The sequence below is a fragment of the Larus michahellis genome, chromosome 1 (assembly GCF_964199755.1).
Source record: "Larus michahellis chromosome 1, bLarMic1.1, whole genome shotgun sequence".
Lineage (NCBI taxonomy): Eukaryota > Metazoa > Chordata > Aves > Charadriiformes > Laridae > Larus > Larus michahellis.
This window is the reverse complement of record NC_133896.1, coordinates 187904120-187976208: the sequence shown is the minus strand read 5'-3', so window position 1 is coordinate 187976208 and position 72089 is coordinate 187904120. Positions and strand designations below refer to the sequence as shown.

Here is a 72089-nt window from a genome sequence, read left to right as displayed (position 1 = left end):
GTATCTCTTTTGGTTGAAATAATGCTGGGTAAATTATATGAATTCAGGTGAATGCTCAAGCTCATGACAGTAAAATTTGCTACTCACTGTTCTTTGTCCCTGAACTTTCAGAGGAGAAATGTTCCAGGGAAGGGAGAAGACAATGGAGATGTTCTCATCATGAAATTTTCAGAGGCTGTACAAAATAAAAAAAAAAGAAAAAGAAAAAGAAAAGAAAAAGGAAAGAAGAAAAAGAGAGCACTCATGCCAAACATACTGAAAATTTTCACATAATTTCTGTAAATGAGTTGCATTAGAAGACTCAACCATTTAAGTTATGCAAAATCAATATGCTGTCATCCATGGATACGAGCACATCTCAAGGACAGTTTCATTTCCATGAAGGGGTGTGATGGTAGTTGTGAAATACATGTTGAGGGGATTTAACTCAAAAGAGTCTGTTGTACGTAAGAATAGAACAGAAGTATAGTAGGTGAAGGATTTACACAAGGGTAATTAAATCTAGGAGAACTAAAGGGTTACCTTGATAGCCATGAATCTTCGTACAGCTTTTTCTTTTTTCTTTTTTTTAACAGAGTAGCATCACAGTAATCAGAGGACCCTCACAAACAGAATTGCTTTTACCAAGTTATGGTGGGAAACCTGGGGCTTTTTTCTGCTTCTTCCTACAGTCCCATTGCACTTGATTTCATTGTCAATATATTTCATGGAAAATATGATTTCCAAGTGTTATACTGTATTCCGTGTTGGGCGATCCTGATCTGGTGGTTTTGTTTAAAAACCACAATGTATTCAGAGGAACTGAATTCTCATAGGTGTGGCATGACTAGAAATCAGGGCTGGCTCGTCCTCTGTTGTAAATATGTGCCACTGTTCCTTGTTGCTCACAGGGCAATACAAGTTCTTAACAAGAACAGAGTTGGAATACATGGCACTTGCTCACCATTTGCATTTCCAGCCAACGGAACAGCACCTTTTTGAATCTCAAAATGAAACAAATCTGCATTTTAACATACCAGTCTCCTTTTATTTGTACAAAGCTTTTTTTCATTGCTCCTGAAAAAACCCACATCCCAACAACCCTTCCTTGAAATATATCTTAAATAACATTGGATTTACTTACTGCAGTGTTATGTGGGAGCACTGAGATTTATTTCATTCCTGTCATTTCCTAAAGGAAAGAAAAGGAAACAGAAAACATGACATCAGAGATTATGAGGTTCTGGCACCTTGGCATCTCTTTCATACTGTCATGGAAAGCAACTATGATGCCAAATATTTTCTGCCTTGTCTGAGCCATATTCTTATAAAGCAGAGGCAAAAGAAAGATATTGGATGGAGATGGTAAAGCTGGATTAGGAATTTGGTACATTCATAAATTTGAGTATGTTTAGATAAAGGAACCTGGAATTTGCATGTCAGGAATTTGGTAGGAAGCAGCAAAGAAAAAGGCGGTGTTCTTGATCATTTTGCCTCATCTGCTCCATAAGAGTGTTTTTCAAGGAAAATGAGGATCCTACATATGCTAGCAAATCTTTGATCTCAGTGAATAATTGCCAGCTTTGTGAAAATTGGGGTGACAGCATTTTGTACAGTGATGATGCTGTTGTTCTGCTCTCCGTTAGTGCTGTATCCATTTTTATGTGTTCTTCACAAAAGTAAAAAGTAAATGGGGGAGGCAAACTTTGTCCCATAAAAATTACCATGTTAAACTATGCATCGAGTGGTCAGTGGATGGAGTTTTCCTTCCATTTAAAGTAAATTCCAATTGGCTGCCCTTTGAAGTGCACTAGACTTTTTGTTTATATAAGCCTGTAGCTTTTTTGAACAACAGCTTTGCACGCCGTGGTTGCAGGTTGAAGTCACTTTCTTGCTGCCTTTCCCCTCCTTCAGACCATAAAAGATTTCCACCCGAGGCAGGGTGCAGCCCCACCAGCCCACTTTGCCACCCACTGTCTGACTCCATGAGTTAAAGCCCAGAGAACTTGCATTTGCATCTACTTCACATTTCTGACAGTTGCACGATGCTTTGCCCTCTTCCCTAGGGCTCTGCCCATTACCCTGGTGCAGACTCGGGTCATGCACACCTTCTGATGCTGTGGGCAGCAGAGTAGCCCTCCGGTTCAGCAAGAATTCGCTATCTTCGCTTTTCGTTCCTTTTTTATTTTTGGCACAATATAAAGTTGAGGGGGAATAAAGCCTGCTATAGATCGATGTTAGCCGATTCAGAATGGACAAGGTTGAACCTGAAGGTCGGGCTCTAAAGTCTAGGTGATGCAATAACAAATAACCAAGCCCCGGAGCATTTGAGAGAGGTTCAAATTCTGACCAAGACATACAGAGAAATGAGTGAAAGCAAGCACTCCTCAGATTGAGGTGGGTGGCTCACAGAAGCACCACAAAATATTTCCAAGATGAGCAGAATCACGGGCAGGAAATTCCAATCCAAGTCAGCAGTACAGCTATATTCACATCCCTTTTGGGTCAGTGGCTAGTACCACCATTGTTGTAGCCAGCTAGTTCTGGGAGGGTCAAACAAAACTTGCTCATAGGAGAAATTCCTTCTTATTTCTATCCCTATCAGTAAATTTCTAGCCTGTCCCCTGTACCAAGAGTGATTTTATCCCTCTTTCCTGATTCTACCTGTTGTAATTGGAGAAGTAGGTACTATTCAGACAATTCTTGGATCTTTTAAAAATCAGTAAACTACTGTCCTCTGAGATGTCTTTGACAGTTGTATTCTGATATGCAGTGCCTGTTTTTGTTATGGTGAAGGATTAACGCACAATTTATATATCCCTGTATCCTTTGCTGTTGTGTATTTTTATATGGTGCCATTTCTTATTCATTTCCTCCCTGAATTAGACTTCCCTTATATTTTCTACTTGCTTTATACAGCTTTTTCTCCACTTTAAACAGTCTTACTGATACAGCAGAGCACTGACAACTTTGTACAAGGCTCCTGTGAGACCGCATCTGGAGTGCCTTGTGTAACTTCTGATTGGGAACTGACAGACTCTTGCACAGGTAGTTTGGGGAAGGAAAGATTATCATATGAGAGAAAAATAGAAGATCCTGGCTTGTTTATCTCCACGAACTGAAGGCTGAGAGGGGTTATAACTACCTGTCTGTGCATCAGAGGGTTAAACACCAGCAAGGAAAAAAGAACTTTTTATGCAAAGGCTGATGTTGACATAAGAACCACATAGGTGTAGGCTTGTTATGGATGTATTAAGCCTTGGAGTTATGAGGATGCCCCTAATGGTTACAGCAGTGAGGTTCTGCAACAGTCTTCTCATCAGAGTGGGGAAGGACTAACTGCTTCCACGATGGAACTTGATAGCGTTAGGGAGGAAGAAAGCATGACATGGTGCCTGGGGTAGTAAAGGATCAAAGTCTGTGAATTCAGAAGTTAATTCCAGTTTCTCTATCTGGGGGTCCCAGGTCCAGACGATAAGTTTAGATTTCTAGAAGATACTTAAGTGTTTTCTCTCCCATTACATCCCACAGAGAATGGAGAACAATCCAGCTCAGCCAAAAGTAAATACCAGCATTTGATCAGACTCCACTAACTGTAATGAATAGACACCTACATCTAGACACCTCAATTTAGTTGTTAGCACTGGAATCTCATTGTACTCAGAGTTAATTAATTGTATAAGCCACAGGTGCTTGACTCAGCTGTCTAAGGCATAGTGTCTCGTGCCATCTGAGAGGCCCTAGGGCCAGTAAGAAATCTGCAGGGACAGGCAGATACGGCATAGGACCTGCAGAAGAAGACTTGCTCCCTTCTGATGAAGCAGTCAGGGGCTCAGCAGACATGAGGGCATCTTAGAAAGCACAAGGTGCCTATATTTAGGCAATTGAGTTGGACCTCAGACAGAGGGGGTGCGATGAATCAGAAGTCAAAGCCTCGATAGCATTTGCTCCTCTCCTGTCTCCTCTTTTCTTTTTCTGATTTTCTGTTGTATTTGTCTTACTTGGCTACAGCAGTTACATACTTCAGAACAGACTCCATAATCTTGAAAAGCAAACAGAATTATGCATATTTAAGCTAAAAAGAAATCAACTAAGTGTGTAACTTTATTTCCCAAGTACAGGCTTCCATGTGCACTGGGCACGTGAATTCCCTCTGTACGGCCCCGATCCTTCTGGTGATTTTTCACTAATGTTCTCAGCACAGTAAACTGGGCATTTTAAGATTTACTACCAGGCTTCTCAATGACACCAGTTAGTTTCTTCTTAGCCAGCAGAAGTCTTTTCATAACGTAGGGCAAGAAAGAACTTTAACGAAGGGCAAACAGCACCAAAAGGTAAAGCGCTGGTTCGCCGCAGGATCCCGGTTGCCAACCATTATTAATATGCTCATTTCTGGATTTGTCTTTGGGGCTTTCCTTGCACAGTGACGTTAAAAGTCTTGGCAGATGTTAAAAGTAAACACATTCTGCAGTGTTCGTCGCCTCTGTGTAGGGAAGGAAGGTGTGACTGATTGCCGCCTTGCAACCCCTTGATAAAAACAATCAGTGTTACCGAGGCACGTGGAAGGAAAGAAATGCAAGCCAGACTGTAGCAAGGCCTTCTTGAGGGAGTAAGAAAGGAAGGAGAATAAGAGGGAAGATTTAAGAAGAGACAAGAGATTATGCAAATCTGAGCTGTGAATCACATCCTGGCAGTGCAGCCCCTCCAGAGATAACTTGCCACCTGCATTTCTCTAACAGGCACCTCCAAGTCAGTGAGAAAAATGGAGCAGCTTTTGAACAAAAAGGGAAGGGGAAGAAAGAAAAATCAGACTAAGTGCTCTTTAATTCTAGCCACGTTAAACTCGAAATGCTGCCAAAAAGCCGGTAATAAAATTTAATTCTTTCTGAGGACATGACGATCAGTCATCCGACCAAGAATCAAAGCCTCCTGGGAGTGTTTCTTCCATTGTGGGGCTTGAGTAGACTTGACCCTCTCAGCATTTCATATTTCATAATTGAACTCAATGTCCCTCACACTTTTAACATCTTCCTAGATTAAAAAAGAGCATTAATCACTCTTGCCTTGGAGCAGCCCTGAAGAGGGAAGTAGGACACCAGGCGCAGTTTCAGAGAAGCCTGGGGGATTAAGGTGATCGGTGTCTCGGTGCGTGCATTAGTGTGTGTTTGTGCCTGTGTCACAAACAAACAAAAAACTCCCCACAGGAGCATTACAGACCCCAATATATTGCTCCAATATATATGATCTACCACCACCTTAATAGTTTCACTCCAGAGACGGTGCCATACAATTGAGCACCACGCTTCTGCAGCTTATCTCTGGAGAAGTAAAAAAAAAAATAAAATCCCTTTTTAACTGGGTGCTTTGTTATGATTTATACATTTCTTTTTTTGAATAGCTGGGGTTTATCTTCTTCAGCTGCAGGAACTTTCAGCAAATGATAAACGAAAACATCAACCCAGAGCCTGCACTAATGCCTGACACAAACATGTCACTCGATATTTAAGTATTTATTTATTCATTTATGTTTTTGTAGTCTCTTCTTAGGCACAGAACCTTTGTATTTATTATAATAATGGTGACAAAATGTGGGAACAGGGTGGGGAGGGAGGGGGGGAAAGAACGAACATAAATGCAAGCGAAAAAACAAAAGCAGCAACACCAGAGACGGAGGAATGGTCCTCGCACAGCCGGGGCGGTCGCTCCTTCTCTTTGTTTTATGATTTAACTGAGGAAAACCCAACTGGGGAGTGGGCTGATCCCCGGATCTGAGGCTAGCAAGGCCCACAGGGCATTTTGGGGCTTGGCCAGGAGAAGAAGCTGAGGGAAAGTGGGACCAGAGGAGCCTGAAAGTCCCTGGGGCAGCTGGAGTCCTCTGAGAGGACCATGGTGACGCCGAGGCCCAGGTGGGACCCGGCCAGCTGTGGGGTTGCCCCAAGCCCTGCTGCGGGGTGGTCCTGCCACCAGCACAGCTACAAATTGCCGTGGCTGTGGGCCCGTGATGGAGAGCAGGGAGGCGTTGGGAAGGGCGGGGGGTCCTCTTACGCTTGGTCGATCCGGGGGGAGAGCCATGGGGCTGGGAGGAGCGGTGGAGCGAGAAGGGGACAAAAGCGGTGGCTGGGGCTGGCTGCCCGAGAGGGATGCCCGTCTGAAATCCTTCACAGCGCCGGGACACAAGAACTCCTAAATCTTCATCAGAAAGTCATTAGAAATCTGTCGGAGGGGCCAGGCGCAGATTGCCGGGGGACGGGACTCAAAAAGCCCCTCCGGGCTCCACAATACCTGAAATGAACTGGAAGGGATGGGGTGGGGCTGCGAAGCAGATTTCCTGCCATAACTAAAGCCCCCTTTCAGCCTGCTTTGCAACAGTTTTACGATGTGTTAGAATTTACATTCACGTGTTGTTAACCATTCTTGGGCGCAATGAAACGTTTTATCTGTCTGACCTCAACCTTTGCCATATGCTGGTGCAAACTGTTCAACTTAAGCCCGGACGAGTTGAAGAAAAGGAGGGGGGGGGGAGGGGGGAAAAAGAGGGGAAGAAAAAGGAGGGTCCGAAAAGCACGTTACTGGGTAGGGTCTGTTGTTGCTCTTGATAGCTGCCTTCCTCTCCATTTTCCATGGAAACCTTTTGAAAGCCAATTCCAAAAAAAGAAAAAAAAAAAAAAGGAAAAAGAAAAAGATCCATGCCGATAAATGAATAGTGGCTCAGAACATGGCAGCTCTTCACTAATTGTCCACTTTACATATGCTCCTTCATGTCTGGCGATTCCTTTTATGTTGTGGAGAGACAGCAATGAAACTTCATTATACTGCGTTAAGGAGAGGCGTATGGAATGCATTTGAAATTGATCAGAATGAATTTTATAAGGTTTTTATTTATTTTATCCTAATTTCCTGGTTGTTTCCTCAGCCTAGTTCATTTGAAAGAGTAAGAGATGGGGATTATGGAAGGAGAGTGATAATTTTGTGAGACAGCCTGGTAATTCATAATGAAAGACCCCATTTTGTGCTTTTGAAGATGTGCCTGGTTAACTTGCAAATTCCACCCTATTTCTCTTAGGGACCTGTGCTGTGGCATTGCCCCAGTCCGAAACTATGGTTATGAACCTGTCTCTGCATTTTACCTCTGGTGTCTAGATGTCGTTAGGTGTTTCTCACCTTGTGTTTTGGGTGGACTAAGCAATCCAGACTGCACTTCCTAATATCTTGTGTGACAGATTTTCATGGAATTTTGGTTATTTCTGTACTGAAAAACAACAGTTTTCCTTCATCCCACAGGTGTCTCTGGAGTCTAGTAAGAATGGTGGCACTGAGGAGACGTCCCTTTAACTCAGCTCCCTGAATGGTCTTGGACTAGTCCCTGAGGAGGACAATATTACCACACAAAGGTGTGGTAATATTGACATGTTCAGCAGCAGGGGGGCTTTGGGATCAAAAAACCTTGAGTAGCCCCCGATCAGCTGTGAAGCCAATGCCTGAAGAAGGTGCTTTAGCAAATGCATGGAGTTGTTTATGAGAAGGCTTTAAATGCTTAAGGACATTAGATTATTTAGGGGTTAGGCAAGTCCTTGGTGAATCAACCGGTAGCACTTAGGTTCCTGGAAGGCCCCCAACTGGTTTTTAAATCTCGCCATTGCTTTGTGAGCCTCCCTCTGTCAAGACACAGTGGCCTTGGGGGGCATTCAGGTAAGAAAACTCTCATGGCTAGATAAGGCTCATATACTCACCGTAATAATGAATCCCCAAATGAAGAACCTAATCATGTATGTTAGAGTTGTGAGCTGGTGCAGCCCATCAGTAATCCTTATGCCGGACCAATCATTGCTGCAGCCTCTCGCAGTATATATTGCTGCATTTCATGGTGTGTGGCATGTCTCAGGGAAATAAAAATCATTTTTGCTTTCTGTGAAGCCCTGCCAACCCATCTCACATTTTTATAAGTAATTTCCATTCTGCTATGGTCTATTACACATGATGTTTTGAAAGAGTGGGAAAGAGTTAAGCAAAATGAAGACCATTATCAATATTTTATTTGTCACAGCTGAAAAACTACATTTATAGGTCAGTTCATTGCAATCCATTCATTGATTTCAGTACTCAAAGCCCTTCAGGGAGTGTCTAAAATCCACTGATGTTTTGGAGTGCTAAGTTTTGTGTTTGGATTTCTGATAAAACTGAAAGATGTGTCAAAATCATGTAACAGGCTCTGGATCTGATTTACCACTGTATGCTTCCAGTCTCTGCTGGTGTTAACTCCAGTGATTTCATCAGAGTGGAGCTGCACAGTATTGATTTAATTCTTATGTTGATGTGACCCTCCAGAGGCATACTTCCCTGCTCTTATTCCCACTTACTTCAGTTCAGGAACATAATCAGGATCATAATTAGGAGTGATGACCTGATTCAGTCAGGCATAGAAATACAAGCCAGCATTGACGTTTCTCAGTAATGCTACCGACTGTAGTGGGGCTACTTTCTTCCTTAAAGTCAAGTATTTGCTTACATCCCTTGCAGATGGTAACCTATGTATTTAGGTTCACTCTTGAATTTTGTGAAAGTCGAAGTCTTTTGACTGGCTATAACAAGCTTTGGATCAGGTCCACAAATAGAAGAAACTTTGTAAGAGATTTAAGAAAACTCAGGAGCTAAACTGCAGTTGTTCCTCTATCCCCGTCTATGCAATTCCACTTGCTTCAATTAACTTTTATGTTTGTAACTGGAATGGATGGAATTTGATCAAAGTCCCTTTCAGAGTACATTCATGGTATTGTCTACAAACCTATTACTTTCAGAAAGCAAAGTAGGATAATGCACTTCTTTCTGCAGATTGTGTTGCCTATTCTAGCTGCCATTGAAATATCTGGTGCCTCAAAAAGCATAGCCAGCAGGGTTCAAATGTTTTTGTTTATGTGTATTTTTCAGGCAAAAACTTGCCAAACTCCAGTATTGGTTTCAGGCTTCTGGGGAGAGAACTTGGCTTGGAAGTAAATACCCTGGAAATGGACTGCATCCAAGAATGAGTAAAATCTGTAGCCGAGGTGCAAATGCCTAATTATAACCATTATCCAAAAATTTGATGTAAAAATAATAAGGGAAAAATTACTCATCTCATTAAAAGGTGAATTTTTCTAATGGCATTAAGAGATTTTAAAACCAGCCAAAACTTCAAAAGTTGAATAACCGAACTATCCATGATCAATATTTATATTCAGGTCAAAGTAAAGAGAACTGAGACAATGAAATTTAGAAATGCACATATTGTAATTCGATTTGAACAGTCAACATTGATAAAAAGCCTAACTGTTTACTATAAGATTACTTTCTGATTCAGCATTACGACACAGAGCTACATCTGTTACTCTTCATTTGAATACAAAAATTACCTCTAATCTAATTAAAAATAGAATAAAAGCAGGAGCTTGATGTCCTTTGGAAATCCTCAAACTTATTAAAGCTAAAAATAATTCAACAAATTTAAAGAATTAATTGAATTAATTAATCAGGGGCTAGATTCTGGCCAGTGAGCTCCAGCTGCAAAGGTAACCGTGAGGAATGAGAATGCTAATGCAACAGCAACAGTGCTCTTACCGCTTGGTGGCATTTAATAGGTACCTTCGATATACCTAAGTTGCCTTCAAAACAGCTAATTTGACCCACGTTGCCTTTGAAACAGCTAATTTGAGTTGGGCTAGCTGACAGCGGCAGCGGCACTGGGCTCAGTGTGGGTTGATTCATCGTTCTCATACTGCAGGGGACTAACTTCTGCAGTTAGCCTGCTAGCTCTAGCTTAAATCTACAGATACTCTCTCTAAGGAGTAAGGGGGCAGGTGACAGGAAGAGAATGCAAATTCAGGTAGGCTCATTTGTGTCTTGCCTGGTCCCACCTCCCTTCCCTTGCAGATCTGTAAACTGTGATCTGAAAATTCTGGAGGGTAGAATTTCCCCTCCACCACAGTAAAAGCATTATTTCTCTTAAATACAGTAGATCGCCTCTAAAAAATGAATCCAGCATCCTAGCAATAACCTGTTCTTTTTTCTTTTTTTTTTTTTTTATTTAAATGGTGTTGTAATCCTTTGCTTGGAAGAGCGTCAACTCCACAAAAGTGGTCCTGAAGTATTTTTGTTCCTAAAAGCCTAAGAAAACAAACACAGGCATATATCAGGGAACAGAGTGAGAATTTTTGAGTGTTCCATCTTATGAAAGTGACTAACTAAAATATATGTAACATTTTATGTTCTTATTAAAGGTCTCCACTTTCTATAACTAAGAGAGGACATTTGTTTGTCTTTTTATTGTGAAGACAAGTGAACACAGAATAATAAATATAATTTTTGTTTCTGGTCTTGTAGTAAATCTTGCTGAATTGCTTTGCAGATTTCAAGTGGGCTTCATCTCACCTAGCTTTAGCTGTTCAAGAAAATCCCCAAAAGGCAGCTAGCATAAGAGAGCAACCTAGGCTTCACTTTTAGTCAATGAAGAACAGTAGACTTCTCCAATTTGTGGTATATTCTGTCCCAATGGAGGTATGTAACAGAAATGGGGTCAGTAGCCTTTGAAGAGCACCAAGAAATATCTCTCTTCAGTAACTGTGGAGAGAGGAAGCCCTCAGGGAACAACTGACTTAGACCAGATGCTTCATTCTTTGGCAGCTGGAGTTAGTTGAGGTAAAGCTCTCCCACTATGGTGCTGTTGTATGTCTGTGAAAGGGAAAGGCGCTCTGACTGGTGGTTTTAGTAGATCAGAAGTAGATGGTCAGATGTAGATTTGGTAAGGTGAATGCTGATTGCAATGTCTCTGATGTTCGTGAAGGACGACCTTTATTTCTCACTGTCCTTGTGGGGAATGGTTGTGGTGCACTACAGCAATTTCTTGTTCAGCAGGCATGTGTCATGTCTGGATGCTGTATCAGAAGTGGGGTCAGTGGGTGGTTGGCTTCTAAGCAGAGCTTTGAGCCTGTAAGTACACTGTTGGATGTGCCTGTCACAAGCAAGGAAGGGTGATATGCCATTCTGCTTGCCAAAGGCAGATGCTTGCAGAATCTCCAAGAGAAGCCATTTGGGTAGGAGTGAGGTGGGACATACCTTAGATGTGGCTGCTCTGCAAATCTCTTGCACTTCAAAAACGTTGAGCACCTTGACCTAATTCCCCCGATAAATTATTTATCATTAATATTAGATTGTCCTTTTGGAAAGAGTCAAAGCAGACAGGTTTGATATTGCAGGGGCAGCTTTCAAAGAATGCAGGTCTAATTGTTTAAATATATGGCATAGGATTCATCTTACCTGCCTCTAGAAGTCTGCAGTTTAAATGATGTCTATTTCTGAGCTAGTCACCTTTGGCTCCTGTTAGAGTCAGCAGAAAGAAACTAGGACTGCCAAAGGGCATGTCTTAGACACCTGCTGTATGAGAGACGACTCACCCAACTGAAAGTGCTTAACTCTTCCCGCTGACTAGGCTAACCTGGAGCAATGAGCTCAGACGAGACACCTCAGTTTTAGACATTCAGCATTAAGTAGGATGAATCCTGTTCTTAGCATGTAGGTACTGCTATTTAAAAGTTACAGATAATATTAATGGAAAAGTTGCTGCTGGTTGTGGTCTTACAACCTCACGGGATGGCTCACATGAGTAAAAACCACATGAATGTTTCACTGCTCACAGGATCTAAGCCACGCTTACTGCTGTTTAATTAAAAATAAAAGTGTCTGTAGATTTTAACTGGTATCATGTTAGGATCCCACCATAGGTCCTTCTTCAGTATAACCCCTTGTGTACCAAGATGAGTTTTCTAGTTTAACATTGTTACTTTCCATGTTGGAGCATGGAGATCTAGAAATCTACTGTGCAGCTTTAGACAGAAGGTAGCTTTACGGTAGCTGCATGGCATGCTGTGGCTGGTACCCTGTGTGCAGCTGGGGGCTACACTGCTACGGGCTTCTGTGGCTGAAACAAGAGATCTGCTTCAGTCCACAGGATGTGATTCCTCACCTGCGCTTCTTGCAGCCTACAGCTGCCACTGTCCTACTGCTGCCTGCTCCTGTCTCCTCTCCAGCAGCCCCTCTGTCTCCTGCTGCTGTGCAGACAGCAGGTCGGGGTATCAGAGGTGGCTTCAGGTGCCGAGGGCTGCGATGTGTGTATGAAGAAGAAATGGTGAGAACTGTCTGTCCCAACCAGCCTCTCCCTTGTCCCTGATACTCCGCCTTGGACTCTTGTTGCTTCTGCTGCTGCCTGAGGTTGAACTGCCACCAGTGGTTACCCTGAGTGGCCAGAGGAACATGCAAGAAGCTGGGGAGCAGAGAATACAGAAAGATGGCAGGAGCAGAAGACTAGAAGGCTTGTTACCCACCCACAGCACACCTCCCACTTACACATCCAGACTAAGTATTTATCTCTCACTGTCCTTGCTATACCACTGAGTGCAGAAGTGTGCTTGCCCCAGTGGTCATCCTGTTCTCGTCATCTCTTTCATGAGGAGTGGCAGAATACAGTGCAGAATGGAAATTGTTTTGCCATTTTGGGATTTCGGGGCATATGTCTCCCTTCTTTCACTCCTGATGTCCTTCAGGGAGTGTAGGGAAATTAACCCCATTCACAATGTGACTGCTAGTAATTAGAATTCTCATTCACTCTTAATAGCCACTGGTATCCATCAAAGACTTGATTTCCAGGTCTGTTGAGTAGTGCAGTGAAGAGGAAAAGAGCTGAAGGTGCTAAGAATGTTGGCAGAACGTAAGTGGAATGGGGGGGAGCTGCCGTGCTGACTCTGAGAGCAGGCTTGAGAAGTCCCAGCTATGCTTGGCATGCCCCAGGGTGCTGTGTGGTCTTGAAAAGCTGGTCAGAGGAGTGAGAGTGGGGCTTTTAAGAGCATTTTATTGTGCACCAGGGGCAGACCGGGAGTGGGTTTATAATCTGTTGTGGTTCAGCTGACAGATGGCAACTGGTGAGCAGTGGTATCTTGAATGCTTCATGGGACTGAATCTTGTGCTAGCTATTATAACCTGATGGTAAGCTGATGAAAGTGTCCCTGTGCAGAGAAGCGGTGCTAGCTAAAGGCTGAATCAATTTGAAAACCAATTTTAATTATACTAGTGCAAATTTTGTGAGCAAGCCCGCAGTCTCCTTGGTGGTAAGGAGAGAGATGCCATTAGTGGTGTGTAAGAATGGTCCATGCTCTCTAGACCAGGCTAGCACATGCTAAAAAGAGTATCAGAGACAAGGTAATTGCCATAATACGAAGGTTAAAAAGTCCCTTTATATTATGATGGTACATGTTAATCTGTCCCTTGTTAACAGGATCTGGCTGATGATCAAGCTGCAATGCAGACCTCAAAATTGGGGAAAACCCACACAATAGTGCTCTATAAGGTACAGGAACAGCAGATTAACAGGGTAAAAGGAAGCCTGCCAGATTTGCGTGATATCCTAAACTCCACCGTCCCGTTTGGCAACCTTCTCTTTACAGTGCAACAAGTGTCACCGTCACAAGCTGGCCGCACGCTGACACATTGGATCTGTGACCTCGTGCTTCAGCCTGGTGCTCGCGTAGCGGCTGAAGTGACCCCTGCAGCCAGGGATCAGATGGAAAGCCATTAGGGGTGATTCCTCACCAGCACAATGTCCAGACTCATGCCACTGCTGCTTCGAGTCATCCCGGGAGCGATCATCCATGAATTGATTTTATGGCACTGCTGACACTTGCCTTCATTCTTTTGGAGCCGGAGAGAATTGCTCTTAACCATGCCCCCTGCCGCCTCGGGATATAATCTCAGGAGCATAGTTTAGGGGCACAGCCAGCTTCAAGGAGCATTACTTTGCTTCAGTGCATTTTTATGTGTTTTCTTTTCCCTGCAGGCCTTTTTCTGCTAAGGGGTATATTTGGACCAGTGAATGCACTTTTTCCCCCCCCCCCTCCTTCTTTTTAGCAAAGCAACAGTCAAAAACTCTATGTCTGTGTGCTGTTGTCAAACATATAAACGTTTGCCCAGTTTGCTATTGTTGTAGCACCCTGGGCTTATGTCTTAGCTTCCAGCTTGGTGATAATATCCTCCCTTAACAAAGGATTTTACAAACAAATGCACATACCAAAATCAGTTCATCAATACAACTGCAGTCTGAAGCCCGTATTTGCTAAATCCACAATCCTGGGAATACGTTTTAAGGATAAAGCTTCACTGAGATTATTTATGCAAAGAAAAAGAGTTTTTTAGCATCAGGACCAAAATAAGATATTTTTTTTTTCGTAGGTCAGAAATCCTTTGAAGTACTTTCTTTTTTTTTCCCTGTAATTCTCATTAGCTTAATTAATTGTTGCTCTCTTTTGAAATTAAGGAGAACAAATTGTTCTCCTGCTACTGAAGGGCACAAGAAAATAATTGCAAACAGTGCGTTTGTACCTGCGTTTTTATTATATTTCTCTTGAATGGAATCTCAGGAAAAAGGGAGGCAATTTGTTCACGGGAAAAAAAACCCCAGTTTATTGAAGCAAGAAATATATTTGTGTGGTGTTTTCTTGTGGATGCATATAGCATTGCAATGTTCTGATAATGGAAACAATTTGTTTTAGAAGCAGTATAAAGCTTGCTAATTTCCAAATAATGGGAAATGGTCTGCTTGACGGCTTTTTCTTTTTGGTGTTTATACTGTGTGTATAGTAGCAAAATAGGAGGAGCAGAGGCGAAGCCTGGCAGGCTCTCCAGCAGCCACTGCGACCCCTGCTGTACCGCTGCCAAGGCCACGGAACAGTGACAAGGACACAGGATTTTGGGGGTCCCATTACATGATTAGCCCGCTCCTTGCGGGATGGAAAGGGAGAGGCATTTTTTATTTTTTTAAGAGGAAAATGAGGGCAACACCCACATGGGCTGAAGTGGGTGCGTTTTCCATATTTTTCTACTCCATGAACAAATATCTCTGAAAAACAAGTACGATTTGGAAAGGTAACCTGGCAGGAGAGCTTGCAGAGCTACATTTCTGCCAAACTGTTTTTCGTTTTTCTATTACATTTCATGCATCTGAGACATGGGCAGGGAGCTTGTGCTTACTTTTTGCTGTCGTATAAGGCAAATGGGGTTGGAGCTTTGTGGATTAATAGGATGGGAGGTGGCTTCCTGCCTTCTGTCAGTGGGAGATAAAGGTGCCTTCCCACCTCACAGGTCTTTTTGAAACAGTCCATCAAGTTCAGTATTAAAAAAAAGAGTTGGTGAAGTGGGTGGAGAGAAGAGAGTTTCTGGCAGAGAGTGAAATACATTATACTTACTGACTATTGATCTTATGAGTGTATTGGTCATATTGCTCTGGCAATGTTTAGGGTGAAGAACGATGGTGGTCTGATCAGCTGGAGCTGATTTTTGGGAGAGTGGTTACCCTGGATCCTATTTAGCTGAAGAATGACCTGGAACCTGGGATGGGAAAGCATGAAGACAACCACCCATGCATAGCCTCTTTACAAGATATGAAGGTTGAATAAAGGCTGTTATATCTGCTGCCTTTGCCAGCTCATTTCTTCCCCTGTCTACATGGGAAAGCAGTTAGGAGGCAAAGGAGGACTGTTTCCTCATCGATGCATAGAGTATGTGATGCTCGATACAGAGTAAGAATATGTGATGGCAGTGTAAGTCACAGAAAAGCTTTACAGATTTTAATAGAAGATGAACCATCCTGTGATACTCTGTCGAGATAAGGTCATGTTTTCAGTCTTTGGCATTCTCTACTGAATTCCTGAGCAGTGACATGTTTTTCTAAAAACTCTTAGAAAGGTTATCGCAGTCCATTAAGAATCCTATAAACTTCTAGACTGATAACAATGGAAGATCTTCAAACTTACTGTCTTTTGGGATTTTATAACCACTAAATCCTAGAAGGCTTTACATGTGGCCAAAGCTGGAAATATGTAGAAAGTAAAGGGTGAGACTCGCAAGCCCAAAGAATGTGGATAGGCAGAACACGCAGAACTTCCCTCGGTGGGCTAGTTGAATACCATCTACTCAAGGAAGGCTAGAAAGATACATGGTCAAGGAAGTCTTAAAAGGACTGAAGAACAAAGGAAACAAAGTTAAAGGGGAGTTAGAAAACGCCCATGAGAACAGGAAGAGAACTGAGACTCCTATGAAGTGCTGCTGCACAGCTTCCTTTCTCATTTGTCTTCTGCATCATGTCACACGTGGGATTTTAGGCTCTGTGGAGCAAAGGCCAGCCCAGCCATGCTACATACTGTTCACAAGGAACGATATACTGCCTTGTACATGCAAATACATGTAGCGAATCTTATTATCATTCCTGATCTGATTATTTTGATTATTTGGTGTATTGTGGATGAGAATGACTAATTAAAATAATATTTAAATGTAGATTTTATTTGCACAGATACTGAAAAATATCTCTTTTTAGCAAAGCCTTTTGCTATTGCTCTTTGCACCCTGGGGAGACTTCAGATGCCTGATCATTTCCCTTGGCCCCCCAGCTCTGGGGAAATCATATCTTTTTGTTGGCTCCCTTGGCTTCCCAGGCAATGCAAAGAGCTGGCTCAACGCGGGACCTAAATGACAATTCGTTGCCAGAAGGGAAGTAATTTTCAAGCCTCCTCCCCTTCTTCTTGCCATGAATATAATAGTACACTTTGGAAACATTACTGGAGTAATCTGAAAACAGCAACGCTGTCAGAAATCAGAAAATGCCTGATAGAAGCAGTCGTTCACATAGCTTAGCTGTGATGTTTAGAATCACTGTACACCATATTTCACTTTTCACTGACATCCTGCTGGATTTTTCCCCAGTGAGAAGTCGTCTTTGCACTAAACCACCATAAGAGCACTGTAGGTTGGACGTTGTTGTTATTTTTCTTCTCCTTCCTCTGTCCCATCCTTTCCCCCCTCTTTTTTTTTTTTTTTTCTTTCCAGAAAGCTACTTCATGTTGCAAAGATCATCAGATGAAATGAATGCAGCCCAGCTGGGATTTGCTGGAAATGTGTTCGGCTTGGCAACACCTCTCACAGAGTGACTGGGTCCCTAAAAGCTTTGTTTAAAATGATGAAATGAAAACAAAGGAGACATAATTAGCTGGTGTGTAATAATAGACAAGGCTTGTATCCAGCTACTGTAAAAGTCATTTAATGAAGGATAATCTGGACATAAGCCCGCACACTATAGCTGTAAAATATTTAAGCTTTTTAATGAGAAGGAAAATGGAGAGAAGGGTTTGCTAACGTGATTAGGAAAGATGCCTTTCATAACCATTTTTACAGGGGCTTGCAATTCCTACACCGAGGTTTGTAGCTTTCTTGAAGCCAAAGCAGCAATAAAACTTTTATACCGCACCAACACTTAAAAGCTACATACATCACATTGGTTTTATATGTCTGAGTGGGAACATCAGTGTACTGCTTTTTATGTCTGCAAAGGGCTACACTGGCTATTGAGTAGCATCTCCAGTTTTTTTCCACTTACCTTAGATTGTAGAGTGCTTGTGGATGAGCAATCATTAATCTTAAGCTGCAGTAAAAGTTGCTTTCAGTGGTGTTCTTTCTCATTTCCCCCTCCTTGTTCTGTTTTTCTTCTCTATGTTCCCTCTCCTTTCTCCTTCACGGAAAACTCCCTTTTCTCATACTCCCTGTACCCGCCACTATTGGAACCAAAACAGATGTGGCTTGGTCTGAGGTGGACCAGCCGTTTCAATGTGACGAATACATACCATTATTTTTATTCCATTCACAGATTACTAAGAAAAATGCGGGAATCAGCTGGGGATTTTCCATGATGGAACAACCAGAAATGATATAATAAAACATTATTGTACCCCTGTGAAACTTTTAGAGGTGGGATCCAGTATGATTATGGTGTTTACCTAACCTGAGTGCAGAAGTTTTTGTTACCTGATCCTGGGAGGGAGCGGTAGTCCTGTCCTCCTCCTGCAGGAGACACCTTGTTTCTCTCTAATCAACGGAGAAAGATAGATGCCTGAGAAAGGTGGACACCTCTGAAAACCTCCTAGGTTAGATACGTTCCTCTCTTCATTCAAGAAAATGAATGGAGTCTTACAGTGGTGCACCAGATTTCCCAGTCTTTTCTAAGATACAGGAGCAGCTGAGAAGGGCCACATGATGCTGAGACAGTGTGTATGGTCATGCATGGCTGTCTGAGACCCAGGGGGAGGAATAATGGAGACAGATTGGTTTCCACCCTAAGCCTCTCTCTGTGCAAAGTCTGATGCCCATGGATAGCAGAATACCCACTGGTAGAGCCTTCCCTGCAGTCCCCTGGGCCAGTGACCGGGGGGAAGGAGGGCTTGGTGATGGGGAGGAGCTGCTGGGCAGTGGCTGGGCGTTTTGCCACTCTGAAAGTTTTCGAGGTGAAAGGAAGAAAGTCCTGGGAGTTCACGTGTCCCCGTTGTGCCAAAACATCACCTGAGCAATGCTTGCCTGGCTGGCTCCTGTGCTCTGCCATTGTTCAGCTGACTTCAGCTGCGATTTACCCCTTGTGTCCTAGCTGCCTGTTTCCAAGGGCTCCATGGATTGCATGCATTGTCACTACAGCCAATTAGGGTAATTGTTGCCTCTATTTCAGTGTTATCTCACAGAAATAACACACCCATAGACACGGCTTTCTCACTCCTTCAAAGTCATCACTGTGCCATCAGAATTTTCGCTCAAAGGTTTTGCTTAAGCATGTAAATAATATTTGTAGGTATGTCCCTCACATTCTTGCAAATTCTTCGTTTAAACTTCCATGTAAGAATGGAGATAATAAATATTCATATATTTCTTTCTACCTTGATATGCTAATTCTGTTGTGAATGATAATCAAGAAGCAGCTGAAAAAGATGACTTGATTCTGGTATTATTTATGAATCCTGCGCTGAAGTGTTGGGCTGGGGGTGTGTGACAATGTCAGTTAAGAGTGATTTAACATGAATTGCTCTCTGTAGATATCTTTTTTGCTTTATCCATTGTGTAAAATCATTTAAGATTACTGAATTCCCTATTTATTACCTCAGCGAATTGTCTCAAATTAGGTGAAATTGGTTCTTTCTCTCCCACTTCTTTCTCAGCCTTCTAAATAAGGTGCTGAACTCAAGTGCTTAGAGTTGTGCACCTAATAGTCCGAGTGACTTCAGTGAGTTAGTTAAATAAAGCCTAAATGTTTGTAAAAGTGGTGGATCTTTTATAGCTACCAGCTTTATAGTATAAACTGAAGAGTTCATTTCCAAGCAAGGTGGACGGATGTTCAAGTTGACTCATTTAGTGTGTGAAGCGGAGTCACAAAAATAATTTCACAATATTGGAGAATTAAAGATATGCCTAAAATGAATCTCAGACACTAAGCACCCAGACTTTGTTTCAGAAAGCTTCATATTTGAAAAAGCCGGGACAGAAACCTGGATTTTGTCACTCATCTTGAGCACAGATCCAAACAGATGCACTGTACCTGATATTAGTGAAATGGGTGGGAGTTTGGTTTTAAACTTTGCATTGGGGTTCTGAGAGTTGGATTAACCTCTACACAGAATACTAGTCTGAAAATATAGTTACAGCTGTTTCTCATCCAATTATTTGTACAGGCTGAAGATCCAGGGCTCTGCTCTTGACTTCAGTGGCAGCAAGGACCTGCTTTCATCAGCATCAGAACCTAATCGAGTTAGAAAAGTAGCAGTGGCTCAAACCAAACCAGTCACACCAAACTAACCTCCTTGAAGGAAACTGCTTGAAGGAAAAACAAAGGACAGCTTACTTATAAATTGATAACTCTCACCAACGTGTGTAAACTCTGTCATGCACCATACCACATGTTTGCTAGAAGAGATGCCATACAAGTTGTCGGAATTTATTTATTTATTTTTATTTTTCAAATTTCAATGAAATTGTAAATAACAGGAAGGACTGGAAAAACATATAACCCCACAACAGCCAATTTCACAATCTGTTCTTCATTCTTAATAAGTATGAAATGGTGTTTGTCATATCAACAAGTCTTGACTGCTGAAAGATCAAATGACCTTTGGATGTAAGGGGTTAAAAAGAGCAGATGCTCAGAATTGAGTTAAATTGTAGATTCCAAGTGCTTAAAGCTAGAAGCTGAAAGTCTGAGCATTGTCTTTTCACATTTGATGTTGCAGGTCACCGAGGTTACATGCTTTAAATAAGTGAAGGCCTATGAATATGAAGACTTCTTCCTTTTTATCTAGCTGCTTGGTAGCAGAATAACCCATTATGGTTATGAATTACAATTTTCTTTTCAAACGGCTGGAAAGACAAGAAGGGCTAAATTTAAAACCCTTATTCAAATATGCCCAGTTTCAAGCTTTTTAACATGGGAACTGTGGGGATTGTATTTAACTGGTGGTAGACGGCACTCAATTAAATAATATCAGTTTGGCTCATGAGCTGCAGCATCACCAGATGTACCCATAAACTGCAAACATCCTCTTTATTCTGTTTCCCCATCAACACTGAGTAGGTTAAGGAAGAATATTTGCCTTTGTAAGTGGTCATAAATTGTCCAGTCCATAAAATGAGAAAAGTTAGTAAAAATAGTGTAAAACACAATATAATTAAATACAACTTCTCTGTGCTCTTCCTAATAGGCTTACTGTAAACATATCATTACAGTTTTCAAACAGTGTTTTCTGTTTGTGAGATCGGTTGTTTTTCTGATTGATTTTGTCATGGGGAGGGGGTGGTTTGCCAAATTTGACACATGATATTTGTTCTGGGCCTAGATTAGCTGGACCCAAATCATGAGGATGATGGAGGCTGCGGGATGCAAACCTATTTTTGTGCTTGCTCTTGAGCAGACCTAAGGAAAGTGATATTTGCTGCATCAGAGATTTATTCAGTCTCGTTATTGCTATTTCACCCTGCTACAAGGAGGGCCTGAGTGGGGAGGACTCTGAGAATGTGAGAGTTTAATATTTCTCGTTAAGGATGTGCAGAGACAATAGAAGGAAGAGTGGGACCTCTGCCAGAGGTGTCAGGGGGAGAAAGCGGGTCATTGATGCCTTCTATCAAAATGACAACTCCCAGTAGGAGTTCCTCATCAGGGACTGCTTGGGAGCAGTGGAAAGGTAGTCAATTTTGTTGGTGACGGGGGTGATCAGGAGCTGGCATTGTATCCATTGCACCCCCCCAACGGTACTGGGGCATGACCTGCTGGTGGGAAACACACTGTACAAAGACAGAGGCACTGCTGGCATGGTAGGAGTCCTGCAGAAGTTTAGAGATGTCAGGAAAGCACTGACGGCCTGTGCTTTTCAGATTTGGTAACCAGATGATGGATGGCTTGTTTAGCCGTGCTATGAGGGTAGCAGGCCTTTACGTGCTCTTTTGCGGTGGTGAAGGTAGTAAAATGTATGCTTCTCGTGTATTGGTTTGCCTCGCTACTGCTGAAGTTTGAATGTGTTTTTTTTTTAACTCTTCTTGTTTCAGGAAGCAGATTGTAAGAATTACTTCTCTTTCAGCAAAACACACCTCCCTTAAACTTAAAGATGCTACTTTTGCTCTGGCTGGCCCTCAAATCCAGGTGAAAATCACATATGTTCCTGGTTGACTACCATGTGAGGGACCTGCTCTGTTCTCGTGGTCTAAGGGTGAAGGGATTAACTCAGCAGGACCAAGATGGGAACTTGACAGATGAGGCAGTGAGGAGCTAAGTTACCTCCACATGGCCGACTTCATTTAACCTTTCAGCACATCTTTTAGACCATGGTGCTTTAGGGCTATTCTCTTCTGTAAGCTGTGCTCTGCATTGGTCTTACCTAAATGTAACTCTTTAAAAGTCAGGTGTCTAGCCTAAAATAGTTAGACAATTTGCCTCTAGACTTCACTGCCAGTGGGGAGAGAGAGAGAGGTGATCCATTTAGCCTGTTTTATATAGACAGACTTGACCCTCTCTGAACCACCTCATGCTTCTGTTCTTTATGAAAGGATTTGGTGGCTGCATCATTTACAGTTACCAGAGCCTGAGCCTCAGCTTTGCCATCTGTGTTGATCCGACTAAAACGATGTACTGTCCAACATTGAAACACTCCACAAAGATTCAAGTGTCACTGCTGAAGAAGGACTCAGAGGTGGTTTGCTGCCATTCTCATTTCAGGGAGCAGTAGTACAGATGGAATGTAATCTGTAAACATTTTTTCTTAAATGTAATCCAAGCGTGCACATTTAAAGTGCTTTCCAGATTCTGGCCTCGTTGCTGTCTTCATGGGAAATTTTTACACCCCAACTGTTTTCTCCCTAGACACAAAAGGAATGGGTTCTCTGTAACATATGATGACACATTTCGCTAGAGGGACAGAAATGAGTGTTTTACTGAAAAAAGACCCTATTAAACAGCATTCATCTTCCTCTTTGCAAAATGGGCAGTTATTATTAAGTTATTTCTATGAATGTCCCTGCTATAATGTATTTTCTTTTGCATTTAAACTTGATCAGTAGTTCTTCATTAGTGCTGTTAGATCCTTAGGAAGAGCAATCCATTGTACTAACTCTCTGGGATGCCAGATAGAGATGCTGGCACAGAATGAAACTCAGATGGTCACTATCTGCTCACTACGCAGCCTGCCAGGAGTGGGATTCACCAGGAATATATGAGCTGTTTAACAAAAAGGAGCACATCTTTTCTCAGTGCTCATACCTGTTCCCCTCCGTTCAAATGAACATTTCTTTTTCATTTAGTCAAGAGTGTGACTGCTCCCTTTGCAAAAGTTTCTTGGCCCTTTTAAAGTCTCTGCTGAAATACCTTATTCTTGGTCATGAGGAGTCATGCATTTTTATACAAAGCCATGGGATTTTTGGGTGCTGAACATTCCTAGATTTCAGCATCTACCAATGCTGGAATTTTTGAGTCCTTCAACCCAACAGAAATATGGAAACACAACTTTGATGTAGGCACCAAGAAAAGGATTTATTTCACCTCCAAAGCCAGATGTCCAGTTGAAACTAGTTGTCTTTCTTTCTCTCTAATTAACAGAAAGAGAGTAATTTCACAAATCTTTCTAAGACACTTACCTTAATGTCATGTAAATCACTCTTTGGCATTACCTTTCTCTCTACTGACATCCCCTTGATGTTCGTGGGAAGTTGGATGTTGATACAGAAATTAAGCATCTAAATATCTTTATGGATCTAGGTCTAAACTGGAAAATTTTTTTTGATGATGCTTCTGTCTGCTTCTAAGTTCACAAGTATGATCTTACCTTTTATTTTCACAGGGCAGAGAAAAAAAATCTCTGCATAAATCCTTTCCTCAGAAAAATACTACAATCTGCTGAATACCAGTAATTGTGTTCTAAATCTTTATAGCCTCAGTTCTAGTCTTTAAAGTATATTTAGAATAGCATATTTAGCTGTATTTCTTCTCTTGCCTTTAGAATGCCAGGCACACCAATAGAACTATATGAATAATAAATTATAATACTGTTTATCATCTAAATTGTTATCGTTTAGAATTTTTCTCTCAAGTGTTTCTTCTAGAAATCTATTCAACCCTCCCTGATGACACATTTGGATGAACATTTTTCAACTGTGAATGCCTAAAGTTAGTCATCTACATCTATATTTAGGCACAAAAATGAATGACCTGATTTTCAGAGTTGCTGATTACTTATTTTGACGCATTAATATGAACTTAATAGCTTAGCTGTAGGTGCCAAAGTCCTCAGAATGTTTTTTTTCCTGTGCACAACTTGTCTATCAAACTGCAGAACACATGCAGAATTAAATAACTAATGAGGGATGACAATATGCCATATAAAAACAATGTTACATTGATTCATTTATTTATTTACATGGTTGGGCAGGCTAATTTTATGCACAAAGTCCACGATGAAAGCTGATTTATAGTGATTTGAACAGAAAAGCACATATTTCTCCCATTTCATATCAGGACAATGGTGAATTCTCTGTGAAGAAAGCACATCCTCTGGTTGTTCTTTGTCGCCTGCCAAAGAGAAATATAATCTGAAGATGTTTTGCTCATTCTACCAGAGAAGCAAACTTAGTTTTTCCTGATGACTTTCATTATGTTAAAAATTGAGAAAAACTGGATACTACACAATAAATTGATGCATATTGTAAAACAAAAGCCTTTCAGAAAACATTAAGAGCCATATGTTCATTTCAGGGATGTGTGGTTCCACTTTGAAATACGGCTTCCTTGTTGTTTAAAGACCCAATTCATCAAAGCGCTTGGCTACTTACGTTAATGGGTCATAAGCATTTGCTTAAGGGCATCGCTGAATAGGGGCCTAATAGCCTGCTTTGCTATACCTTGTCTAGCTGAGTGTGAGAAGGTCCATAAACTACTTTCAGGATGCCCAGGATGGAAATGGCCTCAAGTTGTGCCAGGGGAGGTTTAAATTAGATATTAGGAAAAAGTTTTTACACTGAAAGGGTTATCGAGCATTGGAACAGGCTGCCCAGGGAAGTGGTAGAATCGTCATCCCTCAAGGTATTTAAAAGATGGGTAGACTTGGTGCTTAGCGATATGGTTTACTGATGTTTTTTGTCAATGTTAGGATGATGGTTGGACTGCATGATCTGAAAGGTCCCTTCCAACCTAGGCGATTCTATAACTCTATGATTCTGCTTAGAGAATAAGGACTGCTGAACTGTAGTGTGAATGGTGGGATCTAGACTTTAAAGATAAGGGTAATAAATAGCCATATTTAGTGTGTTGTCCTATTCTCTGTTTTTACATTGAATTACTCTTGATACAAACAAGGGCTTTCTGCAAAGAAAGAGATAAATTAGGATCAGCTGCTAGGTTTCCTCGTCTTCAAGAGGTGGTCTCTGGGCCCTGATCCAACAGTGGGGAGATTCCTGGCAGCCACAGGGGCAGTAGGTGCAGGATCCCACTCACCACACTTAATTTGCTTGAAAAGACCTCAAGGAGAACGGCTTGAATAAAAGTAAGCTGAGTGAGAACTGCACAGCTCCACCTGACAATATCTTGGCAGCAGGTGGTAAATGTGGATGGAAGTGCCTGACTATCACTAAATAAAGCAGAGAGTCCCTTCAGCATCAGCAGCTGTGTGATCGCTGGGGAGTTGTTTGGTTACACGTGGTTTTTTCACATCTGTCATTTTAACTAAATTGGTGGTCTAAATGAATAGTGTCATGCACAGGAACATTACATGGATTTATGACAGCTGAAATGTATAGCACCTAGAGGATTTGGGGTCCGTGAAGCAGTGAATGGATTTCAGAAAGGCATGATTTTAATCTGTGGTAGATATAAGCTTGATCCATTATTCATCATGCTATGCAAAAGAGAATTGCACATTGGGTTCACAGGGCAGTCTTCTGGCATTTCAGAAAGAAGAAAAAGGAATTTAAGAGAAAGATTTATATGTTTATGTTGCCTCTGTTTATGATGTGAGCAAAAGAAGTCCAATTTCCTCCTAATTAGATTATAACAGGTGCAAGCAAATCCAACATAAGGGAAGCTGTTTGTATAATATCTATACAGCATTTGGTGTGAGTGTAGCAGGGAAATGGGAAGCATCTCCCAGCCATGCTTTTCCCTTCCTATGGTCTGACAGCTGCCATGTGCTCTGCCATCAGATAGCAGTGTTACCAGGGTGAGGTGGCTTCACCCTGGCTCAGGTAGCGCAGCTGAGTTCAGCTGAACCAGCTGGTGAAGCAAGTGTGAGTCACCTTTGGAGACTCATTTCACTCTGTGCCTTATTCTTCTGAGAAGTGTGTTGCCTTGGGTGTTCCCGTTCCCTCTCTTGCACACGCTGTTTCACACAGGCTTGGGTCCATTGCTGTCACCCGTGTGGCAGGCATTGCAGTCCTTCCCACTTCTCCACTGCTGATCCTGCCTCAGGTTCTACTTCACCACCCCCCGCAGCCAAAGGGGCAGCAAGCAAAGGGCAGCATGTCCTCCATGCAGACATCACGTCCTCCAGCCATTTAAGCTGAGATGCTGAGATGCGAGCAGAGAAGGCCTGGGGAGTGCCACACTTTCTGCGGCGTTACCGCGTGGTACTACCAGCAGAGTGATACAGTGGACAGTTGGAGTGTCACGCCAAGAATTGCCAGAACTTGCCTATCAGAAATTTCGTGTTGTCTTGGTATCTACAGATGGTAAGGGTCATTTTCCTTTCTCCTCAGACTTGCACTGGTGAAGCTCTGTTGGCACCCCTCTCATATACTGCTGGTAATGAGAACAGAGTCCAGGTGGGCAGATACTGAACACGGGGTATAAGAAGATGGATGTTTCACCCCTGTTTTCAAGCAGCCCAGGGTGCAATGTTACTTCAATTAAAATAAAAACTAATGAGTTGAGAAGCTTTGATTGCATTTTAAAGGAGGGGCAGACTTTCTACTTTCATTTTGAGTTTTTAATCTAGTATGTAAGAAGGGTGAAGATCTACTTTTTAATTAAACAACTGAAGAGATCAGAACTGAGATCCTGTTTGGCTAGGATGATAATGCTGTTCTTTAAAAACTGCTACTGAAACAGAAAATCTAGAGGATTAATTTAAGGTTCTTATAGAGAAGTGTGCAGAATCATTCATGATGGTGGACTTAATAATTTTCTTGTGGGTAAAATGAACTATTCTGATACTATATAGTGTATTTGTGAGGAAACTATGTCTATTTCTGTGTAAATACATTTTACCATTGCTTCAGACTCCTGGTGAGATCATAATGATAAAGCAGCAAAAATACTGTCACAAACTGGCAGAAACCAGCCTGGCAGAAAATTCCAAGCCCAATGGCAAACTTCCACAAGCGATTGGAAATTAGATGCTGTTCCACTAAAACAGTGATTGGGGGTATGTCTTATGGGAAGAGGACTGAGTTTTTAATATGCAGACATGCAGATGGGTCCTTGTCAAGTTTATGGTGTGACACTCATTTACCTTCAGGGAGAAGCTGAAATCCAAACTGTAAAAAAAACCCAGGTTCCACAGGCAGGAACTGTGAAAAAACATATTTTTTTGCAGATATTGCTCTTGACTATTCAGAAAGGCATCTGAAGAAGTACATTTAGAGCAATTAAGGGCTAGATAAGTGAACATTATAATTGTGGGTATTTTTCTAACTCGGATTTTCTCTCTGCTTCTCTTTCCTTTTTACCATCATTTCCTCTGGTGCTACGTTCTTACCTGTTTTTGCTATGTGTTTTCAGAAATTGCTCCAGAGTTGTCTACATAGAGATCTATTAATAGCTATTCATTCTCAAGGCAGGTGCTCCAATTCCATCGATAAATGTCTTTTTTTGAATTAGCTTAGCTCAAGTCAGAGTGGACTTAAACTGATTCAGACTAAGTCACACCTGCTTTGAAGTAAGAGAGCCTATCCAAAAACTGATTGAGGAAAGATTTATTTTTCTTTAAAGCTGACACTATCTCAGTCTAAATACACTTTGTCGTGTAAACAAGCCCTCGGTAGTATGCTGTGTGTTCTGAATTACATTTGCAAGCTTTGCTGAGTACTCCAACTCATGTTCATGTGCAATTCAACCTACAGCAATTCAAGATGTTATCACTTTCCCACCTTCTCTGCTATTTATCACAGCTGTTCTGTCAGAAGTTCCTGCCAGGGTGGCAGATAGCAGACCGGGCTCATTCAAGCCCTACCGCTCCAGTTCAAAGGGTACTGTCTTAGCACAAACCAGGTTTCCCTCATGAGTCCCACTGGACTGTGACCTGGAATGTGGTTGAGGTTGCATGTTCCGTTCCTTCGACTCTGTTTTGGGGGTACTAAACTGCTGCAGGGGGGTGGCTGGGTGCAGCACCATCTTCCTCTGCTGCAGCAGGATTAACCAAGCACAGAGATTTGTCAGAAGATGCCTGGGAGGTGGTGGGGCTCAGTAGCTCACGCTGGGGTCTGGGCATTAGAATCTCGTGTTCTTTCTGCTATCATTGGATGTGTGACATTGTTATTTTTCTATAAAAGGTGAATTTATAACTTGGACAAATTGGATCAGATCTTTTTTGAGATCAACAAGGAATATTTTTCAGCCCCTGCTCTAGGTTCATTTGAATGTCAGGTTCCTCTGAAAGCCAGTGAGGCTGTTCAGAATTCTGCCAAAAAATAGAATTCAGGAGAACTGTCTGTTCTCCTTTAACCTTGCTCTCAAAGCAACAGCAACAAAAAATTGTTCTGGTCCTCCTGAGCCTTAAAAAAACATTAAGGCAAGCACTGAGCTCAGACACTTGAAATTTGGCTGTATTACAAAAGACTGAAAATGAAGCATTTGCCCTGGTAAATGCCTTAATAGAGGGGTCATTACCTGTGCTCTCTCTACGACTGGATTAAGCCCACTGCAGCGGAGGATGGATTGGACTAATAAACTCCGGAGCTTATAGAAAGCCTGCAGTAGTTAGCAGCAGGGAAAGCAATCAGTGTGCGTGTTATACTGTGAGCATTATTGTAGGAAAGCTTTCCTTGCTCAAGGATCCCCAGGGCAGGGAGAGGGTGGGCTGCTTGGGCCACTCTATTTTCTTCAGACTCTCTTGCTTCAGTTGTCTCAAAAGTTGAAAGGGGGTATGTTAATTTGTTCTGAGAAGCAGGCTGAGCTGCGTAATAGCAACTGCAGGTGACACAGAGCCTATCCTATCTTGAGATTTGCAGAAATCTGGCTTGCTACTATAGGTACAGTTCAGGTCAATCAGCTGCAGAGAACATCTCTGAGCGTGACTCTCCTTTGTGCTGCCCAAAATGCACATTCTCCTGTGGTCCATCTATTTATTTCTAGGAGAGCAGGGCTGCTTTGGCATTGCTTGCAGTTACCATTATGCAAAATGTGTGTCTGGTCAGAATGGATTAATGTGTCCATTGCAAAGCCCAAAGCATACATGTCCATGTCTACAGGTACAGCAAAATAGAACATTTGAAGTTTATAAAACCAAATAAGGACTTTCTTTTCTAGGGTAAAGTGTTATCTGTGTGTGAGCTTTCTTTTCACTGATCCCTGGGTGGTGAACATAGCTGAAAAGAAAGGACTACTCATGTGAATAGCTGCTCATCTAGTCTGTACGATCACAGTCAAGTCTTCTATATGGCCTATCTCATATACAAATGCAGCATGTCTATGCTGCAGCACAATGTCAGGCTGCTTGAAGATGCAATGGCCACACCTTGGTCCTGGATATATTAATGCTCTGGTGATGCAATGCTCCAAGGAGGGTTGGTTTAATTCTGTGTGCATGCCACAAGAAAGGCATGAGAATATTCTCCTTGCCCGGGAGCCAATGAGGCCTTTGAAATATATGTTATGGGCGTCCTTAGGGATATCTAATATTAATGTGAAAATTTCACAATTCTAATGGCTAAATAAAGCTGCAGCTGTATCCAGTCGATAGTCTATAGGTTTCCTCATCTCTTATTCCACCCCAGATATTTTCCATATCCTCTTCATTCTGATATCTGGGTCAAGATGAAGATTTCAAGGAGGACCTTTTTGTTACTGTGCCAAGCCTAGAAGATTTTGTCTTTTGAAGAGCAAGTGGTCATTAATGTTTTTGGTGCGATTGAACATATGGCACTGTACATTGCTTGGCCCGTATAGGGGGAAGAGATCCTCTTTGTATCTGTGAGGAGGAAAATATTAGTAGAACTGCTGTGAAAAGCCATTTCACTCATCATCTCCTTAGACTGGTCAAGGCAACCCTGGGCTGAGATTCAAAACAGGTATAAAGAATAAGCAGTAGAGGACTGACCACATCATTCATATGTGGGTTTATCATGTAAGAGAAGAATTTTTCTTTCCTGTCCCTAAACTCTGCACAGAGTGGTGTGTGCACATTTAGTCAAGTGGTCACTAAGTGCTTGCCACCTCCTGGCTGGGCTAGCCACATTTCTTGTTCACTGAGCAGCTGGGGACATCAGTGCATGAGGCTGGTGCTGTTGACAGAGGCAACAGTTTGCCTGGAACATGTGCAGGGACATAAAAGCAGCTGGGATCCTTTTCCCTCCGGCCAAGTGGCTGTATTTATGTTCACCAACCAGAAGCATGTGCAGGCATTAGAGAAAGGCTTTTGTTTATTTAATAGAGGTCTTATTGTTGTTGGAACCTGTGATACGGTGGGATGTGGAGCAGCTGTTTCAAGAACTTTTCTGTATTAAGTCTTTATAATATAGGTGCCTGTAAGCGTTGTGATTGGTATTAATGACTCCGATCACGTCAAAAACATGTTCCTCTGTTCCCTGGGACTGGGGACTTATGTATGAAGGACAAGTCTTTCTGAAGGAGTAGGTATTCTCATCATTGGATGAGCTTTTAAGGGAAGGGACAGGAACTAAATGCAAGACTGAGAGTTTCAACTGCAGTGTACTGAAGCGCTAAACAAATAGCTACTCAGATGAAAAGACAACCCTTATTAGGTTGGGGTCTTTCCTAATTGTGTGTCAACTTTTACTTTCGAAAATTGATTTGTCTGCAACATAATACCAAAGTAAAACATTCCTCTCAATGTCATGCTGGCTCTATTTCTGAGATGCCTTTGAAGGAGCAGTTATCTGTTGTCAGCAATAACACGCCCCTCGCCTTGTCATTGCCCCAGGTTATTGTTGAGCAATTATTCTTTCTTCTTCAAAAACATTTGCATGCAGGTTTCTCCTTCTTTTATACATGTGGCTAGCTGTCCATGCAAATCTATCATAGTCCCAGTGCAATGGTACACTTCTTCCTAGCCTGACCATCTTCTGTCCCTCCTTCTCCCAGATATTTTCTTCTGCCTTTCTTTGCCATGCTGTATGAATACACCCTACTCTCTGGTATTTATAAATAAATAAATAAATACATCAACAAAAAGAAAGCCAGGGAGAATCTCCATCCCTTACTGGATGCTGGGGGGAAAGTTGCAACCAATGATGAGGAGAAGGCTGAGGTACTGAATGCCTTCTTTGCCTCCATCTTCAATAGTCACACCAGCTATCCCCAGGGTGCTCAGCCTCCTGAGCTGGAAGATAAGGATGGAGAGCAGAACAACCCACCCAAAATCCAGGAAGAAGTAGTCAATGATCTGCTTCTGCACCTAGACACACATAAGTCTATGGGGCCGCATGGGATTCACCCAAGAGTACTCAGGGAGCTGGCGGGAGAGCTCACCAAGCCTCTCTCCATCATTTATCAACAATCCTGGTCAACAGGGCAGGTGCCAGATGACTGGAGGTTGGCTAATGTGACGCCCATCTACAAGAAGGGTCGGAAGGAGGACCCGGGGAACTACAGGCCTGTCAGCCTGACCTCGGTACCAGGAAAGATCATGGAGAGGATCATCTTGAGTGAGCTCTCACGGCAAGGGCAGGGCAGCCAAGGGATCAGGGCCAGCCAGCATGGGTTTAGGAAGGGGACGTCCTGCTTAACCAACCATATCTCTTTCTATGACCATGTGACCTGCCTTCTGGATGCGGGGAAGGCTGTGGACGTTGTCTGTCTGGACTTTGGTAAGGCCTTTGACACCGTCCCCCACAACATTCTCCTGGAGAAGCTGGCGAATCATGGCATAGACAAGTGTACTCTTCGCTGGGTTAAAAACTGGCTGGATGGCCGTGCCCAGAGAGTTGTGATTAATGGGGTGAAATCCTCTTGGCGGCCGGTCACCAGTGGTGTCCCTCAGGGCTCAGTTTTGGGGCCAGTTTTGTTTAATATCTTTATCAATGATCTGGATGAGGGGATTGAGTGCACCCTCAGTAAGTTTGCAGACGACACCAAACTAGGTGGGAGTGTTGATCTGCTTGAGGGTAGGAAGGCTCTAGGGAGGGACCTGGACAGGCTGGATCGATGGGCCAAGGCCAGCTGTATGAGGTTTAATAAGGCCAAGTGTCAGGTCCTGCATTTCAGTCACAACAACCCCAAGCAACGCTACAGGCTTGGGGAAGAGTGGCTGGAAAGCTGCCCAGCAGAAAAGGACCTGGGGGTGCTGGTGGACGGCCAGCTTAACATGAGCCAGCAGTGTGCCCAGGTGGCCAAGAAGGCCAACAGCATTCTGGCTTGTATCAGGAATAGCGTGGCCAGCAGGAGCAGGGAAGTGATGGTGCCTCTGTACTCGGCACTGGTGAGGCCTCACCTCGAGTGCTGTGTTCAGTTCTGGGCCCCTCTGTACAAGAGGGACATTGAAGTGCTGGAGCATGTCCAGAGGAGAGCTACCAGGCTGGTGAGGGGTCTGGAGACCAGGTCATATGAGGAGAGGCTGAGGGAGCTGGGCATGTTTAGTTTAGAGAAGAGGAGGCTGAGGGGAGACCTCATTGCCCTCTACAACTACCTGAAAGGAGGTTGGAGAGAGGTGGGTGTTGGCCTCTTTTCCCAAGTGAATAATGACAGGACCAGAGGAAATGGTCTGAAGGTGCGGCAGGGGAGGTTTAGATTAGATATTAGGAAGAATTACTTTATTGAAGGAGTGGTCAGGCACTGGAACAGCCTGCCCAGGGAGGTGGTTGAGTCACCATCCCTAGAGGTGTTTAAGAAACATCTAGATGTGTCACTTCAGGGCATGCTCTAGTGGCAGAGATTGTAGGTTGTTTGGTTAGACTTGATGATCTTAAGGGTCCTTTCCAACCATGAAGATTCTGTGATTCTGTGATTCTGTATTATTCCTGTTTCTTTTAATGAGTTAATCATTGCTTTTCCTTAAGTGCCCTTGCAATGGTGGGATTTTATTCTTACTCACTACCCCAGCATATTTTGATACTGCTGTCCATGTTTTATATATACACACTTAGGCATCTTCTAGATTTTGCTTTTCATGCATTTTGATGTTCTCCAACAAAACGTGCCAGTTTTCATTTATGGTCTCTCCTTTTTTGCCATCCTTTCTCCCTTCTGCCTGTTGTCTTCCCCTTTTTACAGACTGGGACTATACTTCCTTGATTTCTTTTGGCTTTGAACTCACAGGCAGATTATGGCTAGACACAATTAATTTATCCAAGAGTCTCTAGGTTGCTTTGTTTCAGGGTAACAAGCTCTTCTGCCAAGCCACAGAATCTGTGGCCAATCATTTATCATCCTTCTGTCGGGTGTGTACCTCACCTGCTGTCTTCTTCCTCTTCATCTTTCTTACTGAAGGTCTTTCTTTTTAGATATTATGGATAATTTTTTATGTTTCAGTTTTGGCAGCCCAGGCAGCTCAGTTTGTGTCAGGGGCATTTTTAAAGCTGTAAAGGAAATTTTGCCCTCTCTGCAAATAATACTCGGTTTCTCATTCTGCTGCAGAAAGACATCGCTTTCCTATAGTCTCAGAAAACTGAGGCTCACCCTTAGTAACACCATTTTAAAACTAGGTGTTAACATTTCTCGTACGCTTTCTTATTTCAGACATAGCCCAGAGGGATGGTTTTTAAAACACTAACCTGACATTCTACTGATAAAGGGATTAAATGAAAGTATTTGCATAATGTCTTCCAAAAAAGATGGGCTTTATGATAGATGACACCAAAATACATTGCATAAGAATGTGAATCATTGCGACGGGGAAAAGGTGCAAGTCATTTGTAAAGAGATTAACAGAGTAGAACAGGGCTATGCTGGACGTTGATATTGTGAAATAGCAGGATTTCATGATGTCAATTGTTACATGGCATCTTACTGAAGAGACCTGCCCACCCTAACTTCCTTGTTTCACTACGGGATGATCCTATAACCAAAGAAGCCCAGACTGGTTAGCTTCAGAAAGAACCATTTTGCAGCCGCCTTCAGAAAAAAAAAAAAAGAATATTAGCTGTTATGTTCCTGTATCACAGGATGAATTTGAATTAAAATTTTCTCCATCTTTTTGGCTTTATTTCAGAAATACATAGTTTGGCGGGAGGGGGGGATTTAACAAGCTTTAGGCAAGCTTTGCTAAATCCACAGTATATAGGGTACTGGACGACATGTACTGGAATGCTGATTCCATGAGGCTCGGAGTCTTATCATGTCTGCAGGCAAAGACTAGAAATGCTTTTACATTAGACTTGCAAAATGTAACGTGCAGCGCAGTACTTTCTGCCTGAACCATTCTGTCAAGTTAGCACAATTAGGTGCTACATCCCATTTTGAATCTTCTTCTTTTTGGTTTTTAAGAAAGTGTAAGCCATACGCCTGTGCTAGGAATGTCCTGAACAGTTCAGAGAGAATTTTAATTTGTCACATCAGCTAGAATAAATAAATTAGTTGATGATCTTTGAGGTCCCTTCCAACCCAAACCATTCTATGATTCTATGATTATTTGATAGATAGCACCAAGATACATAACCTGCATTCAATTCTTCATCCTGTCATTGGCCTACTAAGCTGAGACGAGTTAATTCCTTTCTTTTGCCTTTATTTTTGCATGTTTAATGTGGTCCCTGTTCCTGTAGTAGTTGAGTGCCTCTTATTCTTGTTAATGCATCTAATATCAAAACATGCCTCTGAGGCAGGGAAATACTATCTTTTCCAAATGTAGATGGGAAACTAACACATAGAGGGTTATATTCATACCATGATCAAGTAATATTTGACTCCAATGACTTTGGATAGAGCCGGCAGCTTTAGAGAGATGATGGTTAGACAGATGATCTGGATCACCTATCTCTCTGTTGAGTAATAATCACAATAATGTCTGCTGTAATAAACACAACGGTTAAATTAGTCTGGATTTGAGAAGGGCTCTGCTGAACAGACCTCTGAAAGACAAAGGGGGTTTTCTTTGCAAAGGCATTTTGATGTGTAACTCTCACAGAAATCAAAGAGAAGGTGTGTGTCCGAGAGACTTTGCCCTGGATTGCCCACTAGGTCTGTTGCACAATAAGGAAGTACTGATAGGTGCAGCTCTACAAAGAGAAAATCCTTGTATTTTTCTGTTTTCCTAAGGGGAAAATCCTAAATAAGTGCAACCTTCCTGTATGACATGTATGTAAAGTTTCTCTCCTCTAAAATGCAGACGGTGAGTCTAACTTCTTTTCCAGATGAAGGGCTCTACGTTGATCTAAAGAAGATATTTTTATTTAGTAATAATTATGATTTGACTAGGAATAAAAATGTAGGTTCCCATTGTCTCTGTGAGGTCATGTGCAAACAGAAATACAGGAGAAATTGCCAAAGCACTGATTAACTATCATTACTTAGCTAATATTTGCTTCCTATATCGGAACTGGTTTTTAAACATAAAAGAAAAGCAGGTGAGAAAATATTGTGCTTTGTGGGCGATTTGCAGTACCAGCCTCTGGAAGGAACAGAGACTCACTGTTATGCTCAGAAAACAGGTTTTTCTCCTGATTAGAGATCCAGGCTCCAAACTCACAGGCTGTGTCTATGCTGAGTGCACAAAGCTGCTTTCAAAACTGTAGTTGCTTGCTACGCACTGGAGCCTGCGAACGTGGAGGCGAATGCTGCAAGGTTGCCCTCTCTGTAGTCAGCAGGACTCCAGGTGCCCTAGCAAGGCCAGTGGGCTTGTACATGCCATAGCCAGCTGCCTTCAGGCAGTTTGTGGGCTGCCAAGTCGTTGGTGCATGGATGGGGCATGGAGCGTGCTGCTCGTCTGGGGTCTGTATACATACAGATGCATCTGTACTGTCAGGTTGGCTTCTCTATTTCTCTGTGTTAGGCTTTCCCTTGAGGCCGCATCTATCCTGCTAAATGCATCCCATCCACGCCTGGGAATGATGTCTGGTCCACAGGAAATGTGGCCTGTTTGCACCCTGCTCAGAGCTGGTTCCTTTAGAGCAGCCTGGTGGTTTTCCTTGTACCCACACGATGAAGCACTTGCCCTTTTGGGTCTCTTCTGGGCCCTTTGGCTCTAAGATGTGATCATTGCTTTTCTGTTCAGGACAATGAATCACTGTGGTCAGGTGGCACGTAGCTCCATGAAAAGAGAGCAAGTGAGTAAGTATTGATGGATACACAGTGTTAATGCACGAGCAAGCATTAATGGGTACATAGTGTTAATGTACGAGACATACTGGGAAGGAAATGGGAGGACATAGTCTGTGTCCCACCTATGCTGCATGAGAATTGAGGGAACTGAAAAGCTGTAAAGACCCCTGTGCATTTTACTTTTTGTCAAAGGTCTGTTGGCCTTTGAAAAAAGGAGAGGATGTTTCTGGCGTGTGAATAGTCTAACCTGACCTTCTTTTCTCTGTACCTATAAGAAGTAATAAATACCACCCAGACCTGTATTTTCTGCATAACTAAGAAGGAATCTATAAGAATTTTTGTGATGTCTATTTACCTGTCCTAGCAAATAAGGACCCAATGTTCTGCATAACCAAGATTAAGATTAGATACTGCACTGTGGGAAAGCTTTCCTGTTAGGGAATTGGAGGTAGTTAATTTCCAATGGAGTAATTCATAGGTTCTTTGTACGTTAGTAATTTGGCACCTATTATTTTATGACTTCGTGACATCATTTCTCCAAAAACTTAGAGAAATATCACGCAAGTTCCTTAAGGTTTGGTTGGGGAAATCCCCAGACTCTACTATATAAGACCTCCTTTGTGCCTTTGCTGCCACATCTGCTGGCTGAGAAGATGAAGCATACGCAGGTGGCTGTGCTGCTCCTCATGCAAAGCACGATTGCTCTGACTGGAACAATAGAAGTGTCAGGAGAGGTAAGATGGGGGTCTCATAACCTGAGCTTTGGTGCCTTCTTGGCTTCTCATGTATTTTAGACTTCTGAAAATTCTTTTAAGGTTACTGGAAAATTATTAGGCAAATGTTGAGTTCTCTGCATGGAGAAAGTTTAAAGTATTGCTCCATCCTCCCCCCAGCTGATGTATAGGGACCGGGGAATAAATGTAAAAGTGAGGCACAGGTTTAAAATCAGAGTCAAATTCTGCCTTTGGTTAGATGAGTGCAACTCCCAGTGAGGATCTGAGTGGATATTAAATGCTCTGTGTAGCTTCTAATTAATTAGCAAGGGCTTATAGCAGGAAAGATTTCACACCTTTGATGTGGAAGGAGTTGGGAGGTGGGGGCTTTCCTAGTTGCACGATTACTGTCATACCTTGTGACCAGGCACATGAAAGCCATACTGGGTGTTTTTTGTGGGGTGCTCTCCCTCTTGCCCATAAAACTGTATCTGGCTGTGCAAGAAAGAAGTTCATATCAAAGCCATGAATCAGACAAAAACACCCCCAAAACCAACAACAAATCCAAGGAGGAAGGGAAAAGTGTAAACTTGGAAGAGAAACTTTAAATGTAAAAAATTGCATTAGTGCAAGATTTGCTTTGGTTTTGTACTGCCTCTTTTTAAAAAAAAAAAAAAAACAAAACAAAAAAACAACAAAACCTGGACGTAAATTATCAGAAGAAAAGGTTTGTGAATAGCTTAAAAGCTCTTCCAAATTAAACAAAAGATCTTGGTTTTGTTTGACCAAAAGTGACTGCCTTTTGGTATTTTTTAGTTAAAATCTGAAAAAAAAAATTTTTGGCTCCCAATGACTCTTTATGATTTGTCCGGTTTAGTCACCCACCAGAAAAATCCTGTGTGCCCTTAGTTTGAAGTTTGGGAGCACTGCAAATGCAGGCAGTGAAGTCAGCATCTCCTGGGAAGGTGCTTTTATCTGCTCCAGGAATGGAAAGTTGCAAAAGTCGAGGTGGAGGTGTAAATAGATGTTGATAAGCTGAGGGTAGAAAGCTTAATATGGGAGACATTTCTCCTCAGTCTGCTTAGCTTTAAGCTAGTCCCTAGTTTGTGTAATTTACACATTTTGTGATGTTCTCTGCCCTACTACTGTTAATTGCAACTAGCTGCCCCTCCATGTTCAGTGTAATCATCTGAGCACACAAATACTTGTTCAAATGGCTTTATTTAACAAACTGTCCCACAAAAGCTTGTTTACACTGTGTCATTTAATAGACTTGCCCTTTGCCAGCCATTTGGATTTCCCCACCATTCCCTGGGTTGTGAATGGGGCTCTGGCTGTGATTTGGGAAATGCAGAAAGACGCAGAGGTAGGTGTCCCGTTGTGGGGAAGACCATTTGACTCTCCGTCTGTCACACCATTTGACACTGAGGGTGTCTTGCTGCAGTTCCCCGTTTGCCACAGATTTTGGTGAGACCCCACTATGGTGCAGAGCGTCGCTGCACCACGGTGATGCTCTGTGCTCCGCACACTGTGTGGGGACGCAGTAGACCTTTCGGGACATGCAGTACAGTGCCAGGGTGATGGCCACTCTCCTTGCTGTGGCAGGAAGGCAGGCGCCAGCCACAGATGAAAGTTAAAGAGGATGTATATAGTCTTACTACATAAAAGACTCCCAAGGTGGACCTGGCTGTATCCTTGGCAGTGTGGTGGCTCCCCCAGCGCTCCTTCCCTGCGGTGGGATGCTGCTCCCTCTGTGGTGTTAGTAGCAGAGCAGGATGCATGTCCCAGCCATCACAGCTCGCAGCCTGACAGCTTGGCGTGAAAGGGGCAGCGAGTCCCATGCCGAGAGGAGTGGCGAGGAGAGGACGTCCCTGCCAGGAGGACAGTAGTTGCTGGATTTAAGGCAGGGGAGCACAATACTGTCATTTTAGACTGCCACGCAATCTGCCAGGACTGCCTGTCAGAGCCCCAGCTCACACCTCCCGAGCAGGCTGAGTGTCCCCTGCCTTGAACTGGTCATGCAGAGGCTTCCTTCAAGAAGACGTGTCTATGAAGTGACACTCTGCCTGGGGAAATGTTAGTCACTTCATCAGCGGATCAGAAAAGCCAATAATTTTACAGTTGCTGCGGATGGCTCCCATAATAAAATCGAAGTGCTTTGGAGCTGCAGGATGGAGGCTAGCTGGTGGGGAAGGGACAGTGCCATATGCAGGAATTCACACTGAAGAAGGCTTTCCTTTGCTTTTTAGATCCCTCACATGACCCTTCCATATCTCACTCTGCCTGACAAGATGACTGGCGACCCGCACACTCCCCCAGAGGTATGGCCGTTATTGTTCTTCAGTGAAGTCCAGAAAAAACCCAACATTTTTAAAAATGCTACATAATCACTCGGAGATTTAACCTTGATACACGTTCATCGTTTAGGCTGCTCAGGAAAACGCGTTCAGGTGTTTTGTATCCAGGATTTCAGGCAGTAGCGAATTCCCAAAATCATCAGTGCTGCTTCCATGTCATTCAATGCCTGAAGTCACATCCAAAGCTCTGTCCTTGTGACTACTGAACTGGACACCAGACATGCAACAGCTGAGGCCATGGGGTTTTGATGGCAATATATCAAACAGCTTGGTCGTTACAGCCTCCCTAGAAGAGGGGGAAGGCTCCTTTTCAACTCTGTCTTCCCATGTAAACCAGAGCAGGTTTACGTTGAAATTATCTCCTGAGAAGTTCCCAATTGTAGTAGCTGGGGGTGAGAAAATCTTGATTCTTCATGTTCTACTTTTAGCTCAAATTTTATTCCACTATTTTCTGATAGAGGGATTGAATCTGTTTTCCGTGCCTTCCAGTACAGTACTCGAGTCCATGGTCTGCAGATTTTGAGATTTGGTTTTTTTCCCTCTCTCTGTCAGTGACTGCTTAATAACACGCTTGCTTTGGACCAGATTCAATGGGACACACTTGCTCTGAATGGTCCTGCAACCTAGTATCAAGAACAGGCTTTGTCCACAGCACAGCTCCAGATCGGGTCAGAAATGATAGACAGCTTGATGGTGAGTCTTTGTTGTCCAGGCTAGCCTAGCGTGGCACCTGGGATGTGTGGAGGGACCTCTTCTGACAGAAAGTTAAGTCTCTGGCTCCACTAGAGCGTTTAGAAAGTTAGATGGAGTTAGGAGTCTCTCTAGAGTCTAAACGGAGTCTAGGAGTTTCAGTAGCAGGACCCAAACCTCATCCATCTCCTTGCCCAGCTGAGGTGGCCTCTGTCACTGCCGTGTAGCTTCTGTGGATCCCATTCTTTGTTTTAGGAAGAGCAAGTAGCTAATTCAGAGCTGTGAATGCCACCGGGCTGCAGTGTAGCTAGAAAGTAAGCACTGAAATTGCTAGGCTGTTTTGACGATGTAACCCTAAGTCCACATTTAGGCAGCTGAATAAATTTCCTAATTTTCAGAAAATCAAGTACTTGCCATCTCCTACTCCCTGTCTTAAATTGAAGGAAATTAAATTGTGGAAAAGGGACATTTCATGATCATACACAGAGAACTGAGAGGTGCAAAAGCATCTCAGTGACTTAGGAACCTATTTTTCATAGTAATTTAAGTACCAATAGCCATATCTTCAAAAGTACTTGCAAACTTAGAAATGGTTTGCAGTGTGTTCTCAGTGGGACTTTCAGAAGTGCTTTGGTAACCTGCCTGGCAGGGAAATCAATGGAACTTATGTGCTGGGACATTCTGGAATGCCATGAGATACTTCTCTGCTTCCTTTCATGTTAAATGTCTTCAGCAGTCTCTCTGTGAGTGACGTTTTAAGGCCCATGATACTTCAGTAGCGCAGATAAAACGTCTTTTCATGCTTTCTTTCAAAATGAGATGTATGCTGTTTGTTATGGTTGCGGTAAAGAGGCTGCCAGCAGTGTGAACTGGGATCATTCCTGCTTGCTGCTTTTCTCTTCTTGGGCTCACGGATCAAGACAGCTTTGCTGCTGGCCATCACTGCGTGTCCCGGTCTGGTTTGGCAGTGAGGATGTTAGTTGAAATCACTGTGAAAAAGCAAGGGAAGAAGTGCTGAAACGCCAGCTTTCAGTAAATATTTTTGTTGTTTACTTGTTTATTTTTAAGAGGGAGAGAGAAAGAGAAAACGCATGAATAACACTGGGATTTCTGCAAGGCAGGAGGAGATATTATACAAAGAAGTGTATTTAAAGAGCAACTCTGTAGCTTTAAAATATGCAACTGCAATGAAGTGTGTGCCAGAATATTTTAAAGTAACATCAAATATCTTTATTAATAAATTCGTGATAGGTTTATGAACTGGGAAATGTTTTGTATACAAACAAAAAAGAACTGCTCCAAACACACTCAGTATTCCGCGCAGTGTTTACAGGAAATGATGTGCTTTGGCTGTAAATTATGGGAGGATCATGAATTGCCAGCCCTGACCTTTCCATACACCATACACATGGCTCCAATGGTGACGGTTTGAGCATGCAGACTCCCTGGACAAGGCGATTCATGCTAATGGCATGGGCAATAGCTTTGCAAACTATCCACAAACATGGATGGGCAGGCCGTGATGTGTGGGTTGTTACGTGCAATATTTTGTAGCAAAATAAGTGTCTGTACCTTAGGCTGAGCCTGCATATTTAATTCATCACCTTTCAGTGGTGTATAATTAAATGCACATGTCTGTTTGCTGGGGCTGACTGAGAATCTTCAAATGAAGCATTTTTCTTTTCAGAACTTTCCCTGTTACAAGTTCTATTTTGGTGCTTTCATCTCTATGGATGGAAATGACTAGATGATCTGATCAATTCAGATTAACAGAACAGTAACTATAAGGCCTAACTTACTAAGTTATTATTTTCCTGCTGTTGTGTGCTTTTCCATCTGCTGGAGAAGTTATTTCAGTATCTTAGGAACACTGTCCACAAGATTGGGAAAGTAAGAACTATTATATGCCTCTGTTTTTCCAGTGGTAAAATATTTACAGTAATGTTTAACTATTTTCAGAAAGATTCATAAGGCTGAGTCATAAAAATTGTTGGGTACTTTGAGTTCCTTTGAAGAAAAAGCTGAAAGATGTACAATAATGAAGTTGTTGATCTCATCATTGTCACAGCTCATTTTATTGTCAGACATTAGCTCCCGATTCCAGAGAAGAATATTAACACTTTTTCCTTACCTATTTGTTATTGCAGCTCTTTACCAATGTGTCCGGCTCTGTGGATGACAAGGGAACTTGCCAGTGCTCGGTGTACTTACCGGATACCACCTTTCCAGTGCAGAAGGCTGAGCGACTGGAAATTATAGCTGCGACCCTCTCGGAGAAATTTGAGTTAGAGCTTTCTCAAGTAAGGTGTTCATTTCTCATAAATATAACAATTGTATCTTTGCTGAAAAATGGTTGCCTGTGAATCATAGAATCATAGAATCATAGAATCATAGGGTTGGAAGGGACCTCTGGAGATCATCTAGTCCAACCCCCCTGCCAGAGCAGGGTCACCTAGAGCAGGTTGCACAGGAACATGTCCAGGTGGGTTTTGAATGTCTCCAGAGACGGAGACTCCACCACCTCTCTGGGCAGCCTGTTCCAGTGCTCTGCCACCCTCAGAGTAAAGAAGTTCCTCCTCATGTTTAGGTGGAACTTCCTATGCTCAAGTTTGTGCCCATTGCCTCTTGTCCTGTCGCTGGGCACCACTGAGAAGAGCCTGGCCCCATCCTCCTGACACCCATCCTTTAAGTATTTATAAGTGTTGATAAGGTCACCCCTCAGACGTCTTTTTTCCAGACTGAAGAGACCCAAATCCCTCAGCCTTTCCTCATAAGAGAGGTGTTCCAGTCCCCTAATCATCTTTGTAGCCCTCTGCTGCACCCTTTCCAGCAGTTCCCTGTCCCTCTTGAACTGGGGAGCCCAGAACTGGACACAGTACTCCAGGTGCGGTCTCACCAAGGCAGAGTAGAGGGGGAGGATGACCTCCCTTGACCTGCTGGCCACGCTCTTCTTGATGCACCCCAGGATGCCATTGGCCTTCTTGGCCACAAGGGCACATTGCTGACTCATGGTCATCCTGTTGTCCACCAGGACTCCCAGGTCTCTTTCCACAGAGCTGCTCTCCAGCAGGTCAGCACCCAACCTGTACTGGTGCATGGGGTTGTTCCTCCCCAGGTGCAGCACCCTACACTTGCCCTTGTTGAACTTCATAAGGTTTCTCTCTGCCCAGATCTCCAACCTGTCCAGGTCTCTCTGTATGGTGGCACAGCCTTCCGGTGTGTCAGCCACCCCACCCAGCTTGGTGTCATCAGCAAACTTGCTGAGGGTGCACTCTATCCCCTCATCCAGGTCATTGATGAATATATTGAAGAGGACTGGACCCAGTACTGACCCCTGGGGAACACCACTCGTCACTGGTCTCCAACTAGACTCTGTGCCCCTAATCACAACCCTCTGAGCTCTATCTTTCAACCAGTTTTCTATCCACCCCACTGTCCATTCATCTAACCCACACTTCCTAAGCTTCCCTATGAGGATGCTGTGGGAGACCGTGTCAAACGCCTTGCTTAAGTCAAGGTAGACCACATCTACCGCCCTCCCCTCATCTATCTGTCTAGTCATGCCATCGTAGAAGGCTATCAGATTAGTCAGACATGATTTCCCCTTGGTGAATCCATGCTGAGTACTTCTGATAGCTTTCCTTTCCTCCACGTGCCTTGAGATGACACCCAGAACGAGCTGTTCCATCATCTTTCCAGGGATGGAGGTGAGGCTGACGGGGCTGTAGTTCCCCAGCTCCTCCTTCTTGCCTTTCTTGAAGACCGGAGTGACATTGGCTTTCCTCCAGTCCCCAGGCACCTCGCCTGTTCTCCAGGACTTTTCAAAGATGAAAAAGTACAGCAGTCAGCGCTTTTCTGTGACATGTCTCTCAAACAGTGGGAAAGAGGGCTCTAGAAGAACAAGGAGAAGGGTGATTAAATCTCAGATCTTTGACACTGTAGTATGTCACACATTTGAATATCCTTAGGTCTCTTTTCTAGGCCTTTGTAGCTAGAGGCATATAGTATTTTTGGAAAAATGGTTATGTTTTTCCTCTTTTGGCTCAGTTTTATGGGTTTGTGATTGCTACACATAGCTATAGGAAGCCAAGCCTCCTGCTCTTTCATGTGTTATTATTTGTGTCGAGCCAGCCAGATTGTAAGAGGGAAATGAAGGGAAAGAGGAGAAAGGTCACCACAACCCAGAGTGAAGAAGTAGGTGAATATTTGTCCCTTTACTTCTGCTCTCAGAGACTAAAACAAATATAAAAAAATCAAATATCTTCCTTGTCAACATCTGAAGCTGTGGCAGTGATGCTACTGAATTATGCATTGTTGTTGAAGGCAAACACACCTTACACTACTTTGGCTACTTGTTGCATGAATTCAGATCCATTTTTTGAGGAACTCAAGCAAACTCACACATGCTGCAGTGCACTGGGTGAAGCTGCCTGTGAAGACAGAAATCTTTCGTTGACTTTTGATAGTGGATAAATATTCAGGATTCAGATTAGGTGTCCAGCAGAAAGTGTTTTCTTCAGGAACCAAGCATCTTAAGAAATGAAGTGTCCTTGAATTAATCAGCAGAAAAAGCACAGCATTAAATTATAAATTCTGACTATAAATATTCATAACCCTCCTCTGGTATAATCAAGAACAGATAAGAAGTTGTGCATAAAAACCAGAACAACAGGCAGAGGATCCTGTGGTAAGATCTTTCAGTTCAAATCATTTGTTTTGAAAGAACTGGAGCTAACAATGAAACACATTCATCTGTCAACAGGGATATGAAGGGCAAGCTGACAGAAGTCCCACTGCCTCCAAGCACAGGAGTTACCTGATCCCTTGCAGGATGGAGGTGTAGCTCAGAGTTAATGATCCACGAAAATCACTGAGATTTCAGGTCCCCATACTGTTCCCACTGTGGTCAGTGCCAGCATTTTAAGCTAATTGCACTGGGACAGGATCAGGGGCATGATTTCCACCCAGAAGGTTGGTGTGATTCTTCAAGGTGTTTGTGTACCACCTTTCCCAGTCACTTGCCCTGATGTAACCAGTCTCTTACCAGTACTTTCCTCAGAATGGTTCATTTTTCCATAAGGATGTGTGACATATCTGCTAGTCCCATACAGATCTGCAGAGCATCTCAAGTGCTGCTTGACCTCTCTGTGTGGACAACCTCAGATCTCCATTGAATTCAGGCATCTTGCTCATATAAAGACACAGGTTACTATAGATATCTAAAATTAGGATGGCACCTGTGCTGTCATCCGTAGGTGCCCAGCAGTGTAATGCAGTGTCGACACTGACCTTGGCTTTCAGTTCTTGCTGCAGACAGTGAAAATTCTTGACCTAGCTCAGGCTTCACTGAATTTCATCCTGTCGAGACCAATCAGCCAAGTAGTGTTACAATGCATCTAGTTAGATAAAGTGTGACATATACTTTGGTGTGATCCAGGCACAGAGATACTTTGGGTCAGAAATGCATTTTGGTGTAACTCTGTGTAAGATTTTTCAGTTATGATATCGTTCTTCTGTAGAAAGAAGAAAGCTATCAAGTGTTGCCCTATTGATAATCTGAACTTCAGTGGCCTCAGATCTTGTGATGCATGAGTCTCCATGCACAAAAATTCTTCACCTTTCCAGTTGTGGAAAAAAACCCCTCCTTATACAGTCATGTCCACTAATTTAGTTGTGGTAATGCTCATAGAAAGAAGGAAATAATGAAATGGAGGAAAGCCCAGTTCTCATTATTGATCATTATTAGAAATGATCCTGAGCAAAATCCTGGGGAATTATGCTCAAACATAACATAATCTCACCACAGGGGTGGGAATTTCTACTGAGCGCTTGCTTTTTTGACTCTGAGAACCCATGCTTTTTTCGCTCTCCTAAAACACCCTTTGAAGCTCATGGGAGCTTTTCCTGGGTAAGAGCTGCAGGATTGGACCCTCTTAAGGATGCTTTCCATGTGCTAGAAGTCCCAGATAAACAACCTGATTGAATCGTTAACCTTTTGCCTGATTGTAGGCTAATTCAAAAAGCAAGGGGGTCCTTTTATAGAATCAGCAGGCAAGGAAGCTCGCAGATAAAGAGATGCTCTCATGTGCCAAATGAGTACAAACTGTAGGCTGAAAATACCAGACTAATTTTTCCTCTGTCACATCAACCTTTGCCAGCATAATTATGATTACAGAAGAAAATTAACCTTTCAAAGCGAAGCTGGAATTGGCTGCTCCTCTCAATAGGAAAGGAGAGAGGACAACTCCGTAACAGAGATGGATCAGCACTTTGTCCCAAGGAGAGAAAGTGTCTTTCAGAACTTGTCTCACAACGGCCACAACGTCCTCACGTAACAAAAACAGGAGAAAAAAGCACGCCTGCCCTGTGCCAGGAACAGCTGTTTTCAAAATGTTGACCTCCAGTCGAATTCTTCTCAGCGTCAGCTTGCAGACTGCTTGCCAACTATGCTTCTTATGGGTCTGTAGAGGTCAGGCCTGCCCGAAGCCAGTGTTCTGGGCCCAGTGACTTTATAGAGATGCTGGTTTTGTCTCTTCTTTCACATCTTCCCTCAGTGCTCCTTTTTTTTTTTTTTTTTCTTTTATATCTTCACCTTGCACCTTTGTTTCCCCTTCTGTACTCTCCAAATATGTGCTGGAGAAGTGTCTGTTTGCATGCTGCAAAAACGGTGTTGATAAATACCAATCGCACGTAAACGACACAGTAAATGAGCATTGCAGATTTTTCATGCCCTTTTCATTCCATGAGGCTGAAAATGCTTGGAAAGGAGGAAAAAATGAAACCAAGGAATTTTTTCTTTCCTACATATGCCTCACATGTCTCCATTCTCTTCCTATAAAGAGCTAATACAGGCCCTATGCACTCATCAAATCCTACTTTAGGCTTTTATGACAAATGTGGCAGCAATCAGTACCAGCTATTGTTCTGTATGCCTAAATATGAGATGTGCACAGAATTTCTGTGCCAGTCTGTCAAGAGACAACAGCCAGTCCCTAGCAGGTAGCTGCAGTAGAAGACCAGGGATTACAAGCTGCTTAGATCTACCTGCCAAGCAACAGAGCAGCATCACGTTCCTCTTTCAACTGATATTTCCAAACTACAGAAACTCCTAAGCCAGATCTGAGCAGGCGGGAATGTCCACACAGGGCGTTGCAATGCTTGACATATGTGCTGGATTTGTCTGCAAAAGTGCTATAAACCTGTTAGAGCAGCACTGCTGAGAAAATTATATTTGTCCAATAATTCGCCGGGGGAGCTATTAGCTTGAGTTCATTACGACACTGGTGTGGTCGTATAGAGCACTGCAGAGTGCTGGGGCTAGTTCAGGCTCGACTTGTATGGATATCCCTCAGCTATGCTCCAGTGGATGGTGTTGACATGTCCTTAAATGACCTAGATGGTTGACTGAGTGAAAACCCTCTGATGTGGGAGGAGAACTTCAGGTCTGTGCCCTGCAGCAGTCTGCAATCAGGGCTGAAATTACTATATATGCCTTGTTCCAGCCCTCAGCATTTTGTCCGGGCTCTCAAGACCCTGGAGAAAACTCCAAATTCACAGGTTTCTCACTAATGAGTAGCCATCATTAATTCCAGCAGTCTGTTCATTTCAGTGGTTTGTAGATCTGACCTATATTGCAGCATTATTATTCATAGTAGTATTAGTGTTAGTATTAGTATTATTGTAAGAAAGGTTATTAATACCTAGGTAGATTTTCAAATACCTCTACGATATACATAGCTTCACACAGCAGTGCAATTTTGTTCAGACACAGGCTTGCTTTACATTTCTCAGGCTATAATCATATATGCTTGCTATTTCTGTTGTGCAAACTCTAAGTACACAGTTTAAAAACTGACCTTTGAAGAATTTTGTCAGAAGATTGTTTTGAGGGTATCTTCCAACTCCAAACTGATTTTGGTGATCAGTGAAAGTGTAAAGTCCAGTACATCTGGCTTTTCCAAGAACATTGTCCAGTTCTTCCTACTGTTCTCTCTTGAACAGATGATCACGTCAGATAGGACGAGGGATCCCAGCTGTCTTTTTTGTCAGCCGGATGCAAGGAATTAGGTCTAAGTCTTTTTATGCTATTATTATTTTTTATTATTCTTAATTGTAATAAATAGCTTAGTCATTCCTAAGCTTGAAGTTACCCAGGCTTGACCTGGGAGATCTAGAGCATCCAGTGTTCTGAGTCAGGGTGCTTCTGCTGGAGTCTGGAGACATGACAGTTTATATCAGAGCAGCTCAACGTCTGGCTGCACACATTTAGAACAGAAGATCTGTTTCAAACCCTGATTTAAATGCACGGGATTGAGCAGCCTGGTTTTGGTGTACATTATGTATGTGCATGCAGAGGGGGTTGTTCAGATTTATAGTGTAGTTGTGCCACTATTGAAAATTATACTTTTGAGAAGAGGGTCTTCTCACTTATGGTTCTCCTTAGACGAGATCACTGACTGTCTTATGATCTGAAAGGATCTTTTCTGCCCTTCATGAATGTCCATGCTGTGAGCTCCTGTACCTCCTCTTTGGTACCTAAGGGATTCAATCAAAATTGAAAGGAATTATTTGATAAATGTCTTTGCTGGGGTCTCGAACCCAGGGGCTGCTGCTGGAAAAGGAGAACAGGGAGTCCATGGTCTTTACGTCATGACAGGATTTTAGAGTCCATTCCAGAGCCAATGGGGAAAAATACTGACTTTCATTTTATGTTAAGATAATGCAAGGGTAGTTGAGATGATGTGGGCTAAATATCTGATGTAATGGTTATGGAAATCATAGTGCTGTAGAGAGAGGCACTTATCCTACAAACGCCATCTGAGAGTATAAATATGGAGTTACTGGTGTAACAAAATAATTATATTTATTCATACTTCTTGCCTTTTGTGATACAATTATATTGATTTAGGGGAAAACAGACATGAATTTTATGAAGCATCTAGGAGAGAAATTATGTCTGTTTCCCAAAGTGTTTTCAAGGAACTAACATTTTCAATGGAATGTTCTGAATCCGTATCATATTCTTAACTTTCTGCATCCCAATGCTTGTGCTGTGACCTTTACCTCAGCAGATACATGTGTGAAAATACATTTATGCGGACAAGTGTTTAATGGTTCAAAGGCTGAAAAGGCTGCTGTGTAAATTACTTTAGCTAAAGCCTGCCATAAATTTTACACTTTGATTTAAACCAGATTTGATTTTTAACACAGTGTTTAAACTTTCCCCCCCTGCCCAAAGACAAACCCCAAACCAATTCTGCCAACTTTTCGGCACAACTCAAGTGTACACAGGGTAAAATCCTATTTGGATTCAGAGTTAACAGGAAATGAAGCTGAAAAACTTGGGAATCCTTTATTGCATTTTTCAGCCTCCTTGGGTCGCTTTTGTGAGATAATACACTGCAGATTTCCTAATAAAGTTTTCGCCAATGTAAGTTCTTGGCATACTGAGGATAAAATTAGCTCACAGAGACAATATTGGCAAAGAATTAAAAAAATGGAAGACTGTGAGTAAAATTCTGCCTTCAGTTATCCCCAGGCATTCCTGAGGGTACTTTGTGGAACTGCCAACAATAAATGAGGGTTAAATTTCAAATTATTTATGTATGTGATGAGAATTTCATTTATGTAGTTTATGTGAAGAATATATATGTCAAGGATGGGGAAGTTATGCATGGGGTACTCAGAAATATAATAAAGATGTCAAACAGGCTTGTTTTATTTGCTAACCTTGACTTGAATATGTGCCTTTTTTTTTTTCTTTAAGGTTAGACAGTACTCAAAAATGATTGAAGTGTATCAGCAGCAAATCCTTAATCTAACCATCAGAGTGCAGCATATGGAGGAGAGCAGCATATCTTACACAGAACTGGACTTCCAGTTACTGAAAGTGGAAATCAGTGACCTAAAGAGACTGGTCACTCAGCTGAAATCCAGCCTTGTTGGAAGCAATGTCGTCGTTGAGCAAATATATTTGGAGGTATTGCCAAAGCCTTAATTAGCCACAGAGGATTCAAATATACAGTTAGTTTATTCTCTCTTTACTGTTTAGGTTGAGGAAATGTAGCTTGTCTCTACTGCAGCCAGTGGAATTATTTTAGCATTTCATCTGCATAAATTAAAAGAAAGCTTGACCTTAAATGTATTAACATCTTTTTCCTTGATATAGAGCACAGAAAAGCAAAGAACAACACTCCCCCCCAAAAAAAAATAGGGACCTCTTTATTTGTGCCAAATATCTGCCTGAAAGTTAACAGTTTTGCATAGTATTAAGCTCATGAGCTGATTAAATTATTATAATAAATATTAATTTTTAGACCCCCATGCTTGAAAGCCTCCGTGCTTTAACTTAGATAATTATAAAATTAGCTTCTGGTTGCTAGGGCAGTGGCCCAATCAATATGAAATCAAGAAGTGGGAAAGACTATCACCTTCCCAGCAGACTATAAATCACATTTTCAAAATTGTAATTAATCACTCACGTAGAGAGAATAATTACTTCAGATGGAAAGTGAAATATAATTTTCCCCATTGTCCTCTAGATCATCAAGTAGGTGACTGAGAACATTATTTATCTTTGCAAATAAATTTTCCAGATACTTTTGTAAGGCTGGAATAAGAACTTTTTATATATAATAGCTAGCACTTGCCTAGGACTTACTGGATATTTTTATACTATGTATAAAATAACACTATATTTTTGCATTATGGTATAAAACTGAGTGTTAAAGCATTTCCTTGTGGTCACATACCTCTGCTGTAAATGTAAAGTTCAGGCTAGCAGGATGAGGTCTGTTCTTAGGGATATTTCTTAAAACCTGTTCTGTAGCATCTTCTATGGTATGATCAACCCTGTCTGCAAATGTCTGTAAAATAAAGTTGACAAAAATTTAAACTCACTCTCTTTTATTTTTTTTTTTCTCTAGATCACAAATCTGACTATACTGGTAAACGAACTAGAATCACTGGACAAAAACAATGTCCTTGCAATTCGTCGACAAATCGTGTCTCTGCAGAATCGATTGAAAGAGTGTGAAGAGAGCAGGAACAAAACGACAGTACCCCCTTATTTCCCACCAGGTAAGCATTTCGCTTGTATATCAGATAAGAAACAACATAATACATGGGTAGAACAGTAAATGCAAAGATTTCTTTGTTAATATTAAACACAATTGTAATGATACTACTTAGCTCTTGAAAAGTTGAGCAGACAGCTCCTAATCGTTCATCAATGGGTTCAAAAGGAAAATAAGGGCAGGGAACAAACTCTTCCAGACACAGTAGCTGCTTTCAGCTGGAAAAAGTTGTAATCTTCCTCACAGCTGCAGTGCAAAAAACAAATCTCTATGCCCCTTCTCTTTTTCAAAACAATTACCTTTTTTTTTGGTGGGAAACGATGCTTTTTTTTTTTTCTGACCAGCTTTGATTTTTAATAGTTCCTGTGAGTGTGACCTGTGTCATGGCAATTTTTCTCTAATGCTGCTTGGGAAATGTATGAGCAACAGTTGATGTACTAAAGCTGTTGGTATGCAAGCGCTGGAAGGCAGTTTTGCATGAAGATTACTTTTGCTTCACAGGCAAAAGATTCTTCTAAATCAGAAGGTCAAGAACCTTGGGGGGAAATTCTGGTCTCAGGGAAATAAGTGGGAGCTTTATTACTGATTTCAACAGAACTAGGATTTTACCATTTTCTTAACTAGGAAAGGTTATGTTCTGGGGCTTAGACCAGTGGTTCCCAGAGCGCAGCTCATATAAAAGTAGCAACAGTCAGAGGGCATGTGGTAATTAGTTTACAACTGGAATAATTTTTGTCTTGACAGTGTGTTCAGTTGAAAAATCGTGTTGCAAGTGAATCGTGGTCTGAGAAATCTTGAGTCAGATATGATACATGGGAGGAAACTGTTTAGGAAACACTAGTTTAGGTATGCCGGGTCAAGCATTCCACTTGCTAACAGACAGGAGGATTTATCAAACTGTGTCGATCCCCTAGTGTTTAATACACAGGAGGTTCCTTTTGACAGAGTATTGTAAGAGAGAAAGTGCTCTGCTGTATACAATACCCAGGGGAAGGATTCTGCTTTTTCACATAAGCTGGTTAGCAGTCAGCTAGAGGAGCCCATAAAAAAGGAGTGGTGTCCTGCTTGCAAGGAGCACAGATTTGCACCTACCAGCATTTACTTCTCATCACCTTGGGGTCAGCTATTTCAAACATCTTGTTGGAGAGGTGAGAGACAGAAATACTATCTTCCCTTAGGGTCAGCAGCCTTTCCTATTGCGACATCCTTAGGGCTTCATGGCTGTGCGGGCAGCTGCTGCACTTCTCTGACAGGATGCACGAGTAACACCTTGTCTGGGGGATCAGGCAGGAGAGAAAGCTGAAACGAAAACCTACATTGCAAGAGGATTGCCCTCCTCTGCTCCTTAAGGAAGGGCTTAAAATGTTTCAATGAAAAAAAAGAAAAAGAAAGCAACGTTTTAAAAGTATTTGAAGGGCATCTCATTGATTTATTAAGGGTGATGGTGTGTGGAAAGAAACAGCCTCTTTCTCTTCAAGCCTACAGCAAGCCTTTGTTTCGGTGAGAAAGTACTGAAAGAAGAATAGTGTGTCCTTCCATGAGTGATGGAGGAAGGCGCTGCTTTTATGCCTGGGTGGTTGGCGTGAGCCTCTGTGGGGTGTAGGAGCCTTCAGAGTGGGAAAGGGATGTCTATGCTTCACAGTGCAGCTCCATGCAAGGATGGGCAAGTCATGCCCAGAGCAGGATGATAGCTCTGGGATGGGTAAATATAATTGCATAGGGTTGTGCCCATAATAGAATTATTTAGCGTTGCTTCTTAGGGCATGATGGGGAGATGGATAGAGTTTATTTGGGAGCAAAATGGTATTGCTTTAGCATTGCCTTATTCCTGACTGGTGTGCCAGCTAGCTCAGGCACCTTTGCATGTCACTGCATTGTGTGGGAACCATGGAGCAGAAAACAACCTAGACGACCAAAACCCCAGGTGGTATGAACAACGATAGCTCCATTGACTTCCAGAGAATTACCACCACTGATATCAGCTGAGGACATCCTCTGGTGCTGTCTGTGAGTTTGTCTCCTGCCCACTGGAATAGGAACCCCGGAGGGGTTGGAGGGTGTGTGTGGCCTTATTGTCATGGCCATCTTTAGGGTGAGGGTGGTCTCTGAGGCTGGCACAAAGGACTGTTGGCCGAGCAACTGCAGAGGGCTGGCAAATTTCGTACCTGTTGGGAGATGCCAGCTATACAGACAATCCAGGTGTTGTGTAGGCTCAGATCTCTGCTAATCCACACAGGACTGGTGTATTCTGACTTCATGTGCCTGGCAGGGAGCAAATATTCCCTGGGCAGAGAACTTTGTAGAGCAATTACATGTCCTGCAGACTGTATCTGAAAACAAGTAGTAGTAGGAAGATGTTATTGCCTGGGGAGAAGGAGTAAGTATGTGAGAGAGCTGCATTTTCTAGATGGTCATTTTGGAGGCTTTGCATGGATGCTCACACCTAGGCCTCTGAAGCTCTCTAGCACTCATTTACGCATTTGAACACAATTTCCATACGTTTTCTCTGCAAGCTTGAATGCCTTGAATTCCTGCCAAACCATTTGGCCTTGCCCTGCTTTTAGTTCATATTATATTTATAATGTTTGTGTTAAACTGACTCTTTGTCCTGTTTTCAGACTGCGTTTTCTTTCCCCCTCCATCCTCTCTCCTGCATATTTTGGGTAGGCAACATGAACGAGAGAGAGCTTGGCTAATCCCCAAGCTGTCTAAGACCATGAGTCTAGAGGCAAGTTTAATTAAAGCTTCTTGCTTCTCAGTGCTGTAGTACACAGCCCCTCTGACTCTGTCCCCCAAGGCTTTTGCTGCTGTATTTCTCAGAGTGAGCAGGTCTGTTCTCAACATAGCAGAAAGAAATCACTGGTCTCCATTTGCCACCTTCTCTCCCTGGAGAGGTGGGTGTCTGAGTGTCTGAAATGGGTCTCAGTAAATATACAGTTAAGCATCCTCCTCCTCATCACTTATTTTCCTATCTGCAGCAGTTTCTGGCCTCTCTCTCCTCACCACTCAGTGGGAAGAAATATTTACCCATTCATTTTCCTTTTGCGCTGATCTCATCTGGCTGCATCAGGGCAGGTATATAGAGAAAAGATCCCAGGATGGTTCTTTGAGGACTCTGCAGCAGATTCTTTGTCACATCTCACTGAAGTGATCTGAGAGAGGCAGCAGGGAGAAGTGAGTCAGATGAAACTCTCGAAGGCAAAAAAAGAAAGAAAGGAAAAAAAGAGCAAAGCTGATTTTTCTGTCTTTTATACACTTAGAAATTAAGGATTTCAAGTTACTGGTGAATAGGTCTCAGCAGGAGGAAGACCTGGTGTAGCCTAATGCTGAAACTCAGACAATCCTATTGGAGTCTTACAGTGATTTCACTTTTACCTTATGTTTTACCTCCTATGTCTGTGTTTACCCAAGATGTCTGTGTTTTTTGAGTGATTTGGGTTGTGTTTTGAAAAGAATATATCCATACACAAAGAGAGAGACATGTCCTACAGGCGCCTGAAGAGACCTGAGCAGTGCCTCCTTTCCAAGACTGCCCAAACTGCCCCTGGAGACACATGCATTTCTCCATTGGCAATGGAGGGAGCTTAGATGAATTTTTAGTTGCCTGAAGGTAGGTCAGATGAACTCCAGCCCTCCACCTCATCCTCTGTTAGATGCTGACAACATAAGTCTTCCCTGATGCAGCTGTCAGCCTGTGTCTGTGCCCCATGATACTGGTGAAGACTGAGGTGTCTGTATGGGTCTTCCTATGTTAGGGAGACAGTAGGAGCAAAGATGAGCCATTCCCTGAGCAGCTCTGTCTCCTCTGTCTCAAGCCATAGTAAGGCTGGTAACAGCTCACACATCTGGATGCAGTGGTTCATCTGACAGGAGAGGAGGCTGCACATCTGGTGCTTGGGAGCACCAGAGACAGAGTGTAGCACCAGCCTGCTCCTGGTCTCTGTGCCCCTCATGGGAGTTCCTTTAATGAGGGTCCCACCTTATGTGGTCCCTTGTCTTCTGTGATCAGATGCAGCTGCTTGGTGGCAGGAGGCTGATGGAGGTTTTTTGGCACTTGTATTGCTGGAGTGAGAAGCTGAAGTGCTTCAGAGTGAAGTGGGTGAAGCAAGACCCAACGGGATGTGTCTCATGCTCGGTTCTGCAGTCCACCAGCCGAGCAAGTCAGGCTCCCTCCAGTCCTGACAACTAAATGCCAGGTCCTTTTCTTATGAATCAGAAGGATTAGTAAACAATTGAGCTGAGATACTGGTGCTTCATGTAGGGAGAAGGAGAAGTATGTGTGTATGTACCTGTGTTGGTCCTCCTCTCGCCTATTTGCTACATAAGCATGAAACAAAGGAAGGCAAAAATACCAGGACGTCATTTATCAGCGGCCCAAAACAGTGGAGAAAGGAGTTAAAAACTTGAAAGTTTGAATAATGCATATGGATTTATTTCAAGTACCTTCTAATATTTACAAAATTACATGACACTTTGTTTCCTTTGTGCATTTTTTTTCCCACAAGATCCAGACAGGGAGGCAAGTTTAGATTAAATAAACAACAGTGAATTCTTCTGAACCTGTGCAGAAGACAGATCACCCCCTGACTACCACAGAGTTTTTGGTAAAAAAAAAAATAAAAAATTCTGGGAGAGTTTTCAAGGAAATAAAAATCAAGCACATACTCTATAGAAACCTCAGACAATTTTTGATGTCATTAAAACAGAACACGCTTCTAACTTTATTTTAATAATTCATTGTTTCATAAATAAAAACCAAACAAGTGTTCAGCAGAGAGATCTCTTTAAGGGAAGAAATAATAATTTATTATTTCTTTTGTAAGAAAAGGTCTCTCTGCTGAACACACGTTTGTTTTTTATTTATGAAACAATGTATGAATTATTAAAATAAATCTGAAATTGTGTTCTGCTTAATGACATGAAAAATTATTTGAGGTCGCATATAGATGAGCTTAGCAGTGCTTCACTACCTGCAAGCTTCGGCACTGTATTTTTCTAAACAAATCAAGAGTTTTAGAGCATTTAATAGCCATTTAATTCTTAGATAAGTTTATTGTGGTTTAAGCACAGCAATATATTCAATATGTCACCAGTTTAAAAGAAGCCCTCATGCCGGAGGTAACAATACATAATAGAGATATAAGAAAAAAACAGTTCAAATTGATTTATGGAGTTGGCAGACTGCGAGCCGTTTTGCACTGCCTGCCTCAGCTTTCTTCCTTTGCATGGGCTGAGGTATAAGCACCTCCAAACGTTGGCATCTGTGCCAAGTGCTTAGGCCATGTTACTAGCCAAGCTACGTGCCATTTCCAGACGTGCAGCGTGGCTGGCCATACAGCAGTGCCTTCCTTGTGTGCTATATTTGGAAATGAGGTTTCTGCTTGAGGGCCTCATCCTTTGTAAAGCACTTAAGTGCATGCTTAAATGCTCATCTGCTCCGAGCCAGGAATGCTGATTTGCTGCGATTCTTGGTGGCACGGAGGGAAGCCGCGTTCAACCAGGGTCATCCCACGTTTCAGCTGCGGGAATCCCAGGACATAAAAGGGACTGGAGGAGGAGACGGGGTTGTTCACAACTCACGTCATCCTCTCTACCATGAGTTGGGCACTCAGTGATGCAGAGCTGCTCCCATGGGCAATATTGACCTCAAGGATGCTGCCAACACAGCCTGGGGGCACAGGGATCTGGCTCAGCATAGTGATTTATATTTAATATAAAGCTTCTACCAGCTTCCTCATAGATGTTGAGAGGAGGTTGCAGGTGAAACATAGAATCATAGAATGGTTCAGGTTAGAAGGGACCTTAGAGATCATGTAGTTCCAACCCCCCTGCCATGGGCAGGGACACCTCCCACTAGACCAGGCTGCTCAAAGCCCCATCCAGCCTGACCTTGAACACTTCCAGGGATGGGGCATCCACAGCTTCCCTGGACAACCTGTTCCAGTGTCTCACCACCCTCCCAGTAAAGAATTTCTTCCTAATATCTAACCTGAATCTCCCCTCTTTCAGTTTAAAACCGTTACCCCTCGTCCTATCATTACAGTCCCTGATAAAGAGTCCCTCCTCATCTTTCCTGTAGGCCCCCTTTAGGTACTGAAAGGCCGGAATAAGGTCTCCCTGGAGCCTTCTCTTCTCCAGGCTGAACAACCCCAACTCTCTCAGACTGTCTTCATTGCATAGGTGCTCCAGCCCTCTGATCATCTTTGTGTCCCTCGCTGGACCCAAAATCACATCCCTCAAGTCACTAGTGCAAGACAGCACAATACTTTGAGGGGGGAAGGTGTTATGTAGTGGAAGGAGAGAAACACTATATTTTCAGAAAGGAGACATGGAGACCTTCACTGCCCAAATCAACTTTACACATTGGCACAAATGTTGCCCTCTTGCTTGGACATTTCTAATATTCAGGCCTCAGGTTTCCTTGTCTCAGAGGCAGAGCACCTTCCCCCGGGGCAAAGCAGATCAGAAAAAGATTTCTCTGCATTTGCAACAGTCTATTTTTCACCAAATATCTTGTTTCACAGTCTTTTCTTAAGTAGAGTATTTTAGATTGATCTGTCTCCACATTTCCCTCTATCTGTGGGATAGACTAGGATGCCTTTGAGAACAAGATACCTCCTAGGCTTTTTCTGTCAGTGGCTTTAGGAGTTTTCAATTCATCTCTGTATCTCTGGCCTTGCTTAGGGACGGCCAGCTTTGAGGGCAAAAGGTAAATTCTCTCTCTGATATTTCTCTTTCTTCTTTGTGCTAAGACATAGGTTATTTATGTGCTAGACATGCCTTCATATGACTGATCTTATGAACAGCCATTCTTTTCACACAATCTGTAAGCAATCGTGACATGGTACCCATGCAAAGTAATAAAATCTCAAAAGATAAACTTGACTTTCATCATTGACACCATAGCTGGTGGTGCATGGAGTTCCTGTGCTGAGGGAGGAATTATTAACATCAAACAGTTGTGGACATTAATCTGTCCATTAATTGACATGTAAGACTTGAGTCTATCCATATTATACTATATCTTTAATAAGGAAGGCTGTCTAGTGGCTAGAGCACCCCACCGAATAGGGAAACATTGGAGCACCACTGAACTTGTGAGCTGATGCCAGTCACTCCATTGGTGCCAGCTGGTGCCAGTCTGTCTCCATTACCTCAGGTGAACGTATCTTTACAATGAAAAATCTGGAACTCTTTTGTGGGAGTAATACAAAAAGCTAATGTTAACACTTGGAAAAAAGCACACTGGTTTTTGCCAGTGGCAGCTTCGGACTCATCAGAGACACACACACAGATTTCCGAGTGGAGGATTTTTTTCCACCAGTGACCTACAATACTGAGAATTTATCAGGAAACGGGAATGTCACTGCCATTCACCATGACTGAAAGGAAAGTATTTCTTGTATCTAAATTCATTTTTCCATGATCCTGAAAATGGCTTCGTAGTTGACACGTGGAAAACAGAGCTGTTCTGATTCAGCTTGAAGTCATATTCTCTTTAGAGTTGCCTCACATGAAAACCGGGAGTAATATCTGTCTACTTTTCCTAGGCTGTGATTGTTACTGTCTGCAGATTTCTTTGAGGGTCTGAGGTAGAAGGCATCATGCAGATGTGACGCACTGTTGTAAAGCTGCGATTCTGACAGCAGAATGCTAATCTGAAATGTGACTCTGGAATTACTGCTGTTGCTACTCCTTCCTTCCCCTCCTCAGTGAAATACACAGAAATCAGATGCTCCTTTCTTTTTTCCCCATCTCCCATGCTCTTGGTTCCACTGAGGTAGAAAATAACCTAAAATGCTTCTGAAATTGTATTTTCCAAGGGATTTCCTAGTGCATCAGGCTGGCATGCATCAAACAGGTAGAAGCAGAAATCTGTCCCTTGTCTGGAACAGCACAGTGAGCACTTATTTTCTGTGAATTAATCCTGATTGAGGATGGATGTCGCTATCTGTTCCACCCCCCCACCCCCCACCCCCCCCCCGCCCAACTCCCCTAGGCCAAAAAATGAGCCTTTTACACATGAAGCTATGCATTTATGTCTGTGCTTTGCCACAAAGCTAATCCCTAGTAAACACACTCTCGAGGCTACAGTATGCAAAACCTCTCTCCTAAAGATGACATTTGGAAAACCTGTTTTTTTTTTCTCTTTAATTGCAGGTAGCTGCACTCACCGTGGACTGCTGAATGTTAGCCAGCCCTATATTGTAAAGCTGAACTGGAGAGGATTTTCCTACAGATATGGTTCCTGGGGTAGAGATTACTCTCCCTCTAACCCAGAGAAGGAAGTCTATTGGGTTGCACCATTGAACACAGATGGGAGATACTTGGAATACTACAGAATTTATAGTTCATTTGATAATTTGCTTCTGTTTAGACCCACGTATGAAAGGAGAATAACATATGGGGAAGGAAGTGGTGCTGCCCTTTATAATAATTTTTTGTACTATCATGCTTATAATTCAAGACATATGGTGAAGCATGATATAAAAACAAACAACGTGGTTTTGAGAAAGGATCTTCCAGATGCTGTTACTGGTAACCGTTTCTCTTATGCAGGTGTATCATGGCAAGACATAGATTTTGCTGTGGATGAAAGTGGGTTATGGGTAATATATTCAACAGAAAATAGCATGGGCAACATTGTGATTAGCAAACTCAATGAGACCACACTTGATGTGATAAATACTTGGCAGACACGACAGTACAAGCCATCTGTTTCCAACGCTTTCATGTTATGTGGTGTTCTGTATGCCACGAGGCCAATGAACACTAGGAAAGAGGAAATCTTCTACATGTATGACACGAGTACTGGCCAAGAAGGGAGAATAAGTGTTGTTATGGATAAAAAGCTAGATACAATCCAAAGTGTTGATTATAACCCCACAGATCAGAAACTGTATGTTTATAATGACGGTTACCTTCTAAGATATGATGTGACCTTTCAGTCTTAGTATCTCAGTGCCATAAACGTGATAAAACTGGCAGAAACTAAAATGAGAGATCCGATTAGACAATGCCTTTGCCAGTTTAGGGTTCATCTGGTCTGATGTACTGTATCTGGGGGTGTTATATATGTTACTTATACTCTTTAAAGGAATTAGTAGTATTGCTGCCAGCAGTGTCTGGCAGTACTGGGTTCTTTAGACTTTGATTGGTGTTTATTGGTGCTTTGTGCTTTACAATTGTCCTAACTCTAAGGGTAGATTTACTGCATAGATTTAGTGCATTTTGTTCACAGAAATTGATGGGCACAGCCTATCTACTGACCAGGAAGCTAATTACCCACTGATGTGCATTTGTCAGTGTGACACCGGCAAGGCACCCAGAAACCGAGAATGAATTTCCACTGATCTTCATCAGAGTGAACTGAGGCTTCAGAGAAACTAATAGAAGGATTAAAATAGTATGGGAAATAGACTTGGTTGGAAAACAGCAACCCATTTTTTAAGTGGAAGTAGTAGTATCTGGCTCAAGGCTTCAGGAGAGAGGGTAGAAATGGACTTTGCTGCCTGAAGCCCTACCGCAGGTAGGGGAGAGAGGCCACTGGGGACAAAGACAGAGCTCACTGCCCTTCCCATCACTGATGCAGTGGGACAGCCGCCCCTGAGGCCCTACCTGTAGCTGCCTCCCCTTGGGTCAGCCCTCTCCCAAACTGCCATGGCAGCAGGCTGGCTTCCCAGAGTGACTATGGGGGCAAAACTGGCAGTAGGGCTTTCAGCAACTTTCTTTCTGTCCTACTCTGCTGCCCTTAGCAACTCCCTGTGCATAGACCTGGCCTTATGAATGGTCTTATTGCAATCTAGCTATGTTTTGTGGTCACCATGGCTCTATTTTCCTGGCAGTACAGTGCAAGAAACACTGTTTTCCTTTCCTTAATGCTCTTGTAAGCTGATGCAAATCCTCCCGTTGACTTTATTGGCCATGGGTGGCATTTAGGTATATATCATACGTTGCCATAGAATGACAGCCGTGTTATTTAATGTGCCTCTATTCAGCACTTTTGCCATTCTGTAATTAGATTCCTGAGACCCTTGTTAGTGTAGGGTCCGATTTTTTCCCTGGGTAATTCTGTCTTACAGCAAGCTGAGGGGTCTTGCGGAAAACAGAAGTCTGGTCAGACTAGTTGGATATGTGTGTTTTTTTTTTTTTTTAAAGGGTATTGTGTAACAATTTTTGAGTGTGTGCACTGTATCAATGTCTTACCTTCATCACGTCATCAGGCTGAAATACTGAAATTCAGAGCTCTGCAATGATGAAGAGAGCAGTTCGTGTGGTTCATTTTCTCCTACTCATTTTCTACCTATGCAACCATGTCTGTACCCTCTGATAATCAAAATCAATACACATCCAAATGACTGTTTTTTTTTAAAATAAAAACAATATTTCAAAGAATCTCAGATGTGCTATAGAGCCACGTAAAGCTGCTTGTGACAAATAGGTAACTTCTGGGATGCAATGGGAAGTCAGGGCACCAAATGTTTGAAACAGGATCATTGTGCTCGCTTGGGTTCTGTGTGCTTGAACAGCTCTGGGAACAACACAAAGGTGTGAATCAGTATGTCAACAAGTACATAAGAGGAGCTTTATTTCCCCACACAGAAATATGTTAGCTGGTTAGGGTAACATTTTTCCACTGAGCTGAGATGTTACTCGAGACATTGGAGGCTGATGAACTGATGACACATTTTGAAGCCAGGTGCTGCCACTTATCAGGTATCAGCATCTGTTTCTTGGAAACCTGTGAAATGAATTTGAAAGCCAGGGAGGCATTGGTGCAGTAATCTGATCAGTCAGCACAGGCAGGGCTGCTGTGTGAATAATCCGTAACAGCCCAAGTAAGGATTTGGCTGAGAAAGGAAGAAGAAAAGACTGCAAAAAATACTTTTTTCTTCTACATCTGTGTGTGTGTCAAGGAAGGTGAGCAACTCTCTGCCTATTATAAAGAAATGCTGTCAGCATGGGCCTTGAGGCTCCTCAGCTCACCACCGTTTAGGGAGGGAGTCGATGTTAGCATGTATGTGACCAGTTTGGGTGAATTCACTGTGATGCTCAAGTTCTTCCTGGGGGCAGGTCCTTGTGATCTAGCTTTACCCCCTTTGCAAACAGCAGAACTGGAGGCTTCCATGGGGGCGGTGGGGATGCCATGGCTACCCACCATGCTTGGCTGTGGTGTGGCCCAGACCTTGTGTGACCTGGTACCAGGCTCCAGCTGGACCTCACTGAGGTGGCCCAAAGGTGGGAAGAGAGTGGCGGTGGCCGTCTCGTCAGGGTACCACACAAAGTCACTCCAGAGAAGATAAAACAGTCAGGTTAGACCTTGGTAGCTCGCTACGCAAAGGAAAGCGGAAACATCCCTGCGCTTATAAAACCTTAAAATACCTCGTGTGGAGGGGCTGGGTCAGGACGTTTTGGTCCAGGCAAGGCTGAGTTTGTCCTTTGATTTTTGTTCTGCGCTAATATTTCTCAGGCAGCTGGTGCCAGGGTGCAGCTGGGGCTCCCCTGGGGTCCATCAAGGCTGAGTCTGGCAGACGGGACATGTCTCACCACCCCGGAGAGGAGCAGGACACTGCCCCAGCCTGGGACATCGGGCACCTCCATGGGGATGGGGATGGGCTGAGGCTGGGCTGGGACAGGGGCCCATGGATGTGCCTGGCTCGGTGAGGCCCATAGCCGGGCAGGGCAGGGCTGTGGGGAGCTGGAGGCCGGCCGTGCTGTGGCATTGCTGGGACAGGGGCTGGTAGCCTGGGGGGCTGACATGGGGTCCTGGGCAGGGTGGTGGGGAGCCCCAGAGGGGTGGGCAGGGTGGGCAGTGAGGCACATAAGTGGTCCTGGGGCTCTGTCAGCTGGCAATGCTTCTCCTAATGCTATAAGAGGCTTTGCAGAGTTGTAGAAAGACCGTTGTCCTTTTAAAAACAGAAAAATAAAAGGCAGGAAATGACTATATTTCAGCTCCTGGCCTATTGATTTGGCATCTCCCCATGGAGGTTTTGGGGTATATAAACAATATTGAACATAAATAGTACCTGCCACAGGGCCCGGAGGAGAGGACATCTGTCTGCGCGGTGACACAGGGAACTGCAGTACAGGGACTTCGATGCAATTTCGTTGATGAGTGGTTTTCACACCACCTAACTCGAGGCACCTGAGGCGGGAGACTCAGCTCTGATCCGTGCAACGATTGTAAGTGGGGAGAGAGGGACCTTCTGCAAAGGTGCACTTCGAGAAGAGCGTGTAATACATCTTTTCTATTCTTCCCTTAGACTTGTCCTTTCAGGCCTGGGATGAAGGTGGTTCAGTAGAGCTGGCTGTTAAAATCAAAGTGTGTTCTTGAGCTGTCCGTGGCACACAACCTTGGGCGGGTTTCACTCGCTGGCCCTGTTGCCCCCTCTCCTGCAGCTGGTGCTACCTCTGCTTTGCCTGGGGGGTGTTTCTTCCTCTCTTTCCTTTGTGGACATGGAGAAGACTTCACCCCCATGCTTTCCAATATGGGCTCTTACTGGTTTGGTGATTCCACACCATTTCTTGACATGGTTTTGCCTGCAGTGACGTAAGTTTCACTCCCTTTCACCCAGACTTTCCTGACACCCACTGACCTTGTTCCCCCCAAGTCTGTTCAAAGTGCAATAACAAATTCAATCTCTTTTGCCTTTTGCAGTCCTTCTTGGTCCCACCCTCTCTTTAACGAGTTAGATACAAGCTTTTTATTCTTCGGTCCAGGACTTTCATCTCCTTCCCTCTCAGGAACTGTGTTATCTGAGCCTCCCTGCTTTGCTACCAAAGTTACGTCAGCCTCCTTGATCCTCCTGTTCCCTTGTCCCACACCTTTCCTTTTGTCCCACGCTGACACTTTTCTCTAGGATGCCCTCTCCAAACAGATCTATCAGCTTCCCTGGGGTCCTCCAAATTTCTCATTAATTTCTCTGTAAAGCTCCTGATAAATTGCCAGCTTACTACAGCTAACTTGTTGCCTTCAGTAGGAGACTGGTATTTATTTGCATCATGTATTCTATTAGCTGGCACATGAGAGCATAAAGCTAGCAATTAGAAACTCTCTTATTCATTCCCGTATGTCACTCCCTCACTCTCTGTTACATTCACTTGTTGTATCTTGCCTTAAATGGAGATTATACGTTCCTCAAGGGAAATACCTGTCTTGTAGTTTGGGTAGTACAGCGCCCAGCATGATGGGCTGCTACCTTCCTCCTCTCTCGTAGGTACTTCTGAGCAACAAACAATAAAGAGCAGCAAAAGCTGGCCAGGGATTGTTGCATGCATCTGTGTTTTTGTCTGAATTTTCATGCATGCTGCTACGTGTGCTGCATATAAATCGACTTCGAAAAGTAGGCAAACAATATGCTTCCAGACAACTGTGTAAACATTCTGCTGGAAACTGTTTCAGTAGCTATGCGCACATAATGTAGCTACAATGCATCCCTAAATTTGTACCATGTGGGGTAGGATCACTTTTCCTCCTGTAAATATTTGATTTCTTTCCCTTCTTTCTTTGCATTTTCGTGACAGCACAACAGTTGTTCCCTGAAAGCCAGAGACCAATGGCACAAGCGGGCACCACACACAGAGCCTGCAGCCATGATGTTTTTCATACTGCCAAACAACCTGGGATTTTGCAGGACTAGGAGTTCTCCCAGTCGGACAAAATTCTCGCTTTGTAGGTGAGCTGTGTTTGGAAAGATGAGAATTAACGAATTGCAACATTATGGTTTGTAAAAGGGAGCACGTGTAAGGGTGAATGTGCATGTCTAGCAGGATTCGTGTCTTCCCCTCTGCTTGCTGGGTTGCTGCCAGTTTGCAAGCTGTTAGCCACGTACGGGGAAGCAAATGAAGTGAGGGAAGCTGCATGGGCAACTGTTCGAGTCTTCAGGGAATGGCTCCTGCCACTGGCCTACATTCTCCAGGCCAGTTGGGCTGTACTTGGCCTTAGGCCATGGGTGAGGGCAAATCTGGCTTTAAACCGTTGCTCTTCCTCAGCAATGAGGCTGGAAAGTGGTGGCCCAGTCCCCAAACTTCTTTATCTTCTACCTACTGCATGTGTTACCTAGGGAGTAGTGGGAAACAGCCATATGCCGCGTACTCTGCGGCATCTCTCTGCCGCGGTACATGCATGATGCTAGAGAGGGAAAGAGGTGGGCAATACTGCTATGCAGTTAGTCAGTCCACCGATGGCAGAAGGTATCACTGGAAGAAGACATCTGAGTGCGCTGCTTTTGGCTGGAGCTGTGCAGAAGAGGGGCATAATCCTAGACAGAGATCCCAGGAGATCTCCTTGCCCACCCCTCTGCTCGAAGGCAGGATCACACATGCCTGAGCTGCCCTTGACAGCTGTTTGTATAATCTGTTCTTTAAAACCTCTAATGCTGGAGATTTCACAGTCTCCCTAGGTGGCCTCTTTGGGCAATTAACTACCCTCAAAACTAGGAAATTTTTCATAAACATTCTCTGTTGCAAATTAAGCAGATTTAAGAAGATAAGCACAACTATGTTGCTGAGACCAAAGGCTCAGCTGTTCTAGCGTTCTTTACAAAACAGTGGCCAATAGCAGAGGCTTCAGAGAAGTGTATAGGAGCAGGACAAGGATGCAGTGATAATCCTGCTACTGGAATTCCTTAGCCTGAAGTTTGGGAATGTTTTCTTGTTCTGTCTGCAACAGATCCAGAGTGGAGTTAACTCTCATCTGTGTAAGAACCATTTAAGTAGCGGAAAATGCTTTTCATATATCTACGATGTCTTCTCTTCTCTTCTCTAGATAAAGAAAGCCCAGATTCCCACCCCTTCCTCCTAGGTCATGTTTTCTAAACCCTGTAAAGTTTGTGCTGATCTCTCCTTTCGGTTGACCTACAACTCTTTTCGCTATCATTGAAGAGAATGGACTGGTTACCTGTAAATCTCAGGTATAGCACTTTGAACTGGCACCGTCTTTTTCTATTGCTGATGCGTTTGGGCGCTGTCTGTTTTAAAGGAAAGCACTAAAGAGCCGGGAAGAGAAGGAAAAAGGAGGCTAACACCCAAGTCTGAGCAACTTCCCTGAACATGGAGAGTCTCACAGTCTGCCTCCTGCACGTAATGTTTGTCAATGGTGTTCATGAGATATACATAAGATGTCTAAGATATAGGAGCCAGCCCTGGGATTTCTTCTTCATCAGAGAGGTACAGAAGAACGGGGCTGTCATTATCCCTTGAGCTCCAGGGATATTGCATTCCTGCCTATATAGCAATACAGTTTTCAGAGGAAGGATGGAGAATTTGCACCCAAACCCCACACCCCAACCCCTGTATTATTCCCTGCTGGTGCAGCAATGAGAGTTGAGGGCTATATGGATTTGTACAGGGTTTGGCTCTGACTCCTAGTGTTGCAATGGCAACTAACTAGGAGATTTCAGTTTTTGGCATTTCCTTCTGGCTGGCTCAGCGTGTCGGTTGTTCTGCATCCTCCTCTTAGGAGCTCAGGTCTCTCACTGGCTTGCATGGGGAACGCAGGATACATCTGTGCCCTGCGGTGCAGCTCCTTACAGTGACACTTGTGTGCTGGCCCTAAGCCGGGATGATGTAAAGCTGCCTCTTGGACCGAGGACAGGAATCTCTTTGCCATCTTTCATTTGGCAGTATAGACAGCTTCTTTAAACTGAAAACCAGGGTAGCTGTTTTAGCACGACGCTAACATGAGCACTTGGCTAGCAGGCTATGCTACTGTGACTAACTGGCTTCCAGAGAGCGAGTACTGTGCCACAGAAATGACCCAGCTCGTTTAGAAATATCTGACAAACTCCTCTCTCCAGTGTGGTGTGGGTACATCGACAGGCACTTTCCTCAGTGCTGGGCACCTTGCAACTGGATGTGGGAATGCCTTTTGGGGCCCTACCTAGTCAGCCATAGCTTTCTTTACCTACTGGGTTTTTGGCTGATTTTACATGCATCTGTGCGACTCAATTAATTACCTTTTGATCTGTAATCGGGGTGGGCCAAAGAAGACTCTGGAAAGATTGAGGCGATGGAGGATTGCTGCCATTGCCCGTGCGGTGGAAAATCAGTGTTTGAAAACATAGAAAAACTCAGATTCTTGGTGTTTATGTGGGAAGCGCATACATGAGCTGCACAAATCATTACCATCTGTATTATGAACAGACCCCAGAGCATTAACCTGTTCTATTAGTTCCCTATGCTGGAAATACTGTTTATGTTAGCAAAGCTGAGGTACAAATCTTTCTTATGCATAATGCAGGACATTTTATACATTTGACAGGAAAGCAATTTGAAACGTTTTGAATGGAAACATTCTCTGCTGAATCGTTTTATTGTGATGAAAAATACCCCCAAGAAACAGTGACGTTAAAGATGCTGGGTCTTTGGAACTCAGGAAAGTTTGGAGTGATCAAATGCACCTTGATTTAACATTTTCTGCATCTCCCTTTTTGGTGTGTTTTAAAGGGGGATGAGCTTCGTTTGGCTTTTTAAATGGGAATAATAACAGTTAGCTCTTCATATAGTGTCTTTTATCTGTGGGCCACAGAGTCTTTCACTAACAGTAATTTAGCATGGAAACCTCAATGTGAAGAAGGGAAAGATACAATAATACTCCTCATATTCATGCTAAATTCCATCCCTTTATACATGGGTAAGGAGAAAAAGTCAGCTGGAAGTTGTGAAAGATCTCTTTATCTGCAAAACATTCCTTTTATAGCTTCCCTCCCCTTGAGGAATTTGCAGGGTGGGAGACAGTCGGGTTTCTGTAGGTCAAACGAAGGGCATACATCTGGGCTTTCATCTCTGGACTGACTACTGGGGTCTTTTCCCTTCGAGCAACCCGACTCCCTCAGAAACTTTGAGGTGCAATCTGTGCAGCTTCACACTACGCCCTGCCATGCAGGACAGGAACCGGAGCGGGGATTGGTACTGCTTCTGGCATTGCCAGCTCCTGCAGGGATTTCTTAGTACAAATCTTTGGGAACTGGATTATGTTTTGGAAGTGATTCTTTGATGCCTCTTATTGAGGGCCTGGGGGCTTTAAGTGTGCGTCTGTGCTCTGTGGGAGATGGGAAGTATTTTCTCTTTTCCCTAGCTCAGACTAATTTCTGCTTTTCCCTTTGTATTGGCAGTAAGAGGAGTGGCCCAGAGAGATTCAGGGGTGTGTCTGCAGGCATAGAATCAGACTCAAGGAAAACGGCAATTATTTTTCTTACTCTGATCTTCTGGAGTGATGTCCAGAATCTGGGGTGATGGTGACAGCATAAGAACCTCAAGACACAAGAATGATCTTCTATTGATTTTTAGTTTTATCTGATGTTAACCCTTCGTGTTTCCATATAGAGAAATACGAGCAAGGAACTTTTTGTCACAAAGCAGCTTTCCTAAAAGCATTTTAAGATAGTTAGAGTCATAAATCAATGGCTTTTTAAGTGAGGCTATTCACCTCCTGGGAATGGGAACGTGGATTCATAAGCAGATCACAAAAACACATCTTTGCAGCCCTCAGAAAAATAACTGGCACTGTCTGCACTGTAAGGGAAACAGGTCTGAGTCCAAGTGACACAGACTGACACTATTCCATACTGGTGAGAATTCCCAGTTCTTCTATAGCTAAGTCTGAAGAAATTTGGTTAGAGGGGTTCAGAGCAGAGCCAGGGAGTGAGGAAACACCATCAGCAGTCCAGCATGGTTCCTCACCCTCCATTATTTAGTAGTATAGATCTTCTCTTAGCGCATAGCTTCAGCTTCCAGCACGGGGATTTCTGTGACTCACAGGCACGTCACGGATATACTTCTTTGCAGCTCGAGAAACTGATTTCCATATGAAATATATCTGGAAAACATGCGCTAGAAGTTTTTCCACTGCCAGCCTATGGTGGGGTTTTGGACAGGATGTCCTGAGTAGTGTGTCTGAGGTAGTCTGAAGATGGTATTAACCATATAGAAGTGAAAGCTGTAAATACAGGGATGTTACCAAAACAGAAAGAAAGCTTGGCTTTGGAAGGATTTTTAGGTGAACAAATACCAAGGACACACCACAAGGTTTCTGGACTCGTAGTCTTCAGGAGTCCAGAATTCTGGCCAAAATTTTCTGGCACTGAAGTACTTTATTAAGTAAGTAAGCTTTTAGCATATTTTTCTTTAAATAAATAGTGTGCGTTTACAGCTTGTAAACTATGTTCAAAATGTACCTTTGGTCAAGAATTATTTTGTCACTGTAAATCACACAAGTTTATTTCATACAGTGAAAAGTGATGTTAACAGAACAATGCACTGAGCAGGGCTTACGGTAGCACCTGTGAAGCATTCCCAGGAGTTAATCTTTCATGTGTCTTGGTGAGAAATTATTAGTAGTCTGCAACAGGGTGAAAACTATGCTGCATTAGCCCACATTGTAAAAGAACTTCTACTTTTGTGAAGAAAACACACGATAGGTGTTACCATAGGTACCAGTGGCTGTCCTGACAAGGTCTCAGTTTTACTGCTGAAATAGGGTGCTCCAAAGAGCACCGTTTAGTTTTAGACACTGCAGACATGATCAGCAGAAAAGTGGTTAATGTGCTGAGAGCTGAAAAAGAGATGATGGCTAAATGGAGCAAAAATTGCCATTTTGTACCTGACTCTTCACAATCCTGCCTTCGTTTGCAGCTGTATTGTGTCATCAAACCATGTGCAATCCATGGGGTTTCAGCTGCATGACTCCCATTAACTTTAATCAGAGTCAGGAGAATAAACTGCTGAGCAAAGCACTCTGAAAATGTACCCCTCCATTCTTAACAATTATATTACTCTGCTTTGTGCGGTGGGGAATCTTTAGGAGGCAGAGCTGAATGCTCCATCACTTCAATACCTGCTCTTTGTGCATAGTGAAATCAGCACTGTTTGCAGCCTGCTCCCTACTACGGTCGACGACTGATTTCACTACACAAATGACCAAATGATTGACTTCAGCATTTGTCTACGTGAAACAGATAAAAATCTTTCAGGAAAGTATTGGTCGTGTTCTGTCCGTGTGAGTGAGGTTATACAGGATGGAAAGGCTGTTTAGGAAAATTCATTGTTGTCATCCTTTAACGAAAATTGTTGCCAGGATACTGTCAAGTCATACAAGATAACTGCGCCTGTGGCAGTTGTAGTGTTAAAGAGATGAACAAATATCAGCAGTCAGAACCAGTACCGTGTATTTAAGGCTAGAGCAGAGGTCCAGGTGCAAGGTGACATATCCCCACGGCCATATTTCCATGAAGAAGCAAGCATGCAACCCCCAGGATGGTCCATGCAAATAGCCCTACAGCAGTCATGCCCGTGAGATGCTGAAAATCCTCATCCCTCATTAGTGTCAGTGACCGAGAGATACGGCGGCTCAGAAACCCGCATAGGCAGTGCGCATGTAGAGCTGGCATCTAGCCCTCTCGCTGTATATGTGCTTCCTGGCTTTTATGCCCAGCCTCGATTGTTCTGAGTAAATGATCGCTCTCGTTTACAAATCTGCATTCTGAATAATTTCAAACACGCCCCAACCTTTTACATGACCCTCAGAGTGCAGATAAACCCGCTGAGATTTCCTGTGGGAACTTTAAAAAAACAATAACTGCAAACTCCTCTGAAGGACAGATAAAAATGTGGTGAAAGTTTCATTAGCAACAAACTCTAGCCCTTTTAGTTGCACTGGCAGCCATATTTTTTGTTCAGCGGGACAGTTTTTGCACAGATGTCAAGTTTTGCTACTTGAGGAATGTGAAAATGAGAACAGAGTTTTCAATGCATTCGGATCAGTAGGCATAATCAGGTCTCAAGACTACCCTTCCTTATCCAGATAAACAGTAATTCTTTACAATGATTTCTGAAGTGTACCATGTTCCCATTTACTTAGACACGCAGTGCTTATAGTGGGAACCATTGAAAAGCGTTGTCCTGCATTATCTGAGGGATTTTGAAGGAAATGAAGCAAATCTGCTTTACAATACATTGTTCCTGCAAGGAAGGATCTCACAGAATCTAATCTTTTTTTCATTCATTTTTTAGTGTAGCCTGCACAACAGAGGCAGCTCTTCAGCATCATTTGTATGATAATAGCATTATTTTGTCCCAAATATGGTGCACATCTCAAGGACCTCCACAGTCACATCAGGGGGATTGTTCAGTCCAGACAAGGGAGAGGCAATTGTGGGGGGAACAAGTCCAAACACAGTGAAGTGAAGTGAATTTCAAATATTACCGTTAAATCGTTACATTACCTTTTTTGGCTGCCACCAAAAAGCCTTTTCAGCAAGAGGGACGTTTGGCTTCCCATGGAATTTCTGCCAGACTAGAATAAACGGAGCATTTCCAAGAGACTTAGTCTCCTGAACGTCACCTGTCCGCCTAATCCTGGATTGCAATAGAGCTTTAGGCAGTCAATAAATGCTTAGCCTCAAAACAGAGGTCCTTTTCAGTGTGCATGGCTAATTAAAGATAAACTTCTGGGAATTTAGAGGTAAAGTAGGATGTCACTTAGACCTTCATGCAGTTTAGGTCTAGAGCTGTCTGAGCTGCTGTGCCTGTCCCCCACAGCCATTCCAGAGGGGTCTATGCTTCCTATCTGATAGCCATGATTCCCCAGGGTATCTCACATGGTCCTAAATACCCAAGTGAGAGCAACCAAACCCTGATTTATTAATGACATTAAACATCTATAAGGCTGTGAGGACTCTGAAGTCTGCAGAATGGATTGCTGTTTCAGATTTAGGTAGCATTTAGGGAGATTGGTGCCTTTTGTTCTTCCTCTGTGGATTATGCAGGGAGCCCAGGGAAACTGGCCTCCTAATTTAGGCATTTCATTGGGAAGCCTAAAGCTGGCAACGTGAATGCCCCAAGCGCTGGTTAGAACACTGCCTGCGCTTCCACGAATGAAACTACGTGCTGTCTATGACACTATAACGAGTAGTTTTATTTCAACAGAGCAAATGATTTGGCATGGATGCTTTAATTATAGAACTGAACCCACTTTTTCTTTCTGCAATATGTTATCTAATAGCTCATGAAGTACTTGCTGTGACCGGCTGTGTTTCTTTCATGGTCCTCTCAGTGTGATGAGTTTGCTGTGAATATTCGAAGTTCACACTTGCTATTATACTGCAAAGCCACATGAATCAGGTGGAACGGAATTTATTTTATGCATCTTTATCAATGTGCAAGATGTATTTACTCTGAGCTAGTTGTATAGGCACTATCCATATAAAGAGTTGGACACTGGTCACCCGTGATTCAACTGCTCCTTAAGAAAAAACATGAAATAATAAAACCAGGTAGGCTGGATAACACTCTGGAGTACTGTTGCGTATTAAATGGATTAGTTTAAACATGTTGGGTTTAATTCTGTGGACCTTTGTTATAGTTTTAGGGCCATTTGAAGCGCCTTAGGCTATACTACCTTGCCTCTACCTGATGTAGTGAGGCACATTTCCTGTAGCCTCTGTGTCATATGTATCTCTTCTAGGGCATCTCAAATGGCCCTAAGTGCTTA

General features: G+C 43.0%; 1 protein-coding gene across 1 annotated transcript; it reads left to right on the top strand.

Moving 5' to 3' along the window:
• Positions 1 to 36417: 36417 nt before the first annotated feature.
• On the top strand, positions 36418 to 59553 carry OLFM4 (olfactomedin 4). The gene is made up of 5 exons (XM_074572570.1): positions 36418 to 36498; positions 41672 to 41824; positions 49291 to 49503; positions 50450 to 50603; positions 58760 to 59553. The coding sequence occupies exons 1-5, from the start codon at positions 36418 to 36420 to the stop codon at positions 59551 to 59553; spliced, it is 1395 nt and encodes a 464-aa protein (XP_074428671.1).
• The last annotated feature ends 12536 nt before the right edge of the window (positions 59554 to 72089 follow it).

Coding starts and splice junctions, on each gene's coding strand:
- OLFM4 (XM_074572570.1), top strand. CDS start 36,418: ATGAAGCATACGCAGGTGGCTGTGCTGCTCCTCATGCAAAGCACGATT. Junction 49,504..50,449: donor TTGAGCAAATATATTTGGAG/GTATTGCCAAAG, acceptor TTTTTTCTCTAG/ATCACAAATCTGACTATACT. Junction 50,604..58,759: donor ACCCCCTTATTTCCCACCAG/GTAAGCATTTCG, acceptor CTTTAATTGCAG/GTAGCTGCACTCACCGTGGA.